Source organism: Desmodus rotundus, chromosome X, assembly GCF_022682495.2.
Source record: "Desmodus rotundus isolate HL8 chromosome X, HLdesRot8A.1, whole genome shotgun sequence".
Lineage (NCBI taxonomy): Eukaryota > Metazoa > Chordata > Mammalia > Chiroptera > Phyllostomidae > Desmodus > Desmodus rotundus.
The window spans coordinates 2,314,319-2,386,407 of NC_071400.1; the positions used below are offsets into that span (position 1 = coordinate 2,314,319).

The 72,089-nt window shown below is 37.9% G+C and overlaps 2 protein-coding genes and 1 pseudogene across 7 annotated transcripts; 1 reads left to right on the forward strand and 2 right to left on the reverse strand.

Moving 5' to 3' along the window:
* Positions 1 to 8,269: 8,269 nt before the first annotated feature.
* On the reverse strand, positions 8,270 to 30,651 carry LOC112317950 (putative P2Y purinoceptor 10). Of its 4 annotated transcripts, none has more exons than XM_045183821.2 (3): positions 30,623 to 30,651; positions 27,874 to 28,010; positions 8,270 to 11,701 (listed from the first exon to the last, which is right to left on the reverse strand). In XM_045183821.2, the coding sequence occupies exon 3, from the start codon at positions 11,650 to 11,652 to the stop codon at positions 10,609 to 10,611; it is 1,044 nt and encodes a 347-aa protein (XP_045039756.1). In that variant the 5' UTR covers positions 11,653 to 11,701; positions 27,874 to 28,010; positions 30,623 to 30,651; the 3' UTR covers positions 8,270 to 10,608. The 4 variants fall into 4 exon arrangements, with proteins under 4 accessions (XP_045039756.1, XP_045039754.1, XP_045039755.1 ...); XM_045183819.2 differs by lacking the exon at positions 30,623 to 30,651 and adding an exon at positions 30,346 to 30,481; XM_045183820.2 differs by lacking the exon at positions 30,623 to 30,651 and adding an exon at positions 28,939 to 29,024.
* A 552-nt stretch (positions 30,652 to 31,203) lies between these two features.
* Positions 31,204 to 58,374, reverse strand: P2RY10 (P2Y receptor family member 10). 3 transcript variants are annotated; one of them, XR_008425994.2, is made up of 5 exons: positions 58,152 to 58,374; positions 56,749 to 56,793; positions 40,927 to 42,640; positions 38,911 to 38,968; positions 31,204 to 31,531 (listed from the first exon to the last, which is right to left on the reverse strand). XR_008425994.2 is itself a non-coding variant. In XM_024574990.4 (3 exons), exons 1-3 carry the CDS (start codon positions 58,187 to 58,189, stop codon positions 41,617 to 41,619), a joined length of 1,107 nt encoding a protein of 368 aa, XP_024430758.2. In that variant the 5' UTR covers positions 58,190 to 58,374; the 3' UTR covers positions 39,038 to 41,616. The 3 variants fall into 3 exon arrangements, 2 of the variants coding, with proteins under 2 accessions (XP_024430758.2, XP_071076402.1); XM_024574990.4 differs by lacking the exons at positions 31,204 to 31,531; positions 38,911 to 38,968 and having other exon boundaries at positions 39,038 to 42,640; XM_071220301.1 differs by lacking the exons at positions 31,204 to 31,531; positions 38,911 to 38,968; positions 56,749 to 56,793 and having other exon boundaries at positions 39,038 to 42,640.
* On the forward strand, positions 42,812 to 50,220 carry LOC128779960 (SPARC-like protein 1 pseudogene; annotated as a pseudogene).
* Positions 58,375 to 72,089: the final 13,715 nt, after the last annotated feature.

Here is a 72,089-nt window from a genome sequence, read left to right on the forward strand (position 1 = left end):
AAGAACTTCCCTAATCTGGCAAAGGAAATAGACTTCCAGGAAGTCCAGGAAGCTCAGAGAGTCCCAAAGAAGTTGGACCCAAGGAGGAACACACCAAGGCACATCATAATTACATTACCCAAGATTAAAGATAAAGAGAGAATCTTGGAAGCAGCAAGAGAAAAGGAGACAGTTACCTACAAAGGAGTTCAGGTGAATATCAGCTGGTTTCTCAAAAGAGACCTTACAGGCAAGAAGGGTCTGAAAGAAAGTATTCCAAGTCATGAAAGGCAAGGATCTACATCCAAGATTACTGTATCCAGCAAAGCTATCATTTAGAATGGAAGGGAAGATAAAGTGCTTCTCAGATAAGGTCAAGTTAAAGAAGTTCATCATCACCAAGCCCTTATTCTATGAAATGTTAAAGGGATTTATCTAAGAAAAAGAAGATAAAAAATATGAACAGTTAAAATGACAGCAAACTCACAGTTATTAACAACCACACCTAAAACAAGAACAAAAGCAAACTGAGCAAACAACTAGAACAGGAACGGAACCACAGAAATGGAGATCACATGGAGGGTTATCAACAGGGGAGTGTGGAGGGGGTACAGAGAATAAGTGGCATAAATGGTAGGTGGAAAATAGACAGGGGGAGGGTAAGAATAGTGTAGGAAATGTAGAAGCCAAAGAACTTATAAGTATGACCCATGGACATGAACTATGCGGGGGGGCATGTGGGAGGGATGGGGTGTGCAGGATGAAGTGGAGTCTGGGGGGGATGGGACAACTGTAATAGCATAATCAATAAATATATTTAAAAAAATAAAAGTAAACACTATTAAGGACTTCCAGCCAAGATGGAGGCTTAGGTAGACACACTGTGCCTCCTCCCATAACCAAAAGAAGGACAGCAACAAATTTAAAAACAACCAGAACTGCCAGAAAATTTAACTATATGGAAGTCTGACAACCAAGGACTTAAAGCAGAAACATTCATCCACACCAGTAGGAAGGGCAGAGACAGGCAGCCGGTCGGAGAGGACTCCTGGCAAAGCAGTGGCTGGTGGATGGGGCAAGGCTGCAGCGGCTGGTGGAGCTGGTGGTCCCACATTTCCATGTGGATAAACCAGGGGGAACAACTGGAACGAGACAGACCCCACAACCCAGGGCTCCAGCTCAGGGAAATAAACCCTCAAAACCTCTGACTGAAAACACCTGTGAGGGTTGGGGCAGAAACTCCCAGCCTCACAGGAGAGTTTATTGGAGAGACCCACAGGGTCCTAGAATATACACAAACCCACTTACGTGGGAATCAGCACCAGAAGGGCCTACTGTACTTGTGGGTAGTGGGGGAAGTGACTGAAAGCTGGCAGAGAGATGAGCAAGCCACATTGTTCCCTCTCAGATCCCTCCCCCACATACAGCACCACAACGCAGCAAGGTGGGTTGCCCCAACCTGGCAAATACCTACGGCTCTGCCCCTTACTATGTAACAGGTGTGCCAAGACAAAAAAAAAAATGGCCCAAATGAAAGAACACATCAAAGCTCCACAAAAAATACAACTAAGCGAGGAAGAGATTGCCAACCTATCAGACACAAAGTTCAAAACACTGGTAATCAGGAATTCACAGAATTGGTTGAGTGTGGTCGCAAATTCGATAAAAAAATGAAGGCTATGCTGAGAGAAACAAAGGAAAATGTACAGGGAACCAATAGTGATGGGAAGGAAACTGGGACTCAAATCAACAGCTTGGACCAGAAGGAAGAAATAAACATTCAACCAGAACAGAATGAAGAAACAAGAATTACAAAAAAGGAGGAGAGGCTTAGGTACCTTCAGGACATCTTGAAAGGTTCCAACATCCGAATTATAGGGGTGTCAGAAAGAGAAGAGGAAGGGCAAGAAATTGAAAACTTATTTGAAGAACCAAGATGGCGGCGTCGGTGGACACACTGCGCCTCCTCGCACAACCAGAACTGACAGAAAATCGAACAGCAAGGAAGTCCGACACCAGGGAAAATAAAAAATAAACATTCATCCAGACCGGTAGGAGGGGCAGGGACAGGCAGCCGGAGCGGAGAGGACTCACATTGCTGTGGCGGGGCCGAGACTGGGGGAGTGTGGGACGAACGGTGCAGGCAGTCGGACCACTAGAAGAACCTGCGGCCCCACATTCGCGCACAGATAAACCAGGACGAACGGAGGGGAGCGAAGCAGACCTCGTAACCCAGGGCTCCAGCACGGGGAAATAAAGCCTCAAACCTCTGATTGAAAATGCCCGTGGGGGTTGGGGCAGCAGCAGGAGAGACTCCCAGCCTCACAGGAGAGGTCGTTGGAGAGACCCACAGGGGCCTAGGGCGTGCACAAGCCCACCCACTCGGGAGCCAGCAGCAGAGGGGCCCAGTTTGATTATGGGTAGCAGAGTGAAAGATGGGACTCCAGTGGAGAGTGGAGCGGGCGCCATTGCTCCCTCTCGGCCCCTCCCCCACGTACAGCATTACAACCCAGCGACCAGCATTACCCCACCCGGGGAACACCTAAGGCTCCGACCCTTAAAGTAACAGATGAACCAAGACAAAAAAAAAAAAAAAAAGGCCAAAATGACAGAACACTTCAAAGCTCCAGAAAAAATACAACTAAGCGAGGAAGAGATAGCCAACCTATCGGATGCACAGTTCAAAACACTGGTTATCAAGACGCTCACAGAATTGGTTGAATCTGTTCAAAAACCAGATGAAAAAATGAAGGCTATGCCAAGAGAAACAAAGGAAAATGTACAGGGAACCAATAGTGATGCGAAGGAAACTGGGACTCAAATCAATGGTGTGGACCAGAGGGAAGAAAGAAACATCCAACCAGAAAAGAATGAAGAAACAAGAACTCGGAAAAATGAGGAGAGGCTTAGGAACCTCCAGGACATCTTGAAAGGTTCCAACATCCGAATTATAGGGGTGCCAGAAGGAGAAGAGGAAGAACAAAAAATTGAAAACTTATTTGAACAAATAATGAAGGAGAACTTCCCTACTCTGGCAAAGGAAATAGACTTCCAGGAAGTCCAGGAAGCTCAGAGAGTCCCAAAGAAGCTGGACCCAAGGAGGAACACATCAAGGCACATCATAATTCCATTACCCAAGATGAAACAGAAGGAGAGAATCTTAGAAGCAGCAAGAGAAAAGGACACAGTTACCTACAAAGGGGTTCCCATAAGACTGTCAGCTGATTTCTTAAAAGAAACCTTGCAGGCAAGAAGGGGCTGGAAAGAAGTATTCAAAGTCATGAAAGGCAAGGACCTACATCCCAGATTACTCTTTTCAGCAAAGCTATCATTTATAATGGAAGGGCAGATCAAGTGTTTCCCAGACAAGGTAAAGCTAAAGGAGTTCATCATCATCAATCCCTTATTATATGAAATGTTAAAGGGACTTATCCAAGAAAAAGAAGATCAAATCTATGAACAGGAAAATGCCAACAAACTCACAACTATCAACAATTGAACGTAAAAGTAACAAAAACAAACTAAGCAAACAACTAGAACAGGAACAGAATCACAGAAATGGAGGTCACATGGAGAAATATCAGTGGGGAGGGGGAATGAAGTGGATGGGGGAAAAGGTACAGAGAATATGAAGCGTAATTGGTAGGCCTAAAATAGATGGACGTGGGGTTAACAATAGTATAGGAAATGGAGAAGCCAAAGAACTTATATGTACGACCCATGGGCATGAATCAAGGTGGGGGAATGCTGGAGGGAATGGGGGTACCAGGTGGAGGGGGACAAAGGGATTAAAAAAGAATGGGATGACTATAATAACATAATCAATAAAATATGCTTAAAATATGATATTTTAAATTTTTAATGAGAAATTAGCTTTATTAGAATATTAGAACTGAAAGGGAGCTTAGAAAACATGAACTGCACTGCTATGATTTTTAAAATGAAGAAATCAAAGCCTAGAGAGGGACAGTGACTTACCCAAGGTTTCAAAGATAGTAAGTGATGATTTTTGCCTATCAATGCTGGTATAGATATATTGAAGAACACTCTGTGTTGCCTTCTAGGGCTTTTTTATTTTTTAAATTAATAGCAGTTGAGTAACTAAAGCAAAAAAAAATTTAATGCTTGCAAAATAAACCAACCAGCAACTGTTTATAGATTGTTTACATAGTGCCCAAGTCCTGTAGTAAAGTATGTTGTAAGAAGTAGAAATAAATATGACTCAGTCCCTTCCAATAGGGAACTCAGAATTTAAGTAATAAAATACAAATAATATATGCATAAAGTTGAATAAATAACTCAAAAGGTACCATAAGCCAGTGTAAAGAGACACAGGTCAAGGAATCCAGATATCTAGATTTGAGTTCCTATTCTAACACCACTTACTGTGGGATCACTTACTATAAGAGTCTGACAATAGTTTGGCTGTCTCTGTTTCTTTCCCAGAAAATGAGGACATTTGACAGTGGGTACATCAAGGAATACAATGGGGTGGGGTGGGATAGGAGCTTTGTCAGTTCTCTCCCTTCATCTGTTCTTATTCCTTCATTCTATAATATTGACAAACAGCATTTTCTTGATTGTTCAAATGTCAGGTGTCCTAAGGAACCCCTCCAGTCTCTCTTTCCACCTGGATTGTCACTGTTAAACTCTTGTTATATAGGAGCAATTTCTAAGCATCCTTTCTAATTTAGAGTCTAGGCCATGTATGCAAGCATAATACGTATGGTCCAGCTGATTGGTGCTGCAGGACCACAAAGGGAAGAGACGTTATTAAGTATGATAAGAATAGAGATACATTCCCAAATCAGGTGGGATATGAGGTAAAGGAAGCTGGAATTGTATTAAGCTGAGGAGTGGAAGGTGTATTCTGGGAAGAGGAGTCTGGAGGCAAATAAATGGAAATGCATGCGAAAGAGCGAAAAACCTAATTTGGGGTTGGGAAATGAAAGTAGGTGGGGTTGGGTAAAGGAATGTGGGTTTTTATACCATTGGCAGTGGATGTCATAGAAGTTATATTGAGGTAGGGAACTAAGATGTGATACTAAATACGATTTGAGGTCCATATGCCAGTAGTGTATAAGCTAGTGGTAACCAATAACAAAGGTTAAGGTCCTAGGGTGATGTGGTCTTTTATGGCCTTCTCTTTTCCAGAGTTGCTTCTATTAACCCAGTTTCAAAAATGGTAAAGGCAGTAAATTTCATTGACTTCCAGTTGGGACAAACCCATAGATATATAATGTGAATCTAATTGGGAAGCCAACGGGCCAAGAAATGTGGCCCAGAGAAGACTGAGCAACTACAGACTGAGTGGTAGCAGGAGCAGGAGAAGGTTTCTGGCACTATAAAAAACTTGGATGAGGCTCAACAGGTCTGATTTTATCAATACCTTATTTAATTAATTGGAAATAAAAGAAAGAATTAGGACTATCGGTCAGAGAGGGAAAGAGTAACTGATCTGGTAAGATGTTATCATTATTTCGTATCCACTCCTTCATACCTCCAATTTCCTAGTGAGAAAAGAAGACATACAGAATCGTTGTTAATAGCAACAAGTACACTTCAAAACAAAAAGGAATCAAACTGCCAGAAACCTTTTTAGTGTTTTAAGATTTAATAAACAGCTTATAAACATATTTTAAAGAACTACAAAGTCAGGGTCTACTGTAATATGGCTACCTAGTTAACTGAGAGCCAGCCAGACTTTGCTCTCATTGGTATTCAACGAATTCAACTACCTTCCAAGATACAGTGACTCCACTGGCATATATGCATCAGATACGTATTTCAAATCATCATGTTATATCATTTAAATACACATAATTATATTTGTTATTTATTTCTCCATAAAGTTGGGAAAAATAATCTCTTCTCAGGCCCTGAGCTTCTGGTATTTACCATGGTAATTAAAGACAGACGGAATGAGAGCATAAAACTTGTGGCATTTATTGATGTCAACTTTATAGGAATTATTCTTTTGGATACCTAACTAATCACTACATATTTTCTTTTAAATCACACAACAAGCATTTATTAAGCATCCACTATTTGCATGATGCTGATAGAATTAGATTAACTACAGTTTATATTCAAAATGAAATCTCCTACACAGAGAGATATATGCAAGCCTTAATTAAACTAACAACAGAAAATAACTACCAAGGTCTTAACATACATATAAGAAATTGGGTTTAATTTCAATAGTGTAGAGCACAACATATTATACTATCCTTGATTGGCACCCTTAAGATCTTTACTGTATAGAGTAGATGATATAATTTCACAGCGAAGTAAGATTTTAAGCTGAATATTAAATAATTTATAATGCTAGATAGACAAGAAAAGCAAAGGCATACATGACAGAGAAACAGTGTGAGCAACGGCAGAAGTGTGTATGTTTAGCATTTTTAAGACCCTTTGAGTTTTTGTATATTTCATATTTTTGCAGATTTGATTGTCTAATATGCTTAACCAAATCGATGATTATAGATATACAATAAATGAACTTATCTGAGCCTTTAAATGCCCCACAACAAATGTATCTATGTCCAAACAATGCTGCTAGGCAACCTCTTCCTGTCTTTACTCCTCCCCTTTACAGCTGTAGGTTTCTCTAGGTGTGTTTCAAGTCCATTTATTCCCAAGATTCTGGAGACCTTGCTTTCCATCTACAGAATTCATTCATAGGAGACACTTATTTTACCCTATTCTATCTTCATTGTTTCCCTAAGACTATTGTCTATCTCTGGCATTTGATTTCTTCAGAGATACTTAACTGTAATCCTAACTCACTTCTCTGAAAGGTTGGATCTAACTAACTCGCGCTGGGGGACCAGGTAAATGGTTCCTTCTATTACCTTCAGGGGCCTCAGCCAGGATTTGCTTAACTCTGGGAACTAGTTCAAACATTCATGTTTTCTATGCTAACAGGTTGTTTAAAATCTTTAATAATACCTACTGTGCTGCTGTGGCTTGAGAGGGACACTTTAGCTCCCTCACCTGATTCTTTTCTCATCATTACTTTTTCCATGTGTCCTTATGTTTAAATAGTCATTATAGTTTAAAAATAATTGTCATTGGATCTTTCTACAAGAGTCTTATGAAGCTGAAAGGGCAGAGATTATTATCTTCAGATCAGGAAACAGCTTCAGAATGATAAAATGTCTTGCTTAAAATTATGCAATAAATGAACTTATCTGAACCTTTTTTGAACCTAAGAAAGGACAGATAGTACTAGAACCCACGTCTATCTAATTATAATCAATCACTTACAGTTGCACACTCAAGGTTGCCATTGTTAGGACTCCTGCACTTCAATATTTAGGGGAATAGGAAGTAGAGAGATGCAGCTGGACAATTGCCTGGCCCCAGAAATACTGGATTAACATGAGTGCATATAGCACCTCCACCCCTCCTATAGAGGTAGGAGCAAATTGGTGCTGTCTGGAGAATTTTGGTACCTTGAAGAGAGTTGGTAAACCAGTCTCTTTTTTTATGCTTCTCCAAATATTTTGGATATTTTTTATTTTAACAATAGACCAACTTCAAAAAAATTAGTGTATCTCAAATAAAACTAAAAATACAAGGGGTGGAGGGAAGGGGAGAAAATGCAGACAATTGTAACTGAATAAAAATAAATAAATAAATTTAAAAAAATACATAGGGTATTTCTACCAAGTGGCCTTAAATAGAGAGGGAAGATAGTTTATTAGGACAATTATAGACAATATAAACCCTCCATAAGAGAAACAAGTAATGGTTTTGGAAGTTTTTCTGTGTGTGTGTGTGTGTGTGTGTGTGTATAAAAACCTGGTGATACTTATATTCCAAGAAATTTTTGATGTCATAAACATCTAGTCACACCTCAGCAAACTGGAACTCAAATATTTGACAACCTCAGCTATCCAAACACAGCTGACAGAACCAGGAAGGAAGTAAAATAGTTCTGTATAGCCAAAATACATGTCATAAAGTCCATAAAGTAAAACCCATACACTTTGTTCCATAGGAGATGTTCCTTTTTCCATGCACACCCTTTGTAAATAAAATAAAATAAGAAGAATTTTACTCATTTTTGTTAAATTTAAACTCTGTTACAACTAGTTTGATTGGTGTACTTTCAAATCTATAAAATATTAGAAAGTGCTAATTAAAATTATAAGGACTTTATTAAAGAGTCCTACTGACAATGGCAACAAGTATGAATAGATAGCCTAAAACTGGTGGAAAAATAAGCCCTTAAAAATCAAATATATGAACTAAAAAATCATAGGGCCAATTTAGTGTAGGTACAAGCAATTCTACAGATTTCAATAGCTTGGAGAGAAGCAAATGTGTACAATATAATAATTGATGTTTATAATAATGACCCTCAGTCATCCTGAAAAGATTACATTAAATGTTGAAGCTCTTCTTAAATAATAACAGCAATGTTAATACTAATAATAACAAAAATAGTCATTTATAAACTTCTTTGGAGTTTAGAAAGCACATTCTAAGAAGTTTGTCTGATATTAAGGTCATCTAGTCCAGCTCCCTCATAAACAAGTAATAAAAACGAAAACCGAAAAGAACTAACTTGCTCAAAGTCACATAGATTATCAGTGGAAGACCCGAAATTAAGATTCTGGTCCTGTGAGTCTGGATGAATAGTTCTTTCACACACCATGTCCTCTTGTTTAAAACAAACTGCTTAAGTGGGTAAGAAATATATTTTAGAAACATTTCCAGGTAAAATGGTGTTTTCAATATTTAAGTACTTAAAGAGATAATCATTTCTATAGGACACAACTGTCTAAAATATAGATCCCTAAATAACTTCAGAGACCTTGAGTTTTTCTGTTTTGTTTAATCCCCCTGTGGTAAACATTGCCTGTTGTTGTTTTGATAGGCAATCATTATTACAAAAAAATTCACACAAATAAAATATTTTGTGAATTTCCAATCATATAAAGAAAATATTCTCAGAAATGCATCATTAGGCAATTTTGTCATTGTGAGAACACCACAGAGTGCACTTACACAAACCTAGATGGTAGAACCTACCACACACCTAGACTATATGGTATAGCCTTTCCCTCCTAAGTTACAAGTCTATATAGCATATTACAGCACAACAACAGAGAACAACACATGATTGAATCAAGTGCAAGAGAAAATAATGCAATCAAGGAACATGGTAAACATGAGATGTATCTGCTTGCTGCTAGCTAATACAGCATATGGTTTTATAGCAAACATTTTTTTCATAAGTAGAAAGAGTAGACTGTAAAACAATAATAAAAATAGTATAGTGAATACATAAGCCAGTAATATAGTCATTTATCATCATTATCAAACATTTTGTACTGTATATAATTATATGTGCTATACTTTTTATGACTGGAAGCACATAGGTTTGTTTACACCAGCATTACCACAAACACATGAGTAATGCGTTGCACTATGACATTATGATGGCTACGATGTTACTGAGCAATAAGAATTTTTCAACCCCATTATAATTTTATGGGAACACCATTATATCTGGTACATCATTGACCGAAACATTGTTATTCAGTGCATGACTGTAATTTTATAAAACTAACCACTGCCTTATAAAATTCTATTTTAATAAGAACTCTTATATGAAATTTTGTTTCCAATTTTCCAATGGGAGTGATTCATGTTACAAAATGACTTAACCAAAGTAATTTTAACATAATTTTTTATTTTCCATTTATAATAAGATTCAATTCACCAATGTTCTCCTTATATATATCTTTACCTGTGAGAAATGAGGTCCATCTGAAAAACTATATGCATGTGTGTAACTCTTCATTGTTTAAATCTATCAAGCAAAATTTTGACTGAGGTTGTATGCAGGTGAATTAATCTAGGCAGACCATGTCACAATTGATTTTAATGAACAAATAAACAAAATATTTTCTGAATGAGTACCAATATATGAAATCATGCATCACAACACACATACTCAGAGATATCCTAGCAAAGAGCTTTCATTGCAAACCCTGAAACTAAACTTTGTGGAATAAGTTAGAACACAATTTTATTTTGTGTTTAAGGTGTATGTGTTGTGTGTGAGTCTCTTGATGTTTTTGAGATATTTGGGATGAATCTGAGTTGTTTATTTCTCCAAGGGGAGAAAGTAAAAGTGTCATAGACATTTTAAGTTACAAGAATAAGAGTTCTCATAACTCCTATTAATTTAATAAACCTTTCCTCTTTTGTCTACATTGTTCAAGTAGTGTGTTATTTTCTAAATAAAGCTAGGATCATATTACTCTCATGTACATTTTTAAACATTTCAAAAATTCACCTATATCTACTAGTTTTCAATTTTTTAAAAGAAGGTGAAAAGACTGGGCCCATTGCTGAGGAACAGGTGTATGATTCATTCTATTGCTCCTCAGTTTTCCATATTTTCTCATGTTCCCCATAGAACAATATGTTTGCATTGGGACAAAAAATATAGGCATGGATAGCTCTTTCAAAAGACTAATTTTGAAAATGAAAGAAAGGGAGACACGTTTTGCTAAAGCAGTCAACACCACCATTTTTTAAGAATCATGTTGAAGGTGACATAGCTATACTGATAGAGCATATAGATCATTCCCACTAATTATTTGATTATGTTGTTTTGGAATCATCCAAAAATTCAAGAGAGATAGTTTGAAGATCCTCATTTCTGTGATGAATTTCTAAAACACTGTCCTTGCATCTCACACATGACTGAAAAACCAGACCGCCATGTTCCGAAAATCTATCACGAAATTCTGAGGTCATAAAATAATATACAACTGGATCAAGACAACAATTCAGATTTGCAAGACACAGGGAAATGATGTGGAAACATAGAGTACTCTTGATAAAGGAGCAGTTTGAAAACACATCTTGCTTCACCATCATAAAAAGTGGGAAGTTGAGGTGGTAAGGTGTAAAACACACAATGAACACCACTGCACACGTCAGAACCATCCACAAAGCCTTTTTTCTCTCTTTGGTATTCTGAGGGGGAACTTGGATTTCCTGTAAAGATTTTCTCATTTTCCATGTGCAATAAGTAATAATTATAACAGGTAACACAAACCCTCCAAGTTCAGCTATAGTTACCATGGCAATGGAGGAAGCCATGCTAATGGGTTGAAGCCTTAAATCGGCAAAGCAGAACTCAGTGTTGTTGGCTAAGCCAGTACTTCTTAGAATTGGAAGTGGCAAACAAGCAGTGCCCACGGTGACCCAGATGGCAGCACTGATGCCCACATCGTACCTACGCTTCCAGTCTCTGGCCCTGAAGGGCTTGAGAAGAAAGAAGCACCTCTGAAGGCTGATGCAGGTCAGGAAGCAAATGCTGGCGTACATGTTCAGATACTTCAGGTAGAAGCACAGCAGGCAAAGGGGTGTCTGGAAAGGCCAATGGCGGTTGATGTAGTAGTAAATCCGGAGGGGTAAAGACAGCACATGAGCAAGGTCAGCCACAGAGAGGTTGATCATGAAAATGATGGCTTTATTTTTCTTGCTGATGAAGCGCCACAGAACCCACAAGGCTGCAGTGTTGGCCAGAAGACCAGGGATGAAAATGGTAATGTAGGTGGTTGCATAGAGGGTGTGCTGAAATGGCATTTGGAGATCAGTGCACTTCACTCTTGTACTGTTTGTGCTGTTACTTCTCATCTTGAGGATTTATGTTCCTTTATTAAGGAAAGCATCAAAGTGACGATTTCTGCACAAAACAGAGTAAAGATAGCATCAAGGGCATGTCAATCCATATTTGGATATACAAATATATTTGCTTCCCACTAAAGAAGTATGCAAGTATGAACTTTCGTAAATTCAGATGGCCTTTTCTATGTAAACTAAAAATATCATGGCAATCTACAAATGGATAACAGTAGTTTGGGAAATATTTTCAAGAATCAAAAAACCCCACTGTTTTAGCAATAACCTCAGTCAGGATTTCCCTTTTGTAGTCAAGAGAATAATCAAACTTGTAGAGATAATCAACAAACAAGGCCTCAGTAAAACATAGCCCCCTCAAAAAACTGTGGTACATTTACACAATGGAATTCTATGCAGCAGAAAGAAAGAAGGAGCTCCTACCCTTTGCGACAGCATGGATGGAACTGGAGAGCATTACGCTAAGTGAAATAAGCCAGGCAGTGAAAGACAAATACCATATGATCTCACCATTAACAGGAACCTAATCAACAAAACAAACAAGCAAACAAAATAGAACCAGAGACATTGAAATAAAGAACAAACTGACAGGAACCAGAGGGGAGGATAATGGGGTACACAAAGGGAAGGGTCATCAAGGAACATGTATAAAGGACCCATGGACAAAGGCAACAGGGGGTAGGATCGAGGGTGTGAGTGGGGGTGGGTAGGGTGGGGGACAGCAGCAGGGGGAAAATAGAGACAACTGTACTTGAAAAACAATTAAAAAAATAGAGACTAAACAAACAAAAAACAGAGCCCTGAAACATACATTCTAACACTCTTGAGCAATTCCACATTTCAGCTTCACAGTAGTCTCCATCTTTTTTGTAAATTTGAAATCTAGCTGATTTCCCCATCGTCAACTCTGGGCAAGAGAAAATTTAATCCATCTTTAACTTCAATCTTATCAGGGATTAGGTGATTCCTGGAGTCAGTATATAAACATTTGGAAATGAAACAAGATAAGAGCCTGGGAAATGGCTGGGAGGTCACCAGGTTTAGAAGGATAGCGGCTTGGAAAAGATGGTGCAACTCAGATTACCTTTGTCTCTTTCAGAATTTAGCTGAGGGCCAAATTAATTCTGTTCACAAATCATGGCAGATTCTAGAGGCTTCTGTAACTTTAATGATCTGTGTTTATTTACATAATTATAGTAGCTTCAGACATTCACATATATTGAGACTATCCTTGCAACCATTTCAAAGAAAACTACCAGAGTGTGGGAAGTACTACAGGGTGTCTTCTGGTAGATGCAACAAAAGGAGCTATTTGTACTTCAGCTTTCAGAGAAAGTTCAGTGAAAATTTATTAATGTAGATAGTTACATTTTTAAAATATTTTAAATTATACTTGGCACACATTATTATACTAGTTTCAAGGGTACAATATAGTGATTAGACATTTATGCACCTTGATAAGTCTACCCCTCACACCATAGATAATTATTATAATATTATTGACTATATTCCCTATGCTGTAATTTACAGCCCCATGACTATTCTGTAACTACCACTTTGTATTTCTTAATCCTTTCATTCTTCCTGCCATCTGGCAATCATCAGTCTGTTCTCTGTATCTATGAGTCTGTTCACATTTTGTTCATTAGATTCCACATAGTGAAATTATATGGTATTTGTCTTTCTCTGTCTGACTTATTTCACTTAGCATAATACCACTTAGGTCCATCCATATTGTTGCAAATAGCAAGATTTCATTCTTTTTATGGCTGAGTATTTTCCATTGTGTGTCTGTGTGTCTGTGTACATATATCAGATTTTCTTTAACCATTCATCAATCAATGGACACCAAGGCTGCTTTCATATCTTGGCTATTGTCAATAATTCTAAGATGAACATTGAGGTGCATATAACTTTTTGAATTATTGTTTTCATTTCTTTGAATAAATACTTAGAAGTAGATTTGCTATTTTTAACACTTTAATATTTTTAGGAACCTCCATACTTTTTTCTAATAATGGCTGGCCCAACTCACAATCTGACCAACAGTGCACAAGGGTTCCCTTTTCTCTACATACTCACCAATGTTTGTCATTTGTTGACTTCTTGATAAATAGCCATTCTGACAGGTGTGAGGTGACATCTCATTGTAGTTTTGATCTACATTTTTGTTATGATTAGTGATACTGAGCATCTTTTCATGTCTGTTGACCATCTGCATGTCTTCTTTGGAGAAATGTCTATTTTTAACAATTGTAGTTGTTATAAACTTCTTTCCTCTAATGAATCAAAATCTGTCATTTCAACCTAGTTCTACCTACCAAAGCCAAATAAAGTCCTGTTATACAAGAAACACTGCAAATATCTAAAGACAGCAGTCCTGTCCTCTGTCAAATCTTTCCTTTATTCAGATAAGACATTCATTTCTAAAATGGTATGGTCCTTCCTCTTGTTTTTGTTTTTTTGGATCAGAACATTATTACTTTTGGCAAAAATCCACTATACTACTCTTTCTTTAACCTTGAAAATGGCAGTTTAACTCCCCAAAAGTTTGATATTTTTAGGAAATATAACTTAAGTGTCTAGTTGTAGAAAAAAATAAAGAATAAATGTGCTTTTAATGGTTCCTTGTACTTTTTATTGCTAGCAAAGACAGTTAGTTTGCTTCATATTTTATGTAATTAAAAATGAGACAGACTCAACCTTAACAATTGAAAGCAACATAGGGTCTAAGAAAGTGCCTACTTAACCCCAAGCACAAGCAATTAAAAAAGTTTTAAAATTAAGTTAACCCACACACTGCTCACATAATGCCAAACAGACTGTTTGATCCTTTTGCACTGACTAGATGGGATTTTCAAATAGTCTATATTTACTAACTGACATCTCATTGCAGTGAAGCAATCAGCTCATTTAATTAAACAACTTTTAATATTATTTTAACTGAGTTGACCATTTTGTTGAATTGACCAGTTTGTCTAGCAAATTATAAATATCTCTTTTGTGGTTTGTCTATCCACTGAACTAACTAAAATAACTGATCTCATGTTCTGCATAGTCAATCTAAAGCAAAAACTATATAAGCTTGAACCTGAATTAATTTTTAAATAAAGTTTGGAGAATAGTTGATATACATGAAATCATCCCTGATTATCTTTAGATCTGTTATAATAACAGCTAATAATCAGTAGGTGTCTACTTTGGGCAAGGTGCTATACTAAGTACTTTATACACACTCTGGCTGCCAATCATTCAGAGCAATACCATGCAACAATAAAATATTACCACCATTTTACACATGGGGAAACTAAAGCCCCAAGAAAGGCAAAACTCACTTCCTCCAAGAAGACTTCCCTGACTTCTAATTCAATGGAGTCTATTCTGTTGCCCAAAATAGCCTGTAATCTCATACATACCAAAAACTCATTATTACTTCTTCCTTTCCTTCATAGTATCTTAAACATAGCTCATATCCACCAAGTGTTTGTTGAGTGAATGACTAGATGCATGATGAATGGATAAATCAGGGGTGAAAAGTTCCATTGAGAGGGAAGTCTATGAGTGTCTGGGGAATTAGAATTTAGCTGTGATGTTTGATTTGACCACCAGATGTCAGAAGTATACCAACATTCAAATATCTTGATATTTAACATAATTTGTTTTAAAATTCAATTAAGGGAGAAACCATACAAAAGGAGAGAAGTATCAACAATCTCCTGTGTAAAGACTGAAGAAGAATTCTTTAAAGGGTATTTTAAAGAGTTTGGATATTTTTTTAAGCCTCCATACTTTCTCATATAGTTCTCTCAAGTTGTTTTCTAGATTTATTACATATTCTTAGAGTATTAGAGCTGTTAAAGTTCATCAGGATCTGATCTTGCAAGTTTTTACAGATGAGAAAACAATGGCCAAAAACCAGGGAAATTAAATTTTCCAAATTCACATAGAAAATTACTGGCAAAACCACAGAGCAATTTTTATTTTTCCAAGAAACTGTAATATGAAAACCATATTTTTGTAATTATATAATAATAATACAAACTTTCAGAAATAAACCTATGCCAGATTTTGAATACTAACCTTGACAGCGAACTGTTACAATAAGAAAGATTAGTTCTTTCCAAATATTCCAGGAAAATACAGTGTTTTTAAAAACAGAATGAGTATTTCTAGTCCCTAAAGATAAGATTGTGCAAAATCTGCCTAAAAGTCTTAGATTAGGTTGTTTCTAAACCTTCATTATTTTTTCACACAAAGAATAGAGTTTCACATTAGAAAATAAATATAAGTAAAAACAAACCAAATCTATATCACCAATATTTCCATTACTAACATTTTGGTGGGTAACATTCTACTTTCTTTTTAAGCTAATAGATCTATAAATAAAATCATATGTAGATATTTTAACTAAACTTGACTCATTCACATACATTTTATAATCAGTTTGTATTTGATCATAATTATGGATATAGTGTCTTGTCAATAAATAGGTATCTAAATAATTTTAATGCATCCTTAGATTTCTCCCAGAATTGTGTATCATAATTTATTTTTCTAGTGCACATTGAGCTTCATAGTCATTTTTTCACTCTTAGAAACAATGACTTGAAAAACATTATTGTACGCACATTTGAGGAACTAATTTCCTTTCAATGAGCTCTTGAAAGTGAAATTTCTAAGCTTTCAATGTATAATGTCTTCAGGAAGGCATCCTATATGAAATTCCAAAGCTGATACTCTTCCCCATAACACCACATCAGATCTATTGATTTTCCAAATATGTCAAGTTCTTTTTAGCTGGAGGAAGAAGTATCTGACTCATTCTTTAAGGTCTACCTCAAAGCTACTTCCTCTACCTAGTCACAAATCAATCCAAGCATAATTTATTATTCCCACCTTAATACAATGGTTCTCCAACTTGAGCATGCTTTAGAAACATTTGGAGGGCTATCCCTCCTAGAGTTTCTGATTTCATAGGTCAAGGTTAGGGCCCAAGAATTTATACTTCTAAGAGTCCCATGTGATCCAGGGACCACATGTTGAAAACCACTTCCCTAATGCACTGTTTAGACCAGCAAAGATTGTGTGTTATCTGAGAAACCATGTATTATCTCCTAACAAATATTGTGAATCATTTAATTAATGCTATAGACTGAATGTTTGAATTTTTATGCTCCCCTCAAATTCATGTGTTGAAACATAATCCCCACTGTGATGGTATTTTGAGTTAGGGTCTTTGGGAGGTGATTAGGTCATCAGGGAATTAGTGCCTTTCTAAAAATGAGACCACAGAAAGCTCCCTTGTTCCTTCCACCATTGAACAGACCCACTGTCTATGAGCCAGGAAGCGGACTTTTACCAGACATTAAATCTCATGGCATCTTTATCTTAGACTTAGCCTCCAGAACTGTGAGAAATAAATTTTATTAAAACAACTCAGTCTATAATATTTTTGTTATAGCAGCCCAAATAGACTAAAACAACTAATATATTCTTTCCACCTTGAATGAGGAAACTCACACAAAAAGTTTGTGACCTAATTTTCATAACTGTGCAGTACAATCTGGTCTATTTATCTTCATTCCATTATTTCTCCTGTGTTGACCATGTGGAACAAAAATGATAATAAAACAAAAAAAAATAAAGATAAAAATATTCTATTGTGTTTAGGTTTTAGGAAAAAGTAAGGATTTCTTTTTTAAAAATCTGCAGTTCTTGTAATGCTATAATAAAAACTTGAGCTTTTAATAGTCTTTTCTACCACAATTGACCTCTGAGAAAAACCTAATAAACTTATCTGAAACATTCATATAAGTTTAATAAGGGGGAGGTGGTATAAGGGGACTAAATGGTAATAAAAATACAGTAAAATAATTCATGGTTAAAAAAAGAAAAATGTTTAAATAAAATATAAATAAATATTGTTATTAATTTTCAGAATAACCACTGATTTATGGATTATATAAACCATGTTTCTAAAATATGTTTTATAGAAAAGTAAACTGTGTCATCTCAGAATTCCAATGTTCTCATTTGTTTTGAAAAACAAAAACACTTAAGTTTAATCCAAGCAAAAAATTCATTTAAGATTTTTTCATCAGCTTTTTAAAATTGAATTTATTAGAGTAACACTGGTTCAAAAAACCATACAGGTTTCAAGTGTATAACTCAATAAAATATAATCTGCATACTGCATCATGTACCCATGACCCCAAGCAAAGTTTCATTCTGTCCCCACTTACCCCCCTTTGCCCACTTCCTTTTATCCCCCATACCCTTTCCCTCTGGCTATCACCATGCTGTTGTCTGTGTGTATGTGTTACATATGAGATCATATGGCATTGTCTTTCTCTGACTTGCTTATTTTGCTTAGCATAATATTCTGGAGGTCCATCCATACTGTTGGAAAGGGTAAGAGTTCCTTCCTTTTTACAGCCATGTAGAATTCCATTGTGTAAACATCTTTTTTATCCACTCATGTACTGATGGACACTAGGGCTGCTTCCAAATCTTGGCTACTGTAAATAATGCTGCTGTGAACATAGAGGTGCATATGGTTTTTTTCTGATTAGTGTTTCAGGATTTTTATGATATATTGCTAGAAGCAGGATTGCTAAATATATTTGCCAATGATATATCTGATAAGGGGTTAATTTACAAAATATATAAACAACTTACACAACTCAACACCAGGAAGGCAAACTATCCAATTAAAAAATGGACAGTCTGAAAAGACACTTCTCCAAACAGGACATACAGATGGCCAATAGACATAAAAAAAATGCTGAACATCACTAGCCATCAGAGAGATGAAAAATAAAAACATAATGAGATGTCACCTCACACCTGTCATAATGACTATTATCAAAAAATCAACAAACAACAAGTGCTGGTAAGATGTGGAAAAAGAGGACCATTTTTATTTTTTGAGGAAATTCCATATTGTTTTCCACAGTGGATGCACCAATCTTCATTCCCACCAACAGTGCAGAAGCAAAATAAGCCAGTCAGAGAAAGACAATCCCATATGATCTCACTCATATGTGGAATCTAATGAACAAAATAAACTTATAAACAAAATAAAACCAGAGGCATGAATCCAGGCTCCCATTACATCCCAGGACCAGCCAGCTCCCATAACCCATGGTGTATCCTATGACCCAGGCTGTCAATAAGCACCCCCAAAACCCACTCAAGTACTGGAATGATCCTTATACTCAGATACTGGGGCCACCCTACTGGTCCCTAGCATTAATTCACTTCGTTGTAACCAGAATCCAGGATTACCTGCATAGACACTGGGTTCAAGCCCATCACTACAGACTGGAAATCCAGGCCCTTCCCCCGGACCCAGTTGCAAGACTGGTTCCCAGTTATCCAAACAACAAGCCTAACTACTTGCTGACCCAATAAGGAGAATTGCAAGCTCAAAAACACCAGTAGCAGTGCCACCCATGGACACCATCAGACAGCCCACTATAATCTCTCATGTGCTGGTTGGTAAAAAAATTTTGTCTGCCAAAGCCAATCTATAAAGAATGAACAAAGTGCCTACTTCCTCAAAGATCATGAATAATGAGTGAAATATGACTGCACAAAAAGAAACTAATTAAAACATCGATGACTGCCCCTAAGGAAATGGAAATCTATGAAGTACCTACTTGTAAAAAAGAATTCAGAATAATGCTCTTAGAGAAATTTACTGAACTACAAAAGAACACAGAGAAAACATTAAAACTTTTAAAAATGCATTGGCCCATAGAAATTAAACAAAAAAAATTTAAAAAGGAAAGAGCAATGCAAGATTTGAATTGACCAAACTGAAGAATTCAATAGGGAGCTTCAACATCAAACATGACCAATCAGAATAAAGAATTAGTAAACTATACATAACAAACAACAGTTGTTGAAGTTCTTGCCAAGATGGAGGCGTGGGTAGAAACCCTTTGCTTCCTCGCACAACCAAAAAGAGGATAACAACCAATCTAAAATCAATAAACAACCAAAATCACCAGAAAATCAAACTTCCTGGAACTCTGACAACCAAGGAATTAAAGAAAAAATCAACCAGAACAACCAGACTGGTAAGGCGGACCACACAGTCCAAGTCAGAAAAACCATGGTGAGGCTGCTGAGGGGTGGGGCTGGCTGCTGAGCTTGACAGAGCTGTGTGGGAAGGACTGACTTAAGGGGAAAACAGACTCACAGGTGACTGTGGGCTAAGGCTGGGGTTGCCGTGGTGGGAGATACTTCCAGTCTCACAGAGAGTCTGTTGGAAAGTGCACTAAAGATCAGCAGGTGAGTCGCGCTGCTCCCTCTCTGGCCCCTCCCCCCCAGGCAGCGCAGCAAAGAGGGTTTCCCTGCCCAGGTGAATACCTAAGGCTCTGCCCCTTACAACTTATCAGGTGCGCCAAGACAAAGAAATATGGCCCAAATGAGAGAACAGAGCCAAATCTCAGAACTAAGTGATGAGGAGATTGCCAACCTATCTGATGGAGAATTTAAAGCCCTGGTAATCAAAATGCTCACAGATCTGATTGAGCTTGGTCAAAAAATATAAAAATAAATGAAAGATACCCAAAATGAAATAAAGCTAAATATTCAGGGAACCTACAGTGACAGGAAGGAAACCAGGATTCAAAGCAAGAATTTGTAACAAAAGGAAGAAATAAACATCCAACTGGATCAGAATGAAGAAACAAGAATCCAAAAAAATGAAGAGAGGCTAAGGATTCTCTGGGACAACCTGAAACATTCCAATATCCAAATTATAGGGGTGCCAGAAGGAGAAGAACAACAGCAATAAATTGAAAACTTATTTGAACAAATAATGAAGGAAAACTTCCCCTTCTGGTGAAGGAAATAGACTTCCAAGAAGTCCAGGAAGCCCAGGGAGTCCCAAAGAAGTTGGACCCAAGGAGGAACACACCAAGGCACATCATCATTAAGTTCCCCAAGATTAAAGACAAAGATAAAATCCTAAAAGCAGCAAGAGAAAAGGAGACAGTTACCTACAAAGGACTTCCCATAAGACTGTCAGCTGATTTCTCAAAAGAGACCTTACAGGCAAGAAGGGACTGGAAACAAGTATTTGAAGTCATGAAAGGCAAGGACCTACATCCAAGATTACTGTATCCAGCAAAGCTATCATTTACACTGGAAGAGCAGATAAAGTGCTTCCCAGATAAGGTCAAGTTAAAGGAGTTCATCATCACCAAGCCCTTATTATATGAAAGGTTAAGGGGACTTATCTAAGAAAAAGAAGAAGATCAAAAATATGAACAGTAAAATGACAACAAACTCACAATTATTAACAAATGAACCTAAAAGAAAAGAAAACAACAAAAACTTGGCAAACAACCAGAACAGGAACAGAATCAGAAAAATGGACATCACATGGAGGGATTTCAGTGGGGAGGGGGAAGGGAGGAGTAGGGGGGAAAGATACAGAGAAGAAGAAGCATGGTTAGTAGGCATAAAATAGATGGGGAGAGATAAAAATGGTATAGGAAACAGAGGACTCAAAGAACTTATATGTACAACCCATGGACATGAATGGGGGGGGAATGCTGGAGGGTTGGGAGGGCAGGGTGGAAGGGGGATAGAGGGGGAAAATTGGGAAAACTGTAATAGTATAATCAATAAAAAATACTTAAAAATAATAAAATAAAATAAGTCATCCCCCCAAAAGAAACAACAGTTGAAAATCATCCTGAGAAGGGAGCAAAAATAAATAAATAAAAAGAGTGAAAAACACCTTTGTGAATTATGGGATATCATTAAAAGAAACAATCTATGCAAAAATTGGCATCACAGGAGGGGAAGAAAGAGAATAGTTTTTCTGCTATTTTGCAGAAGGCTTATTTAAAGAAATGGTGGCTGAGAACTTCACATATGTGGGAAGAGATTTGAAAATTGAGTTCAAGAAGCTAATAGATCACTCTAAAATTTGAACCCCAAAAGATCTCTTCCAAGAAACATTATACGAATGCAGTATAAATCAAAGATAAATAAAAATTTAAAAACAGTACAAAAATAAAATTCTTTTATATAACAAAATCCTTTTAAGACAGAAACCATGCTGGAAAATAAAACTTCCAATTAAGAAAACATTACCTGGCAAAATTGTCTTTCAGAAATTAAGGAGAGTTAAGACTTTCCAAAACAAGCAAAACCTGAGAGAGTTCATCACCACTACAACCTTCTTACAGGAAATCCTGAAAGTAGTTCTTCAAGCTGAAATAAAACTATGATAACTAAGAACAAAACATGAAGTTATAATACATACTGGTAAAGGTAAGTAAACAGTCAAATTCAGAATACTCCAGTATTGTATTATGATATCGTGTTAATCATTAACTACAGTATAAGTTTTAAAAACAAAAGTATTACAAATAAGTGTAGATACAATAATTTGTTAATGGATACATGATATAAAAAGTGGTAAATTATGATAACAAACAATAAATATGTGATGAGGGAGTAATAGGATAGAGTTTTTTGTATACAATCTAAGTATAGTTATTATCAGCCCAAAATAGACTGTTATATCTACAAGATGTTTTATGTAAGCCTCATGATAACCACAAAACAAAAATGTATAGCAGATATACAAAAAGTAAAAAGAAAGAAATCAAAGCATACCACGATTGAAAATCACTAATTTACAAAGGACAACAAAAAAGGAAGAAAGAGACAAAATAACTAGACCACAACAACAATTAACATGTGATTTATAATTCCATACCTATCAATAATTACTATAAATATAAATGCATTAAATTCTCTAACCAAAAAGCATAAGCTTGTTCAAGGAATTAAGAAACAATACCCAACTATATGCTGCCTAAAAGAAATTCACCTCAGATGTAAGAACACACATAGGCACAAAGTGAAAAAAGAGAGAAAGATATTGCATGCAAATGGGAAATAAGAAAAAGTAGAGGTAGCTATACCTGTATAAGACAAAATATACTTTAAGTAAAAAAATATATAAAGAGACAAAGAGGGTCATTATTCAAGATTTAACAATTGTAAATACACAAGCACTATATGTTGAAGAGACTACCTTTCAGTTAATGAGTATTCTTGGTCCCTTCTCAAACATTAGGTTACTGTGCATTCCAGACAAGATGGAAGCATAGGTAGACAAGCTTTACCTCCTCCCATAACCATAAGAAGGATAACAACCAATCTAAAAAGAAAAAATAATCAGAACTTCCAGAAAATTTAACTGTATGGAAATCCGACAACCAAGGATTTAAAGAAGAAACATTCATCCAGGCTGGTAGGAGAGGTGGAGATAGGCAGCCAAGGCAGACAGAATTCAATATGTCATGGTGAGGCAGTGGCAACAGTGGCTGGTGAGGACAGCCCCACATTCACATGAGGCAGATAAAAAAAAGGACAACAAAGGAGAAATCGATCCTAGTCCCAGGCCAGACCACACAGCTTAAGGTTCTGGTGCCAGCAAATAAAGCCTCATAACTTCTGACTGTAAAGATCAGTGGGGGCTGGGGTGGCAGAAGAAACTGCTAGTCTCTCAAGAGAGTCTGTTTAAAGACCCACAGGGTCCTAGAACGTACACAAAACACTCACTCAGGGAATCAGCACCAGGGCAGCAGCTAGAAGGGCACCAGTCATTACAGGAAGTGGGGGAAGTGACTGGAAATGAGGCAAGAGCCAAGCAAGTGGCATTATTCCCTCTCTGACCTCTCCCCCACAGACAGCGCCATAAAGCGGCAAAGCAGGTTGCCCTGCCCTGGCGAATAACTAAGGCTCCATCCCTTACAGTGTAACAGGTGCGCCAACACGGGGAGTCAAAGCAGCTCTACATAATACACAGAAACACAGGGAGGCTGCCAAATTGAGGAGACAAAGAAATATGGCCTAAATGAAAGAGCAGAACAAATCCCCCAAAAAAGCTAAGTGACACGGAGATAGCCAACCTGTTAGATGCAGAGTTCAAAACACTGGTGATCAGGATGATCAGAAAAATGATTGAGTACAGCCACAAAGTAAAGAAAGAAGTGAAGGCTATACAAAGTGAAATTTTAAAAAACTGTACAGGGAACCAACAATGAACAGAAGGAAACCAGGGTTCAAATCAACGCTTTGGAACAAAAAGAAGAAACAAACATTCACCTGGAACAGAAAGAAGAAACAAGAATTCAAAAAAATGAGGAGAGACTTAGGAACTTCTGGGACAACTTTAAGCAATGCAATATCCAAATCATATGGGTGCCAGAAGGAGAAGAGGAAGAGCAAGGAATTGAAAACTTATTTGAACAAATAATGAAAGAAAATTTCCTTAATTTGGTGAAGGAAATAGATATACAAGTCCAAGAAGCTCAGAGAGTCCCAAAGAAGTTGGACCCAAGGAAGCACACACCAAGACACATCATAATTAAAAATCCAAAGGTTAAAGATAAGGAGAGAATGTTAAAAGCATCAAGAGAAAAGCAGAGTTACCTACAAAGGAGTTCCCTTAAGACTGTCAGCTGATTTCTCAAAAGAAACCTTGCAGTCAAGAAGTATTCAAAGTGATGAAAAGCAAAGACCTACATCCAAAATGACTCTATCCAGCAAAGCTATCATTCAGAATGGAAGGGCAGATAAAGTGCTTCCCAGATAAGGTAAAGCTAAAGGAGTTCATCATCACCAAGCCCTTATTATATGAAATGTTAAAGCAACTTATCTAAGAAAAAGAAAATGATCAAAAATATGAACATTAAAATGGCAATAAATTCACAACTATCAACAATTGAATCTAAAAACTAAACTAAGCAAACAACTAGAACAGGAACAGAATCACAGAAATGGAGGTCACATGGAGGATTATCCGTGGGGTGGGGGAGAAAGGGGGAAAAGGTACAGGGAATAAGAAGCATAAATGGTAGGTACAAAATAGACAGGGGGTGTTAAGAATAGTACACGAAATAGAGAAGCCAAAGAACTTATGTGTACAACCCATGGACATGAACTAAGGGGGTTTTGCTGGAGAGAATAGGGGTACCAGGCAGAAGAAGGCAAAGGGGAAAAATAGGTCAACTGTAATGCCATAATCAATAAAATATTATGTGACTGTAAATACATAGAATTATTACTTGGTTCTTGATTTAGTCCATTAGTCTATGTATCAGTTTTTATGCCAGTACCATATTGTTTGATTAATATTGCATTATAATATTGTTTTTGTTTGTTTTTTCATTTTTTATTGTTGTTCAATAGTTGTCCCTATTTTTCCCCCATTAGTCTCCCCTGCCTCACCCACCCCCCACCTTCCACATTCAATCCTACCCTCTGTTGCCTTTGTCTATGGGTGCTTTTTATATGTTCCTTGACTTGACCCTTCTCCTTCTTTCCCCATTACCCCTCTCCCCCTCCCCTCTGGTCACTGTCAGTTTGTTCTTTATTTCCATGGTTTAAATCAGAAAGTTGAATGCCTCCAGGTTTGTTCTTCTTTCTTAGGATTGCTTTGGCTGTTTGGGGTCTTTTGTTCTCTATGAATTTTCAGTAGTTTTTTCTATTTCTGTGAAAAATGCTTTTGGGGTTTTGATAGAGATTGCATTGACTATATAGATCATTTTGGTAATTATAAACATTATTAAAAAACTAATAATATTAATTCTTTTAATTTATGAACATCAGATCTTTTCATGTGTTTGTTTTCTTCACTTTCATCAAAACCTTATAGTGTTGGTACATAGATCTTTCACCTCCTTGGTTAAATTTATTCCTAAGTTTTTAATATTTTTGCTATTGTAAATGAGATTGTTTTCTTTATTTCTATTTCAGATAATTTGTTGTGAGTATATAGAAACACAATATTTTGTATGCCTATTTGTATTGTACAACTTCACTAAATTTTTTGATTAATTCTAACAGTTTATTGGTGAAATCTTTAGCATATTCTCTATATAAGATTATGTCATATGCAAACAGAGACAATTTTCCACTTACATTCCTATTTGCATGCCTCTTATTTATTTTTCTTGCCTTATTGCTCTGGCTAGGACATCTGTACTATAAAGAATAGGAGTTATGAGAGTGTCCACTCTTGTCTTGTTCCTGATCTTAGAGGCAAAACTTTGCATGTTTCACCATCGACTATGATTTCAGCTGTAGGCTTGTTATATATGCTGATGTACATTCTACATATTGAAGTGTATTCTAGCATGTATTCTTGTACATATAAACAATCCTATTCTGACATTTATGTAGAAAAGACAAAGGAGCTAAAACAATTATAAAAAACAAAACTCAAATTGGAACAATCACATTACCCAATTTTAAGACTTACCATATGGTGAAAGTAATCAAGACTGTGTAGTATTGGTAGAGGATGAGATATATAGATTAAGGAAACAATAGAAAATAAAGAAATAGATCCAAATTGGTATTTTTACAAAGCAGACTGATATTTTTATAAAGGTGCAAAATTCAATAAAGAAAGAATAGTTTGTCAACAAATGATGTTGGTACAATTGGAATCCATCTATAACCAAAAATAAAGTCATGTTGAGCTAAACCTCATATCCTATATAAAAATTAACTCAAAATTGATCATATATCCAATTTAAAATCTATAAAACCTTTTGAGGAAACATAGAAAGTCTTCAGGATTTAGACCTTGGTAAAATGTTTTTAGATATGCCACCAAAAGAATGACCCAAAAAATCAACAAAATCAACATGTTGACCTTCATTAAAAATTAAAACTTTGCTTTATAGAAGACCTTCTTAACAGAATAAAAATACCAACCACAGACTTGGAGAAAATTCTTGCAAGCCACATATCCAAAAAGGACTTTCATTTATATAAAGAACTTTCAAAAGTCAACAGTAAGAAAACAAAGAACCCAATTAGAAAATTAGCAAAGGACATAGACAATTCACTGATGAGCATATGAAAAGATATTCAACAACACTAGCCTTTAGAAAAATGTGATTTGAAACTACAATGAAATACCACTCATACCTATTAGAATGTATATCATTAAAAAATACTGACAAACCCCCGTCCCTCCCCCACTTCCACCCTCCCCCTTGATTTTGTCCATGTGTCCTTTATAGTAGTTCCTGTAATCCCCTCTCCTCACTGTCCCCTCCCCACTCCCCCCTGTCCATTGTTAGATTGTTCTTAACTTCAATGTCTCTGGTTTGGCTGGGGTGGGGTGGAGGGATGGGGAGAAAAGCCACACAACTGTAATTGAATGACAATAAAAAATTAAAATTTAAAAAAAGGCAAAAAAAAATACTGACAATAAGTGCTGACTAGGATTAACAACTGGATCTCTCATGATTGCTGTTAGGAGTGGTAAATGGTACAACTACTCTGAAAATCGCTTTGGCAGTTTTTATATAAAAGTAAATATCTACTTACTGTATAAGCTAGATATTCCACTCTGGTAGCTACTAAAAAGAAATCAAAACATGACTTTCCACACAAAAACTTGTACATTAATTTTCATAGCAACATTATTTTTAATATCCCAAAGATGGAAACAGTATCCTTCAGTAGGTAAATAAATTTAAAAAACTGTGGTACATCCGGAAAATGGAATAGCACTCAGCAATAAAAATGAACCAACTATTGACATGCACAATGACTTGCATAGGTCTCAAGGATATTATACTAATTTTAATAAGCCAATCTGAAAAGGTAACATTTATATAATATCCTCAAAATAACAGACTTATAGAGATGGAGAACAACATATCAGCAATTGCCAGAGTGTTACGGATGGGAGGAATTGTGAAGTAAAGATGTAACACAAAGGTATTTTTTGTTGTTGTGGGTCATGGGCTAATTTTGAATCTTGATTTTAGTGGTGGTTACACAAATATATATGTGTTATAAAATGTCATTGAGTTTACATACACACAAATTAGTGCATGTAAAAATTGTCAGAACCTAAAAAAAGTCTGTAGTTTACTTAATAGTATTATTCTGATGTCAGTTTTGTGTTTTTGATAATGTGCTATAGTTTCGAGAGATCTTATCATTGGGGAAAGCTGGGTGAAGGGTACACACAGATGCTCTATACTATTTTTATAACTTCTTATGAATATAAAAATACTTCAGAACAAAAAGTTTTTAAAAAAGACTTCTTCTTGAAATGTGCTGAAACACAATTGGCTAGCTGTATGAGGAAACCAATCAAAAAGAACTCATTTTTTTCATATATAACACACTTTGGAGAAAATCATGACTTACCAAATTCGAACTTTCCAAGCTATTCATTCTCATGAATGTTGATCCACAATTAAGAAATAGGTTTCTGCCTGGTTTTATTTGATATACAAATTGCTCTCTGGCTTTGGCAAATACAATTACAAATCCTTCAGAAGCCTCTGGGGGGGGGGAGGTAAAAAAAAAAGTGCTTATTCTGCAGCCATTGAACTGAATATTCCATCAGAGCCACCTCTCAGGCAAGACATTCAGGAAATTTGATGGTAAATCCAAACCAACCCTGTAGCCTGCAGAGATGCAGCAACATTGCTCTAGTCTAAAGCCAGAAAAGTTAACCCCATGATTGGCACTGCTCACTCTTTGGGCTGTTCATAGTTACATTCATAAGTTGTTGGCTAGGTATGGAACATATGCATTATACACTTCTGGTTAACAAGTAGTCATGGTGTATGAAGTCAGCAAACTTCCCTTTCCACTACTCTTTATTGTCTTCCCTTTCCTCCCATTGTCCTCTTTTCAATAACCTAGTACCTTCTGAAGTGCCAGCCTTCCTTGTTTAAGAAAATCTAGCAGCTGGCTGATAAATCAAACTCATAAACTCACTTGCTGAATTGTCTGTAGCTTAGCCTTTACCATTCCCAGGAACATTTATAGTTCAAAAGATAGGAATTTAGAGAAACAGTAGGTAATTTCTAGTAATACATTACTAATAGTTTCATTTCTGGTTGGTGGTAGACACACAGTTAAATCTAGGAAACATATAGGTTGGGAGTGCCTTCTCCCAGTCTTAAAATGAAACGCTAAGCTGTGGCTAATTTGTAAATCTAATTCGAGTAGTATGTTATCATTTACTACCCCCTAAAATTATATGCAAGTATTATTTCCCAATCTAAAGCAATAATTTTGACCAGGTGGAAAACTGTCTCAATCTGTAGTGAATAATTTCTCAGTCATCTAGGACACTCATATTCACAGCTGCAGTAAAGCAAGACCTCAGTAAAGTCAGCCAACAGCAAACCCTCCCTCCCTCTAGGACTCTAACAATTTAGTAAATACCTAGCCCCTACTAAGAACAAGCTTTAGGTTGACCTTTGGTATTAGGGATACAGAGGTGATTAATTTCCTCCCTCTTCCAACCCAGCCTCAGAAGCTGGTTAAATAATCAGCCTCCTCCAAGTTAACTCAAGTTAACTCGCTAGGTGATTGAGTGGAGGGGAGCAGATTGGGGTGAAAAAGCTCAATCCAGAGTTTCCAAGTCTGCTGAGGAGGTCCTGTCTTCATATTCCTGCCAAAACACAATTTCAGGGGAAGATCAGTCCAAGGAAAACTGCTGACCTCAGCTCTTCTGGAGGTTCCCAAAGCCCTGCAGCTGCCTTGCCTGCCTGGGTTTCATACACTGTCCCACATCTCTGCCACTTCGGAACTGCTTCGTTGGAGGAAAAGCCCCACCTATACTTGTGGTCAAAAAGATTAAGCAGAGCTGCTTTCAATATCCAACATTATGCTGCCACTTGGCAACCATAATACGCAGTTAGTGCCATCCTGTGAGTCATGCTCATGTAGAATACAGCTGTTAGTTACATTTTGTTTCTGGAAAATAAATCCAGTAGTAAAATAAAGTCTTTATCCTTATATTTCACTGTAAAAATCATTATTGAGTCATCTTTACTAAAAGGGAATTTAGTATCTCCAACTGTTTAATCTGGGGGAAATCAATATATACAAAATATGCTGAAGATATCAATATGAATAGATCTCACTGCTATCTTGGATGACTTGCACTAAGTTCTCTAGGATGTGTATAATTTTTACATATTCTAAATAATCTTACATATTTAATAATCAAACTCCAAGGGTGAAATTACCAGACTTTTTTTTAAAAAGCAGCACCTATTTTATCATTTCAAGTAAGGAAAATGGAGGAAATTCCTTCTAACAAAGACAGCACACATTTGGAACTACTTCTTAAAATATTTCCCATGTTCTCAAATTAAAAGTACATCCAAAGAAATGTTTATCATAAATTGAGAATCTGCCCCTCTGAGATTTGACAGCTGTGCTAGATTCTTGGGCTTGATAAAATCCTTTTGTGCTATTTCAAGCTCTCAAGTCCCACCCCAGAATGCATGCATGGAAAATGTCCCAATCAAAGGAAACATGTCAAGCCTCAGCTTATGAAAAGATTTAGGCATTTAAATGTATGTACCATTTGAATGCTGCTTAATTTGGTTGACAAAACCCTGGATTTAAATTTTTAAGTTTTCCCCCTCCACTGCTCACACTAACAGAAATTTGTTTAATCAACCACTATCCTACTTTTAACATCAATTTGTTAGGAGCAATGTTTAATTTAAGTCTGGATTCCTGGTTTATGTCAATTGCATATTACATTGTAGAGAAAGGAGCTTTCCCTCTAGACAGCCACATTTCCTTATACAAAACATGCAGCAGTTTCGGTGAACATTTTAACCGTTTAAACTTATAAATAGATATTACCTCACTGTAGTCTCCATTCTTCATAACAATGCATCCTTTAAAAAGTAAGATATTAGCAGATTCAGGATTACATTTTCAGTGGAGGCAGCAGAAACTCACATTATCGTTTTCAATTCAGAGAGATTTTTAAGTTCTGTTTTTTAATGCATGAAGAGAAAGCCAAGAACCTTACCCTTTCTACCCAGATATCCGGTAGAGAACTGCAGGCTGGTACAGCTACAAGAGGAAATAACGTAGTTTATTGAGTAAAACAAAACAAAACAAAAAAATCATTTACCTCTAATGAGAAGTAGAACTGTTCGTCAGCATCATTCAGTTGTTTAGGAAAGCATTCCCCTTAGAGGATATTGTGGGCAAAGAAAATTGAAATTTTGGCTTTGATAAATTCAGAGTTTCCATGAGTTGTACACTTCAATCAGGAACAGAGTATATGACTTTAATTTGCCATGCATTACCATAGTTTTCTCAGTTTATTCTGAAAGTTTAAACTATAAAAACCCAGTTAACTGTTGGAATTTTACTTTTTGTTTCAAAATGAAATAAAAATAAGTTGTAAAATCTTTAAAGTATAATGTTTTTAAAATGTTGATCATTTTAAAACAGACAACATTAAACATTGCTTTTTATTATTCCCCATTGTCTATCCAAGTATTTTGCTCTTTACCATGACTTCTTCCTGCTTCACAGTCTTACAGAGGAATTCACATGTTTTTTTAAAAAATATTTTTATTGAATGTATTGGCGTGACGTTGCTTAATAAAATTATATAGGTTTTGAAACTGGAAAAGATACCAGCATTTGGGCTGCCTGTCACTACCAAACCCAATAAGCAATGACAGCGATTGAATCTTTATGGGCACTTTATTCAGATGGCCAGGGATCCAAGACGATGGTGGGTTCACACCCTAACAGACCATCTTATCTTTTCTTTCCAGGTCAAGGTTTTTATACCAGGGAATACACAAGGTGAGGTGAGGGGTTTTGAAATTCAGGGAGGATTAGGCGAAAGAAGCTGCAACATTCATGTCCTGGGCAGTTAGCTGTTCCCAGGGATGGGTGGTCCTCTATCTCTCCCTGGAACACAAAGGCCCGGATGCCTCCAGTTGTCCCCATGTGGTAATCTTTAGCAGTGCCCCAGGAGGTCGGCTGTTTTCCCAGGAGCCAGGATGGGCCTTATCTGTAGTTTCTGAAACAAAAGTTTTAACATATACATTACTTGCTTGGCTTATAACTTTTTACCTTAAGCTAAAATTTTCCTACTCTTGAGTCCCCTATCGGTTTCAGTTGTACAATTCTACAATACATCATCTATATATTATATTGTGTGTTCACCACCCAGAATCAAGTCTCCATCCATCACCGTTTATCCCCCCTTACTCTCTTCTACCTCCCCCTTCCCCCTTTCCCACTGGCAATCACAATACTGTGGTCTGTGTGTATGAGGTTTTGGGGGGTTTTGCTTAATCCCTTAAACTGTTCCATTCAGCCCCCCAACTCTCCTCCTCTCTGACAGCTGGCAGTCTGTTCTCTGTATTTATGAGTCAATTTCTATTTTGTTTGTTTGTTCATTTAGCCAATTAGACTTCATATATAATTGAAATTACATGATAATTATCTTTCTCTGACTAGCTTATTTCACTTAGCATAATGCTCTCCAGGTCCATCCATGCTATAACGAAAGGTAAGATTTCCTTTTTTATAGCCATGTAGTATTCCATTGTGTAGATGGACCACAGCTTTTTTATCCACTTATCTACTGATGGGCAATTGGGTTGCTTCCAAATCTTTGCTATTGTAAATAACTCTGCAATGAACATAGGGGTGCATATATTCTTCAGAATCCGTGCTTCAGGTTCCTTAGGATATATTCCCAGAAGTGGGATCACTGAGTCATAAGGCAGTTCCATTTTTAATTTTTTGAAGTAACTCCATACTGCTTTCTACAGTGGCTGCACCAGTCCGCATTCCCACCAACAGTGCACTAGGGTTCCCTTTTCTCCACAACCTCGGCAGCCCTTGTTTGTTGATTTGTTTATGATGGGCATTCTGGCATGTGTCAAGTGATATTTCATTGTGGTTTTAATTTGCATTTTTCTGATAATTAGTGACATAGAGCATCTTTTCATATGTCTCTGGGCCCTTTGTATGTCTTCTTTGGAGAAGTGTCTATTCAGGTTCTTTGCTCATTTTTTAATTGTATTGTTTGACTTCCTGGTGTCGACTTGTATATATCTTTATAAATTTTGGAAATTAACCCCTCATCAGATGTATAACTGGCAAATATGTTCTCCCATACAGTGGGTTTCCTTTTGATTTTGTGATGGTTTGTTTTTCTGTGTAGCTTTTTAGTTTAATGTAGTCCCATTTGTTTATTTTTCCCTTTGTTTCTCTTGCCCTAGGAGACATATCAGAAAAAACTATTGCTATGAGAGATATCTGAGTTTTTACTGCCTATGTTTTCTTCTAGGATTTTTATGGCTTCAAAACTTACATTTAAATCTTTTATGCAATTTGAGTTTATTCTTGTGTATGGTGTAAGTTGGTGGTCCAGTTTCATTTTTAAAATGGCAAAGGTTCATTGGTACATTATTGTATATGCCCTTACCAGAGATCAAATCTGCAACCATGCATATTAGGATGACTCTCTAACTAAGTGAACTACCTGGCCAGGGCCCAGTAGTATGTTTTAAAGTCTCTCCATATTTGTGAACTTTTCAGTTTTCTTCTTTTAATTGATTTATACTTTTATACTGTTGCTGTCAGAAAAGATACTTGTTATGACTTTAATTTTAAAATATTAAGATTTTTTGGCCTAATATGATTTATCTTGGAGATTGTTCCATGTGCATTAAGAAAAAGGAAGAATGTATACTACATAGGTTTTAGATGAAATGCTCTGTGTATATATCCTTGTGCTTTAAGTGTTGTTTAAGGATGTTTCCTTATTGATTTTCTGTATACATGAACTATTCATTGATGTAAGTGAGGTATTCAAGCCCCCTACTATTATTGTAACACTCTATTTTTTCATTTAGTTTTGTTAGAATTTGCTTCGTATATTTAGGTACTCCTAAATAGCGTACAAAAATATTTACATATATTATATCTTCTTATTGGATTGATCCCTTTATCATTATATAGTGCCCTTCTTTGCCTTTTATTACAAATTTTGCATTAAAGTCTATTTTGTCTGACATAAATAGAACTACCTCAATTTTCTTGTGTTTCCATATATATTTTTCTTAATCCCTTCACTTTCTATCTGTATGTCTCCTTATGTCTGAGGAGAATTTCTTGTATGCAGCATATAGATGGGTGTTTATTTTATCCATTTAATCACTCTGTGTGTTTTGATAGGAGAATTAGTCTATTTAAATTTCAAGTAATTCTTGATAGGTAGATATTTCTTGCCATATTGTTATTTGTTTTCTGGCCATTTTGGAGTTTCTCTGTTCCTTTATTCTTCTGATGCTCTCTTCCTTTATGGTTTAATTACTTTCTTTAGTGGTATCCTTAGATTCCTTCTTCATTATCTTTTGTGTATCTACTATAATTTTTTGCTTTGTGGTTACTATGAGTTTACGTGTAACAACTTATATTTATCAATAAAACAGTCTATTTTAGACAATAGCTGATTGCCAGGGGAGGAGGATGGGGGACATAGAAGAGGGTAAAGAGGGGATAAATGATGATGGAGGAAGACTTGACTTGGGGTGGTGAACACACCATACAGTGTACAGACGATGTGTTGTGGAATCGCACACCTGAAACCTGTATAATTTTGTTAACCAGTGTCACCCCAATAAATTCAATAAAAGAAAAAATAAAACAGTATAAAGTTTATAACTTAAGTTTAAATGCATTCTAAAGCTATATACTTATATTCTTTCCCCTGTATCTTATATTTTTAATGTCACATTTTGCATCTTTTTATCATTGCATCCTTTAATTATAGTAGATATTTTTCTACTTCCTTTGGGTTTTGCTTCTCTGTAAAACTATTTCTTCTTTAATTCTGAATGACAAATTTGCCAGGCAGAGTATTCCTGGTTGGAGTTTTTTTCTTTCAGTACTTTGAATATATTGTGCCACTCGTTTCTTGCCTGCAAAGTTTCTGCTGAAAAATCTGCTCATAGTGTTATGGGGGTTTCCTTGTATGTAAAAAGTGATTTCATATTGCTTGTTTTAACATTTTGTCCATGTGTTTAAATTTTAACACTTTCATTTTAATGTCTCAGTATGAGTTTGTTTGGGTTCATTTGTTTTGGAACACTCTGGGTTTCCTGGGTCTATATGTCTGTTTCTTTCCTCAGGGAAGTTTTCAGCCATTATTTATTCTAATAAATTTTCTGCCTTTCTCTCTCTTTTGTCTTTCTTGGGTTCGTATAATGTGAATGTTAGTTTGTGTGATTTTGTTTCATAAATCGCATAAATTATTTTCACTTACTTTCAATCTATTTTGCTGCTCTGATTGGGTGATAGTTCTTCTGCCTTAACTTTGAGTTTGCTAATCCATTCTTCTGCTTCATGTAGTTTATTATTGAGCTCCTCTACCATCTTTTTTTTCACTTCAGTTATTGTATTCTTCAGCTGTGTAACTTCTGTTTCATAGTTTTTTATATTTTCTATTTCTTTCTTGACATTTTCACTCTATTCATCCACTTAATTTCTTCTGAGCTCAATGGGCATCTTTATGACCACTAGTTTGAAATTTTATCAGTGAAATTAGTTATCTTCATTTTATTGAAGTTCTTTCTGAGGTCTCATAGTGTTGTTTTGTTTGTAACATGTTTCTTTGTTTCTTAATTTTGCTTGATTCTCTGTTTTGTTCCAGGCATTAGATAAAATAGCCTAGCCACCTCTCACAGTTTTGAAGGCTTGGCTTTGTGTTGAAGATGACCCTTACTGTTTAACCTTGTTTTAAAGCAACTTATTTTATTTTTAATAGTTCCCAGTAGTTGATGGTATTCCAAGACCCCTGTCCCAAAGGGGAGGATCTCATCAGCAACTAGATTCAGGATGATTGGAAACCAGAACGTCAGCCAGCAGTTTTTAAAGAATGCAAATATACAGAGCCCTGTGGAACTTAAAGGATAAATTCCGTCAGCCACCACAGCCACGTTTTATGGAAGTGTCCTTTAGTTGGCAGTTGCAAATATTGGGGCCCCAGATAAATACATAAACTCCTTTCTGGGGGATGAGTAAGGTAGAGGGAGAACACAGATGACATTCTTTCAGTTTATATTCCCTGAGAGCATGTTTATAGCCCTTAGATGTATGTCAAACCTGAAGCCTGCGTCTAAGTGCGAAGTTCCAGGATAAGGAAGTAGGCCTCTACTACAGAAAGGCTGGGTGTATATTTTACACTATTGTCTGTTCAGTATCAAGGGAATGGGTCACTTTCCAAGAACTGTTTCTTTGATTGTTACAATCCCATGAGACCCAGGAATAGGAACTATCCTGTCCACCAGAGCCAGGTTGTTGCCGAGCAGACCAGGGCCTATCCACATGATGTCCTAATGAATGATCCAACAACTAATACTGGAGGGAGCAGATCTTTATTTACAACACTCCACCCTTGGGAGAGCACCTCAGCTCCGAGCCCTCCTTTCCCACAAAACTCAGCATTTCCCATGCTCCCCACCAGGCTATAAGCATCCCCCAAAGTTTCCCACAGCCTTATCTGTGCAGGATCTGGAATACGTTGCTATCAGCCTCCCTATAACAGTCCAGAAAAGCATGTGCCTTGTTACTCTAGATCATGGTGAAACTCAGGAAAGGCACAGTTCTTAATAGTTCAGGTAAAATCCAGGTGTAGGACAGGATCTTATGAGGAACTCCTTTGCAGCTCCGGAGTCAGCTAGAGCAGGCATGATCCACTACTCTCTTTCAAAACATGTGGAAAAAAATCCCTTACTATAGACAGCATGTCTTTTCCCTAACTACCACTTCCTGCATGGCCAAGAGCCCTTCTCCTTCCCAAGCCACATGGCTAAGAGAAAAATGGCTGCCATGCCTGGTTTAAACCCTGATGCTTCCTCTATAACCTCATTTCCAACTCCTCTCAAAATCAACTACATCTGCCCATTCTCTGGTCTCTTTGGCCTTTCTTTAGCTGCCATTGTTAGTCTGGGAAGGTGTGGCCCCATGACATAGGGGAACCTCCTTCCTGTTCTTGTGCAGGTGCAGCAACTGGGGAACCGCCTCCAGGCTACACCACGGTTCGAGTCATGCCCATCTCCCTGGCCCCAGCACAACAGGCAACCTATAATTATTTCTACAATACTAGCCAGCTGTTATTTATGTGCAAAGTAACTCTTAATGACTGTGCTGCCACTCTTCCCAGCCCCCAAATGAGGCTTGTGGGGGTGTTGGTGCTTCTCACCTACACCCCATTCTGAACCTTGTTCCATACCCATTACAAGGTAATCAATTAGTATCTACTAGGCAGCAGCCACAAAAAACAAGGTACATACCAGGAATAAAAACTGTGGCATCAGTGACATATAAGGGCTCCCCTCTGAGAGATGGTGGTGCTCTGGAGTCTGACAGAGGGACAGCATCAAGATAGTGCCTACCCTCTGAGGTGTCATGAAAAGTTAACAGTCAGCCTTCAGTTTTGTCTAATTAGAAGCCTGACAGTCAGGCTGCAACTATGATGATAAGGACATTAGTCCACTTTTACAGAAAGACTGAGCTCCTGGGTCTGTTACCTTTCACTGCATCCTGGTATGATAGCTGTTTAACAATTATGTCTCTATTAATTATTGTCCTGTAGGACCCACTGGCCAATACAGCCAATGCAGAAGTGTCCTCTGGCAAGAGCTACAAAAGTCAGGGTGCCAGAGAAGGGCATAAGCTCCTTCCTGTAAGATACTGGTGAGCTGGAATAAGGCCGAGGGAGAGCACAATTGCATTCAGTGGCCTCCATCCCTAAGAGACCCTCTTTAGGCCCCTCAGGCCAAAGCTCCTGCTCAAGCAAATACAGCTTTCTCAGAAAGATTGGGAGTGTATTTTAGTCTGCTATCTGGACAGTGCCCTGGGAGTGGTTGTCTGCCAAGAACTCGATGTTACAGTTTCATGTGCTCCAGGAACATAAGCCTCCTTGGCTGCCAGAGCCAGGAAATCAAAGGACATGCTCAGTGTGACAGCCTCAAAAATTGGGTCACTGGATATAAAAATAAGGGCAACAGATATATGCCAAAGCTCTCTTTCACAAGATAAAGAAAAAAAGGTTTAAAAGAAAAAATGAAAGAAAGAAAGAAAAAAGAAAAAAAATCATGGTGCCCACGGGCTTTAGCAGGACAGAAGGAGAGTAGTAGGTTCACGTTCACTAGCCTCTATTCCTGGAGACCTTCCCTGCAGGCTCCTATCCTCAAACCAATGCTTTAAAATTAGCCAATGAGTCGTTTTCACAGAAAGTGTAAGTGCTCTTCAAACAGTTGCTTCTGTGCCAGGCTCTGCAACAGACAAGTCAGCATGTGAGCTCTTTAACACCTGTTTCATAGTTTCCCACAGTCCACCAGGTGTTTTGGCCATGAGCCCTGTTGCTCTTCAAAGCCGTACTTTTGGGGGCTTGTTTCTCAACTGCCAGTCTTAAATGATGGGGTGCCTAATGGGGTATAAACCTTCTGAGTCTCAAATTGAAGCTCCAGGTTTTGAGCTCCCTTCCAATTGTGGGTTGCCTTGCCTACGAGTGGGGTCTATGATGACATAATATCTAACCCTTTACCCCAAGGCTTTGATATGGTTTCTCTCTCATTTTCTGCTGTGAAGGGGTTGCTCCACCAGGTTTTAAGGCTTATTTCCCCAAAGGATATTGTTTCATATAGAGCTGTAGATTCAATGTGTCCATGGAAGAAGGTGAGGTCAGGATATTCCTACATCACCATTTTGAACAAAAACCATACCTCTAAATTTTACAGCTTCATTGATTACTGCTTGCCTGTATATTTATAGCCAAATGATAGTATTTCGTACTATTCAACTCCCCACTGTTTTTTCTTTCTACTGTTGCCTCTAGAGGGTTTCCAATAATAATGCATACTCTTTCTCTACATTTAGCAACAACTTGAAAACTTTTCCATTATCCAAGACTCAATTCAAATGCAATTTCTCAGCTTATGAAAAGGTACCCCCCAACTCCAGAAGATCAGAAAATCTGCTAGCCTATGCTAACAGCCCCTGAAATTTTGCTTCTCTTTTTCCTTATTAGCCAATTTTGAATTCAGCTTGTGTAAACCAGTTGTTCTCTCCCTACTCTATCAATTCTGTATATTAAAATTCCACACATATAATTTTCCTAAACAAAGTAATATATGGAAAATGAAAACAATTTTCTGTTTCAAAAGCAAAATTGTGGTTAATCATTAAAATATCAGAGAACCAAAGTACCTTAATTATTCATTGCTAGTAAATTTGAAACTTTGGAAGATGAATTAACTCTTTAAAAGCCTTAATATATAATAGTATACTTTACATGTAATTACATGTTACATTTGTAATGTACTTAAAGGCACAGTATTAGCTATAAAGAATTAATATAATAATAACCAAACTACTTACTACTTAAAAGAAGAATGTGGTTTAAGCAGTAATCTTACTTTTATGGTGGGTTATAATTCTGGAAAATATGAAAAAGAATGATAGGAGAAGCTGATTTTGTTATACAAGCAATTTTATAATGAGGCAGTTAAATTTTTACATAACATCACAATTATTAATATTTTTATAGAAATAACCACATACTCCTTAAATATAACTTATTTCATCTACAGTAAATGTTGTATTTAAACTCTGTGCTATAATTTAAAACTTTCTAAAGGTAAACAGCATAACCAATCACATATAAACTGCATTTAAGTTAATATAGATTGTAGTACAAAGTTTTTATAGTCCTCAAAGCCCTTCTCTCTCCCTTTTTTTAAACCAAAAACATAGGACAGCTAAAGAGTCTTTCATCAAGAATATGAGATTCTGTTGTTGATTATGTTCCAGTTAAAGGTGAGATCATATGGAAATTGATAACTTATAAAAAAAAGAATATGAGATTCTGAATGGATTCTAAGTGGATTTTGAGCAGTGTTTTGCAGGGATTTGGGAGCAATGTCAAGATGTTTGGTGACATTTTGAAAAGTTGATTCAAGGACATATGTGTTACTGTTCTCTTTGTCTTACATCTTGTTCCTGTGATAAACATAGGGACAACTTCAAATTATTGTTCATTACAATACTGTAATTGAACAACAATAAAAAAACAATACTTTCAATGAATCTCATTGATTTCTTGAACTGTTATCTCATAATTTGAAGTACTGTCACCTTTTCCACTGGCAGTATAAGTTGGGGCAAAAGTAGGTTTACCATAGTGAGTACACAAAACACAGAGTTTATTCTTGTATTATTATTTATTAATTATTGTGTTATTTTTACTATAAACAACCATGCATTTACTTTTTCCCCACCCTGTATAAGGCATCCTAGCCCTTAAAATTCAAGAAACAACTATTTCTTGGTTTGATGTTATCATTTTCTCACTGCAATAGGGGCACACATGTCAGAAAAAGCCCAAATATTTCACTTTAATGGTGGCCAAATGAAAGGCAAATAATCTAATTTCACTACTAACCCACAAATCCTGTGCTTGAAGTATTACCTTTTGTCAATAACTTGAAAGAGGGAATATAAAATGTGGCTATTTAGAACTGAGGTTCCTTTTCTCCACAGACATAGCAGGATGTTGTAGTTCCAAATGGGTTTCTTTCAAAATCATCACCTTACAGTGGGGCTATTTATACATTCGTTCTGATAATGCTGCCATTCTCCAAGCAGAACTGAAAACCCTCTTTAGGCAGTGCCATCAGATGCCAATTAATAAAGGACAAGAAAACCAGTTTCATTACTTTGTAATTAGAGAACTTTCTCCTGCCATAGAAACCTTGTTGTTTTTAAAAATTCCTCCTTGTTCAGTTGTCCCTTCATCCTCTTCTATAGCCAGTCTGTTCAAATTGATATTCTGAGGACTATCACTCCGTACACCAAATGTCTGACATGCTATTTAAATTGCAAGCATAAAAGATTAGAATGGTACATTGAGCTTCATAAATGCCAACCTGAGAAGCTAAGGATTGCTTATATTTAAATCCTCCATAATGGCTCTAAAACAATAGCTATAACCTTGAGAAAACTGAAGATACGATTTCCAGAAGGACGACGCACCCTTTTCTCCCATTCATTCATGATGTAATAATATTTTCTGTTTCTAATGCAATTCTATATTTACATTTCCTATATACCTGATCATGAGGACTCTGTAGATCAAGACAGTATTAGAACAACATCTATTTATCATTCGATACCTTGCAGCCTGAAGCCAAACCTAACTCTTACCCCTACAACCCAAGACTTTTCAGATAATATCAGGTAAATTTTGTAAAAATGGTTTTGGTTTCATGTGTCTTAGCTTTAGTCTGTATCATCACCATTCAAGTCAAATTTACTACTGACCTAGTAAAAGTGACAACACAAGCGGAGTGAATGACTTAAACATATGTGATGCACACAGGATACATTTTGACTCACCACTGTTTATCCCCCAGATAAGTTTCTTCACATCCCTGAAGTTCCATTTATTTATTTATATTGCAAACTTCCACAAGTTTATTATAAGGGCCTGATGAGATTCTATATGTGGAAATTACCTAAGAAAGTGACAAACCAGAATACAATAGGCATCCAAGACATTTTCAGTGAATGAACAAATTCCCATGCCATTCAATCAAATACGTTTGTGGTCCTGACATTTATGTACACATTGCCTCATTCTTCACTCCCTCATGCCTGTGCATTTATCTCTTAGAAAGACAGGATATTTTTATTCTCATTCACAAATAAATGTCTTCTTTTAAAAAGATTTATTTTTACATATGGAAATGATTCATTTATTGTATCTCATTAACAATCATTTACTGAAGAAATGTTTTAGGTAAAATTTCTCACTTGCATTTGGTTGAAAACATCTGTAAAAACTTGAAAGTGCCTTGAATTTCAAAGAGGGAACAGGCAAATCCAATTTTCCTTTCCTCTCCCACATTTTTCACATACTGCCTCCACCATCACACCCCTATGACCACAACTATTACATAAGAGGATGCTTATTTCTGTTGTTCCCAGGATTCAATTAAAGAAATTGTTTGGCTGGTCTCTCAGTCTTTGCAAAAAAAAGGGGGGAAACATGTTAAACAAAGTTGCAATTTAAAAGTTATTTTATTTTTAGGACATCATTGATGAACCACTCTCCTTGCTCATGAGCCGGGATCGGGTCAGAGAGCTGCCATGAAGGGATAGTTGGTCACGAAATTCTGAGGCCATAAAGTAATAGATAATTGGATTTAAAAGGCAGGAGAGACTTGCAAGGCATAGAGAAAAAGGGTGAAAATACTGTGTGCTTTTGACAATGGAACAACTGACAATGATTTTTTCCTGTACCATGGTATAAAAACAAAAGTTAATATGATAAGGCGTGAAGCATATGAAGAAGACTGCAGCACACATGTAAATCATCCGCAGTGCTTTCTGTCTCTCACTGATTCCCTGGAAAGCCTTTGGTGGTTGTCTCAAGAATATGGTAGTTTTCCAGGTACACCATGCAATGATAACGACTGGGATCACAAATCCTGCCAGCTCAGCAAGTGTAATCATTCCAACCAAAGCCACAGCATTCATTTGCTTGTATCCAAGATCAGCAAAGCAGGATTCATTCTTCTTGGATAATGCAGCACTTCTCAGGATGGGAAATGGCAAACAGGCAGTGCCCACGGTGACCCAGATGGCAGCACTGATGCCCACATCGTACCTACGCTTCCAGTCTCTGGCCCTGAAGGGCTTGAGAAGAAAGAAGCACCTCTGAAGGCTGATGCAGGTCAGGAAGCAAATGCTGGCGTACATGTTCAGATACTTCAGGTAGAAGCACAGCAGGCAAAGGGGTGTCTGGAAAGGCCAATGGCGGTTGATGTAGTAGTAAATCCGGAGGGGTAAAGACAGCACATGAGCAAGGTCAGCCACAGAGAGGTTGATCATGAAAATGATGGCTTTATTTTTCTTGCTGATGAAGCGCCACAGAACCCACAAGGCTGCAGTGTTGGCCAGAAGACCAGGGATGAAAATGGTAATGTAGGTGGTTGCATAGAGGGTGTGCTGAAATTGCAAAGGAGTGTCATCGCAGGCATTGTTAGAAGTGTTAGGCATCTTGAATATTTCAGTATATTCATTAAGGTAAGCCGTAGAGTTATGATCCCTGCCCAAAGCAAAGAAAAAAAAAAGTATAATGGTTAACCAGTTCTTCAGCCAACACCCACATTCCTGTTTATACTTGAAAAGAAGCAGAATATTATAATTAGAAGGAATCTGTTTGCAGATGAAGAAACAAATGCTCACAGAAAATATACTACTCATCTAAAATCACCTAATGAATCAGTTAGAGGAACTTGAAATTGAACCCAAACTGCCCTCCCAGATAGTGAAAGTTGTCTTTTGCAGGCAAGGGTGTCCTGAAACATTTGGGCTCTTGTCCCCACCACAGCAAAAATAGTGTGGCATTTGAAGCTATTTCTTTTGTGTCCAAATTTGTTTTGCCCCAACCCTTGGTTAAAGTGAACACTCTCAATTGCAATGATAGAAATTTAGCATCACCTTTTATGTCCTTTTGTCTCTACTTTATCTGCTACCTTGCCCATTGCATCCTGTCTTCCCACCTTGGCACCCCACGACTTGCAAAATGGCCCTGCCTCTTTTACCCTGCATTGCCAGGATGCTGTCTCATTTTCAAGGTGTATGGATGTTACCTCCTCATTATTCTATCACAATAGTTTCTAGTTCTTGTGCACTTTATGTCTCTCTCTTGGCTTAGGTCTCATTCCATTTTTTTGTTGTTGTTTTCATCCCAAATTTACATGGAAAATTTCAGCAATATATGAATGTATAAACTGAACTTGGATATTTCCACTTATGTGGTCTGGAAGAGAGAAGAGTAATTCTCCATCTAAGGGGAATTCTGTACTGGTGTGACATCATAGACATGACAGATTACCCAACAGTAACAGTAAACATTTGTTAGGACACCAGCAAAACAGGCCACCAATACCATTTCTTAGAAACAATTTAAGATTTCATATGGGGTTTTTGTTTTTCATTAAATTAGTCATCATAAGGAATAAAAGACTTTTGGACTTCTTTAATGTTATTTTATGATTTATTATGGTTTTTGTTATGTATTTTACATAGGGCCTGAGGAATATAGAATAATATTTAGGGCTTCTCAAGGTCTAGTTTTGGGTTTATACAGGCTGTCTGCAAATAAGAGTGGCAGAAAAGCAACAAACTCATTATTTTTACTTTAGCTTTCTTGTTGAATTTTAGACTGGAGAGAAGTTTTCAAAATTATTTAATTCACTCTGCACGTAATACAGGTAGAAGATGCAAGGTCCAGAGAAGAATCTATTATGGCTACAAAGCCACTGAACAGAGATCCGGGACTTCACATCTCTGAAGGACAAGGTGCCTAACCTTTATGCACATTCTTCTCTTCATCATTTCTTTTTCACTCAAAGATAAATTTTGCAAATATAGCTTCTTTCCATATTGCAGGAATGTTTATTACATTAAAAGCTAGAAGTGGAAGAAGTAATGCAGTGAGGTTATTGCTTGGGTGGAGTAAGGATTTTTGTTGTTATTTTTATTTTGTTTTGATTATTTTAAGTTTATTTAAAAAAGGAGTGGACAAATGTCTATCAGATCCTCTGTCCACTTTTGAAATAGATTGTTTATTTGTCTGTTTGTTTTGGTGTTAAGTTTGTAAGAGGTCTTTATAAATTTTGCATATTAATTCCTTATCAGATTTATCATTGATGAATATCTTCTCTGAATTGGTAGATTGTATTTTCCTTTTGTTGATTGCTTCTTTTGCTGTGCAAAACCTTTTTGATTTGACCCCAATATTTCTGCCACCATACAGAGTTATTGCAATATTATTGGTTATATTTCCTATGCTGTACTTTACAACCCCATGACTGTTTTGTAACTATCAGTTTGTACTTCTTTTTAAAAAGGTTTTATCTTTTTTAGAGAGAGATGGGAAAGAAGGGAGAAAGGGAGAGAAATATCACTGTGCGGTTGCTTCTCGCATGCTCCCTACTGGGGACCTGGCGCACAATCCAGGCATGTGCTCTGACTGGAAATCGAACTGGGAACCCTTTGGTTCGCAGGCCAACACTGAATCCACTGAGCCATACCAGCCAGAGCCGGTTTGTACTTCTTAATGCCCTTGTCTTTTTTCCCAGTCCCCCAAACTCCCACACCTCTGGCAACCAACAGTCTATTTCCTATATATATGAATATGTTTCAAATTTGTTTATTTATTTTGTTCTTTAGATTCCACATATAAGAGAAATCACATGGTATTTGTCTTTCACTGATTGAATTATTTCACTTAGCACAATACCCTCTAGTCAGGAGTGTCCAACCCATGGCCCATGGGCTACATACAGCCTAGGATGTCTATGAATGTGGCCCAACACAAAATCATAAATTTACTTAAAAATTACGAGATTTTTTTGTGATTTTGTCTTGCAATATATTTAATGACATCTCTTCTTCCAGTGTGGCCCAGAGAAGCCAAGAATTGGACACCCCTGCTGGGTCCGTCCATGCTATCATAAATGGTAAGATTTCATTTCTTTTCTGTGGCTGAGTAATATTCTATTATATATATGTACCCCAACTTTTGTATCCACTTGTCTGTTAACAGGCAATTGGGTTGCTTCTATATCTTGTCTATTGTAAATAATGTTGCAATGAACATAGAGGTGTCTATATTTTTTCAAATGAGTGTTTTTGGTTTCTTGGGATATAAACCCAGAAGTGGAATCGCTGGGTCATAAAGCAGTTCCATTTTTAAATTTTTGAGGACCCTCAGTACTTTTTTTCATAGCTGCTGCACCAATCTGAATTCTCACCCAAAGGAAGGAGGTGTTCACAGGTGAAAAGACAGGAAATATTTTTCATGTTTTGACTATTAATGATGCACTCCAGAATCTGCAATGGAATTTTTATATGCATTATCTAATTTAATTCTTACAACCATCCTAAGAGGTAGATACTATTATCAGTCTCATAGTGCAGATGAGGAAACTAAGGTTCAGAGAGATTCAGTAAATTGCCTGAGGTAATAAGGCTAGAAAAGGGTAAAAATGAAATTTTTTATTATACATGACTTGATCCAATCTATTCTATTTTCACCACTCCACTTGCCTCTCCCTGCTTAGGAGAGACTATTTAATAGGATGGGGTTCATCATGATACATGGGGTTCATAATGTGCCTTCAGAGGGCACATTATGGCGGGACATTTCTATTCCTATAGACAACCTTATTATCTTATCTATTACTCTAGTTAGGCCATTAGGATATAACAAAAAACTTGCCCCCACACGTGTCACCGATCCCTCCTCACCACCCACTTTGACTTTAGTATTAGCACTGTTTCTACTCTCATCTATCATCTATACAGAGGTGTGAGAGAGCAAGGAAAGATTCATCAAGTGCATTTCAATTTCAAGAAATAAAAACCTCTTGCACACACCCAAATCACCCCACCACTTCTGCAATTTACAGGCCTGGGTATTTGTTTCTGCTTCAGTGGTGTAGTAAGTTTCACTTACTAAATGTGCATGTTTTGTTCACACTTTTGTGTTAAATAACAAAGCTCTATTAGGTCAGAACAGCAAGCTAGAGGTCAAGTTCACACCTTGGTTCTGTGGGTCTTTATACCTCTGCAATTCACAGTTTATTGTGAGTTTAGAGATTTGCATAGCCTGCTTTCCAAAACCTTTTCTCTTCTCCAGACTAAAAGGTTAAGTAGGGAGGTTTTCTTCCCAAATTTGTTCATTGGCAAGCAAATGTAAAATCTCCATGGTAGGGAGATGCTGATGGAATTTGTTTTGGGTAGGGCAGAAATATAAACTTTCAAAGAAGAAACATTTAGTTTCCTGTGGACAATCTGTGACAGTTCTGGATGTTAAGAAAGGAGAACAACCTAAGCCATCAACAGAAAAATGCTGAATGGAAGGACTAAATCGGAGTGTCTGCTTTGTCTCTGTCTCTGCCTCTGCCCCTATCTTTCTCCCTTTGGCTCTGGCTCTATTGTTGACTGTTTCTGGTTGGTTTTTGCCCAGTGTGTTGCCAGTCTCTGTTCCTTAGAAAATAGATCTAAAACAAATCTCTACTTATAGAAAATATGTCTAAAAAATCTAGATATGTTTTCATTTCCTATTTTAGAATAAGGGGTGAGATTAGTGACTCACTCTTAAGTCTGAGTTCCCTTTCTCAGTACATGCCACGACTCTCCTCCGACATATTCAGGCTGGAAACTGGGGATTAAAACAACCTCAGTCACTACATTTACCTATATCCAATCAGAAACCAGGTGATTCATCCCCCTAAAAGCTCTCAAATCCACCTTCATTCCATATGCACTTTTGCTATAGTCGTCTTAATCCAGGTCACTGTTATCACTCCTCTTGCCAATTATAACAGATGTCTCAGTGGACTTCCTGGACCCCAGTCTTGCCCTTTGTAGTCCACTCCCCATACTGTATCTAACACTAACATTAATTATGACTAGCATTTATTGAAGGCTGCCATTTACTTATAGCCTAAGCACTCTTCACATATTATCTAATTAATCCTCATAGAAGCCCTATGATTATTTCCATATTAAAAATGAGGAAACTGGGGGGTATCATGGGGTGAAAATGGACAACTGGACTTGAACAACAATAAATAAATAAATAAATACCAAAAATGAGGAAACTGAGACCAAGAAAGGTTAAATGAGTTGCACTAAAGTCACAAAATTTGAATATTGTAGTGATGGTGTATTAGAATTGGAACCATGCTTGTCTCCATACTCTCTTATCTTTGTCATGGTACTTACCACACTCATTGAAATTGTGTTAACAGGTTTTTCTTTAATTAGATTTTACATTCCTTGATGACAGGGACTATGTCATTTCTTGACTCTTCTTATCCTTTTGACACTATGGCCCAGGGGATTTTTCTTTGAAATATTATATCTTTCTTCTGCCTAAAAACCTTTGCTTGTTCTCTATTGCATTAAGGTCACACGTCTCACTGCAACCTTAAGGCCATACTTAATTACCTCATGCTGTTCTCTTCCTTACTCTCTATGTTTTAACTACACTGAGATGCTTTCACTTTTTAGAAAAAGCCAAGCTTTTGTTCCTAAGTCCTCTGCATATGTAGTTTCTTCTATCATGAATTCTCTTCCTGTAGATCTTCACATGTCTGACTCCTTTTGATCTCAGTTTTCAGGTCAGAGAGACCTTCACTGTCAGTCCTATCTAAGTAATCCTACACATCATTTCGTGTTCTCATACTCTCTGTTCTTTCTCTTCATAGCATCAACATTTGTAATTTAGATTTCTTATGTGTTTATAGGCTAATTCTCCAACTATGCTGTTAGCTCCATTAGTGCCATAACAAGATTTGTTCTATTCATCACCATTATACCCAAGACATAGGATGCTACTTAGTAAGCACTCAAAGAAAAATATTATATTTGAATTGAATTATGTACAGAATATTTTAAAGTCCCTTTGTGGAAGCATTATGCAAAAATGCAAACCCTCATATGTCAACTAATAAATTTCTTCTGCCTGCTGTTTCCCTAAAAATTTATCTTCTAGTTAGGCTATTATCATTAACATTCCCTGTAACTACCCTTTTCAACTTATAAAAGTCATGTTTGAGTGCACCACCCAAGAAATATGGTGTCTGTGGTGTGGGAGAGAGACTCAGAATAGGTATCTTGCCAGCTGTCCCTTCAGCTCTCTCTCCGGAGTAACAAATCTTAGTCTCTCCTCATAGGATTCTACTCCACTCTATCTTCCCTCTGCTGGAGCCCAGAACAAATGCAAAGTTCATATCTGATCATTCCCAACCAACTTCTGATTCCTTGAGTTCTGTCCAATAGGCTGAAATGTTAGTAACACCTGATGAACTAAAGTGCCCATTTTAAGGGTTGAAAGTGAAGAAAAGGAAAAGGAAACTACAGCATCCATAGGAGACCATTAAAACCATAACACTGAAAAATCTTAAGTACAAAAGTCAAAGGAGGAAAACCATGACAAGTCAGCAGATCAGGACCAGAGTTACAGCCAAGAACTGGGATTGCAATATCAAAAGGAAGCCAAAAATGACTTAAGTGAGAATTTGGAGTATACACCAACTGAGTATCCATTGGACCAAGATATAAGTGAGCCTAAAAAGAAAAACCTCCCAGAGAACATTGATTCCCTTGCTCTGATGTTAGTTCCATTGTACATTCTGACCAACAAGAAAGTATCACACAGAGAGAAGAAAACCAAGAACATCCTATAAATGATTCACATCCTCAGTTGAACAGAAGCAGCAAACTTGGCAAAGACGTAAGTGATCAAGGAAACCAAGAGCAAGATCCAAACATTTCCAATGGAGAAGAGGAAGGGGAAAAAGAGAAAGGTGAAGTTGGTACCCACAATGATAACCAACAAAGCTAGAAAGAATTTCCCAAGGAATATTTTAAGCAAACAGGAAGAAGACAGTACCAAATCTGATATTTTGGAAGGGTCCAATCAAACACCTCAAGTAAGAAAAATACAGAAAGATGAATTTGAGCAGGGGTCACAAGGAACAAGAAGAGGACAACTCTAGTGAAGAAATAGAAGATGAAAATGCATCAAAAATCAGTAAGAACAATCAAGATATTAAATGGCGGAACCAAGAAGGAGAACCTGGCCTTGAAGTTATCAGCAACCCTAAGGAAATGGAGAAACAGATTGTTTCTGACACTTTTCTCATAGAGCCTACTGATGATGGTGATAATGCCTCAGACACAGTGCAAGTGACGACCATTTTATCCGAAGGTGAGGCCTTCCAGGAGGCTAAAAGAGCAAATTCCAATTACTATCACATCAAATATGAGAAGCAAAGAAAAACAGCACATCAGAATGAGAATGTAGATACTATTGAACCTAGAGAACCCCAGGGAGTCAAAAAAGCAGAGAGCTCACCAAATAAAGATGAAAGTTCAAGAGAAGACAACATGAGGGTGTGCAATGTTTATTCTTGCATAAACTTACAGTGTAAAATAGGACATATGTGTAAGGCTGACCAACAGGGAAAATCCCACTGTGTTTGCCAAGATCCAATGACTTGTCCTCCTAAAAAACTCCTTGACTAAGTTTGTGGCACTGACAATCAGACCTATGCTAGTACCTGTCATGTGTTTGTTACTAAGTGCAGATTGGATGGGACCAAAAAGGGGTACCAACTGCAGCTGGATTATTTTGGAGCCTGTAAATCCTTCCTGCTTTCAAAGTACGAACTTTGAAGTGACTGAGTTTCCTCTAAGGATGAAAGACGGGCTCAAGAAAACTTTGCAACTTTATGAACCTAACCCTGAACACCCTGCATATTTAAATGCAAAGCAGAGAAATGAAGTCAAGACAATTTACCTGGATGAAAAGACTCTTTGCTGGGGATCATTTCATCAACCTTCTCTTAAGGGATTTTAAGAAAAAATACCATATGTATGTGTATCCTGTGAACTGCCAGTTTGATGAATTTGACCAACATCCTATAGACACGACTTGATACATTCCAAGATTGCTCCTTTGCAAGCATCTGTGGTGCCCACAGAATATTGCACAACTTGCTTCTTTGATGAGTGTGACCCAAACAAGGATAATCACATTACCCTGACAGAGTGGGGCCACTGCTTTGTATTTAAGAAGACATAGATTAAAATCTCCTGTTTTGAATTAATATCTGAAAGATCTCAAACTTTCCAGCATCCTCCTCTGTTCTACTTCTGAAATACATGCAGCCATACTTGTAGATGTATAATTATCAAAGTGTTTGCATCTCTGAGAAGACAATGGGGGTAGACGATTGCTTGATAACTGTATATGCACCCAGCATTTTACATTAACTTTGGAAATAAAACTGTAAAATTAAGTAAATATATGCAAAATACCACATGCTGTTTGTGAACAGGAATTTAACTCATGATTCTGCATCCACTTATGAGATACATTTATGTTGTATCATGTGCACATCAAGAAAATGGAATAATGCTCTTTTGTTGTGAATGTGTATTATTTTTTATTGCCTTAACACCCTAATAAAAATCCATAAAGATCCCAGAAAGTCATGCCCATAGAAGCCTAAAAGAAGTGCAAAATTATTAATTTAGGAAGCACAGATCAGGTCTCAGATATATCCTATGAGTAGAAACCAGTACAGCCCAAGGTCTCAGAGTACTATCAACATTATTATTTCCAAAATCATCTCAACCCCTTATTTTTGTTCATTGTTATTCTGCAAAGGGACTACCTTTCTCATCTTTGATCTGCTACCAAAATGATGTATCACAAATGCAAATCTGGGCTACCATGTAACCACAGGAATTGTTTTTAACAATACACTCACTGCATTGTATGAAATTTTTCCATTTAGAAAAGTGTCTTACTCACCTTAAAGTCTCCAGAACCTAGCAGGGTGACTGGCACATAGTTATTCAGTTAATATCTTTAACTGAACTAATATTCTGCCTTATGATAACTCATATATTGTTAACTATTTATAGGCCTCTCCACATTGGACTGTGAGCTTATGAACTCAGGTGCCATGCTCTAAATTTCTGTATCACTTTCTTTCTCCCCAACCTTAAAACAAAGTGAAACATAGAATACACTCAAAATAATTGATGTTAACTGGCTCATGTAGGGATTAATCCCAAGGATTTAGCCTCATTGATGTTGCATAAACAACGTAGCTAACCAAGACCACACAGAAAATAAATTTCAGGCAAAGTTATAACCTGTGAAAATGCCATCTTTTTAGTACATACTTCAGACCCTAGCTCTGTACTTGTATACCACCTAACACAGAGATGAGAGAAGAGCTGCCAGTGCCTGCAATATCTCCCTTGGATAAACTCATTTTTATTGTTATTCTATTACAGTTGTCCCAACCTTTTCCACTTTAACCTCCTCCGCCCATCCCACCCACCCTGCTCCCACAGTTAATTCCCACACTGTTGTCCATATCTGTGGGTCATTCATACATGTTCCTTGTCTAGTCCCTTCCCTTCTTTCCAATATTATACCCCTCCACACAATAGTCAAGTGCATGAAACAACCTAAGTGCCCATCAGTAGATGAGTGGATCAAAAAACTGTGGTACATTTACACAATTGAATACTACACATCAGAAAGAGAGAAGGAACTCCTACCCTTCATGACAGCATGGACAGAACTGGAGAGCATTATGCGAAGTGAAATACACCAGTCAGTGAAAGGCAAATATCTTCCTTATAAAAGTAATGTTTCTTTAAAAAAAAAAAAAGTTATGTTTCTTGGTTTCTCCAGTGTGCACTGCTCTGTCCAGGGTACACACTGCCTACATCAAATATCAGGACCATCAGGAGGGATACTTCCTCTCTTGAAAAAGGATTTTGGTGATAGGAGTTAAGCCCTAAAGGGAAGCATTAGATTAGTTCTAATCTAATAATCAGAGGAGAAAATCAGCTACATTTTTAAGGTAATAAGATTATTTTCAATGAATATTTCTTTCTTGTTGTTGTTGTTCAAGTAGTTTTCTGCCTTTTCCCCCCACACCTCTCCACCACCCCAGCTATCCCCACCCTCCTCCCCTGTTTCCACATGTCCATGTCATTGTCCATGTGTCCTTTATAATTGTTCCTGTAAACCCTTCATAAGGATGTTCCTGATAATGAAGACTGTTATAAAGTTATGATTAAAATTTTATCAAATTCCTTTCTCCTTGAATCCCATTTTAGAGGTCAATACTTTACTCTTCTCTCAAGGTCCCATCTCAATTCTCATCTTTTTCTTATATTTGGCAATCCTATTGATTTCTTCCTCTTAGTGAACTGACAGGTTGCACAGTAAGAATGTCTCTGAGGGAAGTGTCTGTGTCTTAGACTTTTATATTCTTCATTTTACTGAGTGGGGTTTAGATATAATTAGGGGCTCAGTTCATGTGCATTGATTTGTATAGATAGGAGTATGGAGAATAGACACAATATTGGAGCCTTCAACAGTGTTACTTCCAATGTTTCTCTCGTGAGTTACTATCCAAAGCAAAAACCATAGCCTTTCTCCCTCTGCTAACTGGGGAAAATATGGGCAAGGCAAGGATAATAAGTTGAAATCTAATAAATATCAACACCTAAGAGATTCAAAGCCTGTAATTTCCAATATTTCAAGTTCTCACCTGGCACCATAATAGTGGTTACAGTATTATTGCTGTACTTTACATCCCCATGACTATTTTGTAAATGCCAATTTGTACTTCTCAATCCGTTCACCCCTTTCACCCAGTCCCCCAACACCCCTCCCTCTGGCAACCACCAGTGCACCTCGTGTCAGTGAGTCTGTTTCAATTTTGCTTGTTCATTTATTTTTGAACTGGATGGTCTTTAAAGCTGTAACTTGCCATGACTTTGTAGACATGGCTCCTCTCAACCCCTGACACTGAGACCACCAGCACACTGTCATCATTAATGCAGCCACCACCATCTCAATCAACTTCACGATGTATACTTTACAAAGTTATTATTATTATTACATCTATACTTGCTGACAATTATTATTAAAGGTATATATTGTAGGTAATTAAGTCAAACAACATCATCCCCATTTTACAAATCAGAAAACTGGGCCTCAAAGAACTGAATTTACCTGCAGACATAAGGTTAGCAAGGGACAGTAAGGAGGGTGGAACCTAGGCTTCTGGCATCAAGGTGACTGTTCTTTTTCTAGTAAAATTTTACAAATTGTTACCCTCTCATTTTGCTCTCTTTTCATCCCTTCTCAAGTCACTAATACAACTAAGTGAACATGTTTATCAATTTCACTTCTCTTATTTTATTTGATGATAGTGCCAGTATGTGAACTTGTCATTTTGCAAGAAGGGAAAATTAAACAGGGAAAAGTTGATGATGGGGGACAATGTTTACAGGCCCTATCAGAACCTAAATTGCTTTGCCTTCGTTTTTTATCTTTTTCTTCTTCTCTGAACCAAAAAAATCTCACGTGAATTACCCAAGCCAGTCTGATCCCCATGAACACGGTGTCCTTCATTCAATTGCTCACAACCATAGCCAAAGAAGAGCAACTGCAATTTGAAACTCTGCTGTTTCCTGAATTAATTAAAATTAACTCTATGTCATGAACATTTGGATATATTATGCAAGTCTACATATTTTTCTCTGAATTAGAGGAAGTAAAATTTATTTTTATCCTTGAAATGAATTAAGACAATTAGACTATTCACAAGGTAATATCTCAAAGTTTGAATTGATCTTGCCTGCGTGCAACTTTATTAGATTTTCTAAATCATTTTTTAAAAGGCATAATTAGATGTCACTTTTTGCAGTTAGGGCAGTACTTTCAGGGGAAAAAAGAATTATGTTCTTTGGGCAGACGTGAGTCCGTATCTTGATTCAGTTATCAGCTCTCTAGCCTGAAACAACTCATTTCCTATCTCTGGGCTTCAGTTTCCTCATTTATAAAATTAGGATAATACTGTCTGCAACATAGATTGCTGTAAAGATTAAAAGGGAAATGTACAGAAAGTACCTAGTTTCATGTCTAGTATGCAGTAGACCTTTGCTTGTACAGAGAATAATCTCCATGTGCCTTTGGTTGAATTCTGTACTTTCCTGGGTTTTAAAAATTCCCCAAAAAGTAGAGTTGTGAGAAATGGCCTGCAGAACTAAAACCATAATTCTTAATGTTTAATAGTGGGAAACACGTGTTACCTGAAAAAGAAAACATTTTTTTTCTTTTTTTATTGTTGTTCAATTACAGTTGTCCCAATTTTTCCCCCATTGCTCTCTCTGGCCTGCCCCCCACCCTCACCCAGCTCATATTATACTAAATATATCTGGGAATCAAAATGATTTTCCTATAATGCAAACTGAAAAAAGTAAAGATTTACAAAATATTTTTTGTCTGTTATGTACACAGTACCTGGAAAACTTTAATATGATGGAGTAGGTTTTTCTAGGAGTTTTTGTAGTGAGATCTTTCTTTGTTTTCAAAGGGAACTTTGGTTTTAAAAGATTGAGAAATACTGACTGAGTTACATTGTCATTATGGAAACCAGATTTCAGATTTCCCTTGTTTATTGTCTTTTTTTTTACCATTTTAAAAAAAGGAATTTACTTGCAAAACACCTAAGGTCTAAAAGTTGAAGCTCTCGTGATAACATTATTCTGAAAAAGTATAATGGCCCTTGGCAAAAGTTACTGGGTTCCCCTTGAGATACAGACTATATTGCCAGAAGGTTCCTTCTAGTTAGATCTCCATGCTATGGCCCCATTATTTACCACTTCATGATAACTCTTCTCAGGTGCCTTGGGACCTAAAATCAAATCACTGTATTGCTAGGAAGGAAATTAAATTATAAGCTTTCCTCCTTATTGAGGAATATTCTCTTTCTTCCTTATTGAGGAATTGTAATATTCTTATAGGTTAGAATATTGCAATTCAGAAAAACAAAGCAATCTTCTCAAGGCCACACAGTGAGTTCTTGACTCTTTGTATATTGATCCATCTACTACATCACTCTGTTTATAACACATGCACATGAACCAAACTAGATGAAAATGTCCTGCAAAATCCTTGATCTAAAGTGTAAGTAGACTTTTGACATATGTTTTTAAATAAAGCATAGACTACCTGCTAGTCATTGCCCTGATTATTAAAACTTTTTAAAAGGGTGGCTTCACAACACATACCTGTGTTCTCTTTGCTAGAGCTGTGACATAGGGCTAGATAGACTTCTCTGCCTCTTACGGCAACAAATGACTTACCTTAGACACAACTGGTTATGAAGAGCCCCCCAGAAGAATGCCAACTGTTTTGACATCTTATGCTAAACCACTGCCAGAATTTAAAACTGCACAACTTGAACTCAACAACTTTCCTAAATGAACCCAAAAAGGAACTACTTTTGACCAAAGAGAGAGCTGTATCCAACAGGATACACTGCAAAGCATAACCTGATTATTTGTATACATTAGGCCATTTCCTGCCTCAGTATACCAGCATATCACCTCTTTTCAGCAGTGAATAATTGTACTGTATCACAATTGCTAAGATATAAACTCAATTAATAGAAATGGTCGTTACCCCCCATCCATTTGAACAACCAAAATAAAAATGTCCCCATTTGCAGGATCCTTCATACTGAGACTACTCTTCCTGCACCCCAAAAAAGCACAATAAAGCTTGTTATCATTTTATTTAGAATGATCCTGGTATCAACTGTTATGGCACAAACCACCTTTAATAACTCTGTAGGTGGCAATTTCTTTTTGATTCAGTCATCTTGGGTCAGAACCAGAGAGGCTGCTAGTACTCAGAGTAATGAAAACCGTAATTACTTAGAGGTGCTTCTCTTTTGGGCTCTGTTATCTAGTAGGGCTGAACGTCAGTCAAAATCACCTTTCAAAAGGCTAAGAACTGCTTCTGAACAGACTCTGAAATCATTTTACCGGAGCTTATCAACTGAAATAGTTTCTCCTTTCCTAACCCAAAATCCAATATAGTTACAAATGCACTTATAGTATTCTTTTGGAGACACAGGCTGCTATAAAGGAAAGGAGCATGATTTAGAAGACACAAGTTCTAGTTCCAGCTCTGTCACTAACTAGCTTAGTTATCATAAGTGCTTTGACTGTCTCTTGGTTTTCCCATTATTAGTGAGGGATTTGGATCTCTAAGAGCTTCTTCAGCACCCAAATCTATGATCTCCAGTTCTTTCCTTCTCTCTTGATAACATTTACTATATGTTGCAGTATCTATGAAAGCTAAACTTATCAAAGCAAGGGGCTTATACATAAAAACTTTCTTTCATTATGCAGCTAGATAAATAAGATAGAGCACAAACTTAAATCCTCTTTTTCTTGCTGAATATGTCAAGTTCTCAAATAGTCCCAATGAACACACTCTTTCTTACCATTTGTGCCATACTCCTAGGTTGATAAAGAAAGAGCCCTTAGCAAAGACTGAGAAGCATCACAGGCTCCATGCTCCTGTGTTATGGTGGGAACTGATAGCATTAACTCAAACTTTGTACTCTAGTCAGACTTAAGGGAAATCACCATCACTTTTGCTGTAAGAAGTCTGAAATGAGAAACCAGAGACCATTTCTAATTTGGACAATGGCCCCACATTTGCTGCTGTCCTGGATCATCGTGCCCCCACCAGTCTTCACAAAACCACCAATTCCCAGATACTACACTGTAACTTACCCTGGAGACTTGCTGGGTTTAGCACTCTTGTTCCTTTGCAGAGAGCTGGGGGTAAAAAAATATAACTCTGGGTCACACGAATCCTGCTGATAACTGACAAATTTGTTGTTAAAAGCGGAAGTTGACTGAATTTTGTGTCTTACCACAGAAACCTTATTTGCACAGACAGAAGGTAAGTCCCTTGAGCAGATGACGCTACTAAAGGTTTAGTTCATTTTTATTTGATTGGTGCAAAGAAATTCAAAGAGAATGGAGCAAAAACCTGTGCAAAATCAAATAATATCTTCATATCAGCCTTTCTCACTGCTCTTTACATTATCCCCTTCCACCAAAACCCACATGCTTCTCTTTCTCACTAGATTCCAGTAGACTCTATGGCAAGATGCAATTTTGAGGCAAAATCTGAAGGGAGTTTACCTAAAAACAAGAAAACTGCAATTTCTTCAAGCGTGAGGGGCAGAGAGTGAAGAAATCTCAAGAATACACGTCAGAGAGAATAGCAGTGATGAGACAGGATAGTAAGAAGCTAGGAAAATTCCTTGGCAAGTAGAATAGGGAAACCGAGATTGGCCAAGCAATTTACAGCCAGGTACAGAAGATCACTTCCTTATAATAACATTTAAGTGTCACTTGTGTTTCAACTCCAGGCCCAGAAAAGCAGCAAAACCAGGTGGGCCATGCCAGGACCAGTTAAAGAACCTCCCCCCACAGACCCCTAACTGAGCAATCAGAGGAGACCATGACCCTAAAAGGGCGCACCTGGAGAACTGGTAAATTTTCTACTGAAACCCTCCCCTGAGACCTCCCCTAAGATTCCTGCCTGCAAGAAAGGGATAAAAACCTCAAGACAAAGGACACAGCTTGTACCCGCACACTCTCCATCTGGGGAGCAGTCTACACCATTCCCTTCTTCATCCCCCACTTCTTTCCCCACAGGCAAGTGTCTCCTAAATGCTAAGGCAATGGGCAGTGGCAGCTAGTCCCAGGCTAATCCCCTGAACCTGTCCCCAGGGCCCCCTTTTCTCTGACTTCCCAGTGAGTGAAGGCAGCCCAGCCTAGGACTCCTGTTGCTTCTTCTATGTAAGCCCTTCCTTGTTTCACTATCCCCAGCTTTAAGAAACATACCCTCATAGTCATCTGGACTCGTGTTGTGAAATCTTTCCTACATGAAGTCAAGAACCCACACTCTACAGCTCACCCTGGGCAGACCTGCTCAAGGCCAGGCCCCTGCCTGGTAACAGTAGGACTACATTTGTTTAAGCTGTTCTCTCCGTCTGGAGTGCATTTCTCTCAGCTTATCCCAAGGTTTATAATTTAATGTCTATTTTAGTTATTTTTATACATTTCTTACCCCCCTTAGTATACTGCAAACTTCTTGAGGGCAAAGATGATGTCTGACTTACCTCTGTTTCCCAACCAGTGTAGCACAAGGCACTTTCATCAATGTTCGTTGAAGAAGTGAAGGGATGAAAGAAAAAAGTAAATGTTCAAATAAGGCATGAATAAATAAATGAACAATGTTGATTAGAGAGTCTCCCTACAGATTACTAAGACATTTGTCTTTATGTATAATGTCTAAGGGGATTTTATAACTATGCAAATAAAGGAAGATCATACTCTTAGGGACTATAGTGTCAGCCAAGTCTGAGTGTAGTTCTGAGAAACAAGGCTTGAAAAGCAGCATAAACCTCTGGGGACATGTAAGGGAACCACACACAGAAACCACAGCCTGGGACTGCAAAGAGCCTCCTGGGTAATTGCCATAGCAAAAGAGTGGGGGGAAAAAGTACTTTGCATATTTTGTGTTAGGTCAAACAAGAGCATTTGGATTTATTGATAAGACTGAATAAAGAAGGAAGTGGATGACAACGTTTTTTGTAATAGGGAAACCTGGACCTGCAACAAGCCCTCCTCGTAAAACCACACCCTGCCCTGACTGGTGTAGCTCAGTGGGTTGGGTGATGTCCTGCAAGCTGAAAGATTGCTGGTTTGATTCCCAGTCAGGGCACATGCCTGGATTACCCACCAGGTCCCCAGTTGGGGGCATTTGAGAGGCAACTGATTGATATTTCTCTCACACATCAATGTTTCTTTCCCTTTCCTTCTCCCTCACTTCCCCTTTCTAAAAATAAATAAATAAAATCTTTTTTAAAAAACCCAGCACCATTCAAGAACTAGACCATGAGCCATGTCCAATACTCAGAAATGACTGCTACAAGTTTCAAGGGCATTAAGAGGGGGAAAAGAAACTCTTTCAGTCCTAGAGACTAAGAGATTGAACTGATTGATGAAAAGGCCACATGACCTTGTGAGGACTGGTAAAGGGAGAGGGTATACAAATAAAATATGCTTGACCTTGCAATCCCCTTCTTAGTTCTGATTTCATATATTTATCTGTTCCAATCTGTTGTTAATTTAATATTTTGTCTTGGCACCCCTACTTAAGGGAGAATATACTGACAGGCCAACACACATTTTAGTCCATTTGGCAGTTCTGTTCCTTACTATAAATTATTAAATCGGCTTTCTGGTACAAATCCATCCCTTGTGAGTTTGGGTAGCATGCGCCAGTTTTCCTAGGATATGATCCTACTCTGTACAAAGAAAATTCCAGATCTGTTGAGCTTTAAAGCCAAACCCTTGGAGAGAAAGAGAAAAGGAATGCTTTCCTGAGAATCAGCTATTGTCATTACCTCCTACCTTCATTTCACAGACACTTTAATATTGCTAAGAAGAAAGCCTGCTTGCTTACCTCATTCTTCTCTTGCACGCAACCATGCTCTCCTCTCATTGGCCCCAAAAAAGGGAAGCAAAAGTAGCTCAGAGGTCAGTGAACCAATTTAGGCAAAGGAAGTTCCAAATTAGGTTAAGTTTTGAGTGTTAATTAAAACTAGCAGAGCTGTGGACAAACAACAAAAAAAAGCTGGTAATTTAATAATCATCTTCAATTGACTTTTAGAAGAGAGTCTACTAATGAGTATGACTGATAATCTAGGAATCATTATCACCTCAAACCAAGTAATAAATATCCAATCATACATCTAAAAAAATAGTACAGTTGTTCCATTTTGCCCATAGTTCTGAACTCTACTTCTCTCTGTATTCCTTCAAAGTTTACTTTAATTGGTGCATCACATATTACGTAGGCTGGGGCAAGTTTATAAATTGGTACTTTAAAGGCTTTTGGATCTTGTCTAACAGTAAAAGTAGATAAGGCATGATAGCTACTATGGAGGACATTACTCATTAAAATACACTGCTTTAAAATAAATAAATAAGGATTAGGAGAACCAAGATGGCGGCGTAGGTAGACACACTGCGCCTCCTCACACAACCAGAACTGACGGAAAGTCTAACGGCAAGGAAGTCCGACACCAAGGAAATAAAAAAAAAACATTCATCCAGACCGGTAGGAGGGGCGGAGAGGACTAGCGTTGCTGTGGCGGGACCAAGACTGGCGGAGTGTGGGACGAACAGGACAGGCAGTCTGACCACTAGCAGACCCTGCAGCCCCACATTCGCGCACAGATAAACAGAGAGGGCCGGACTCAGAGTGGCGGAGAACGGGGCAGGCAGAGCGGCGGGTAGCACCCCGCGGCCCCACATTTGCACAGAGATAAACTGGACAAACGGCAGGGAGCGAAGCAGACCGTGCAACCCAGGGCTCCAGCGCGGGGAAATAAAGCCTCAGACCTCTGATTGAAAGCGCCCATGGGGGTTGGGCCGGCAGCAGGAGAGACTCCCAGCCTCACGGGAGAGGTCATTGGAGACACCCACAGGGGCCTAGAGTGTGCACAAGCCCACCCACTGGGGAACCAGCACCAGAGGGGCCCAGTTTGATTGTGGGTAGTGGAGTGGAAGATTGGGGTCCGGAGGAGAGTGAAGCAGGAGCCATTGCTCCCTCTCAGCCCCTCCCCCATGTACAGTGTCACAGCTCAGCAACCAGCAGTACCCGTCCTGGGGAACACCTAAGGCTCCACCCCATAAAGTAACAGATGCGCCAAAACAAAAAAAAAAAAAATGGCCCAAATGACAGAACACTTCAAAGCTCCAGAAAAAATACAACTAAGCAGTGGACAGACAGCCAACCTATCAGATGCACAGTTCAAAACGCTGGTAATAAGGACACTCACAGAATTGGTTGAATTTGGTCAAAAACTAGATGAAAAAATGAACGCTATGCTAAGAGAGACAAAGGAAAATGTACAGGGAACCAATAGTGATGCGAAGGAAACTGGGACTCAAATCAACGGTGTGGACCAGAAGGAAGAAAGAAACATCCAACCAGAAAAGAATGAAGAAACAAGAGTTCGGAAAAATGAGGAGAGGCTTAAGAACCTCCAGGCCATCTTGAAACGTTCCAACATCCGAATTCTAGGGGTGCCAGAAGGAGAAGAGGAAGAACAAAAAATTGAAAACTTATTTGAACAAATAATGAAGGAGCACTTCCCCAGTCTGGCAAAGGAAATAGACTTCCAGGAAGTCCAGGAAGCTCAGAGAGTCCCAAAGAAGCTGGACCCAAGGAGGAACACACCAAGGCACATCATCATTACATTACCCAAGATTAAACGCAAGGACCTACATCCAAGATTACTGTATCCAGCAAAGCTATCATTTAGAATGGAAGGGAAGATAAAGTGCTTCTCAGATAAGGTCAAGTTAAAGGAGTTCATCATCACCAAGCCCTTATTGTATGAAATGTTAAAGGGAGTTACCTAAGAAAAAGAAGATCAAAAATAGGAACAGTAAAAATGACAGCAAACTCAGTTATTAATGACCACACCTAAAACAAAAACAAGAGCAAACTAGGCAAACAACTAGAACAGGAACAGAACCATAGAGATGGAGATCACATGGAGGGTTGTCAATAGGGGAGTGGGAGGGGGAGAGAGGGGGAAAGGTACAGAGAATAAGTAGCATAGATGATAGGTGGAAAATAGACAGGGGGAGGGTAAGAATAGTGTAGGAAATGTAGAAGCCAAAGAACTTATAAGTATGATCCATGGACATGAACTATAGGGGGGGAATTTGGGAGGGAGGGGGTGGACAGGATGGAGTGGAGTGGGGGGGAATGGGACAACTGTAATACCATAATCAATAAATATATTAAAATAAATAAATAAAATACACTGCATTTTTGGAGGACTCAAGTACCACCTGGTTTTAGTATTAAAAAGAACTAGATTGTCCTAAGTAATTTGCTTAATTTGGTTCTTATGCACACTGATAATTGTATCACACATCTCATTTTACATGGTCTGCTGAAAAATCTGGAACTAATTTATTATATTGGTACTAAGGTTGGAGATCTTTCTATGGTGTGCCTTAAAATTTTTTTAATTAAAATTATTGAGGTGACATTGGTTAATAAAATTATATAGGTGTCAGGTTTACAATTCTATAATATATCATCTGTATATGGCATTGTGTGTTCACCTCCCAAAGTCAAGTCTCCTTCCATAACCATTTATCCCCACTTTACCATCTTCTACATCCCCCCACCCTACACTCCCCGTTTCCTCTTATGATCACCATACTGTTGTGTGTGTCTATGAGTTCTTGTTTGTTTGTTTGTCTTGTTTTTTGTTTGTTGCTTTTAGCTTTATATCCCTCAATCATACAAGTGAAATTATATGGTTAACTTTTTCTGCCTGACTTATTTCACTTAGTATGTGGTACATATATATACTCAGACATAAGAAAATATGACATACTGTCATTTGTGACAACATGTATGGATCATGAGAATATGATGTGCTTTTTTTGATTATTCTATTTCATGGCTCTATTTTTATGTTCTTGACCACTTTTTCTTTATTATTTTCCACTTTACTATTTATTTGTATTACCTTGTTATAGTATGAATCCTTACAAACTACTAATCTTTTCTGGAACAATAGTGGGAAAGAAATAAAGAATGAACTGTGACCTCAATTCCTTTTTCATAGAAGTAGTGAATATTAATATCTTTAGATAAACTGTCTTCAGGAGTTTTCCAAGTTTCATTTTATATCCACAGAGTATTCCTGCACTTTGTTTGGAATTAATCATTCAACGTACTTAAGGAGCTACAGTAATGAGCAATTTTTTTGGATGTTGAGTGGGAGGGGTGGATTCAGAAGCATAAAATATGTCCCCTATCCTTCCAGAGTCCACTTTAAGTGACAAGTAAATCACTCATAAAATAATTAGAAAACAAGCATAGTATATGATTTATTATTAAGTTGCATGAAAGTTAAGAAGATGAGTTCATTAAGGGCTGGACATTTTGGAGAAGGCTGGGTGGTCCTTGTTCAATAAACAAGTTTAGTTTAAGCAGGGTTCCCAATGGGCAGAAGATGTCCCACTGGAAACATGCAATGTTATTTTTGGTAGTACAAAGAATAACTTTAAAAATGTTTCAAGTTATATTTTTGTGTTAAGGCTTTAAAATGTAATATAATTAGCACTTCAAATTTTTTTATTTCATGGAAAATATTACTTAGGATTAGGCTATAGTAGGTAGCTAAACTTTAAAATGTGTTATTTAACAAGCACACACAAATAAATGTATAGAAACTAAGTAGACAGCAAAAAATATGAAGGGCCATTTGACTATCTGAAATTTGGCATATACCAGTTTAAAGAGAGGAGAGAAGACAAGGCTTTTCAGAAGAAAGAATTTTCCCAAGGAAATGAATGAAGAGTAAACATATATTCTTTGTGTGATAGTGAGGACAAACTTTTGACTAAAGCATAGGGCATGTTAGGGAAAAAGAAGAAAGCTTGGAAGATGGAACCATACCAAGAAAATCTTAGAGTATAGAAGCCATAGGATATGGGAAGTCTTTGAAGGGTTTTAAACATAGCTGATGAAAGGAGATAAAATGTCTTGTTTACTTGGTATTCTCTGTGTACTGGGCATGATTCTAGGCCATTTACACACATCATCTCATTTAATCCTCAAAACAATCCTATGGAGTAGGGGCTAATATTATTTCCTATATTATCCATGAGTGAATGAAAGCACAGAGAGATTAATTAACTTCCCTATGGTCATACAAGTAAGTAGGAGAGGCAAGATTCAGACAAAGTCTGTGTCTCCAGAGCCCAATCTTTTTTCTACTACTCCCTGAAAAATTGCTGAGACAATGGTACACAGAATGAGTTGGAGAAGGGACAATACAGGAGGTGGAGGGCCCTACTGGAGAATACACCAATAATTTAAATTTAAGATGAAAGAGTATAAATTAAAGTAGTGATGATAAGAATAAAGATAAAAGATAATTTCAAGAGAATTATTTTTCTCAAAAGAGCACTTAAAAATGCAATAAGTAGAATGAAAGAGGAAATGGATCTTCACAAGTAGGAATAAATCACTCTTTAAGGAGTTTAATTTTTGCATATTAAAACTTTTTTGAATCATACACTGAAGTATCTTCTTTCAATGAAAAAATACATTGTAGCTGGAAGAAGGATTCATTTCAGTGAACCCCAGAGGTTTGTTTTAAAGATGGGTATGAGCACAGAGCAACTTCTTAAGACCCCTGTGAGGAACCTACCCTCTTGAAAAGGGAAATGGTTTCTTCTCACAGGATGTGAATTTCTAAAGAAATGCATTTCAGAGAATTTCCATACGAAGAGGTTTCCTTCAGTTAAACAACCAGTTGCGTGTGTATAAATGTTGTGAATTAACATAAATGATGGACTCCACCCAAATTCTTGCTGATTTATTTGGTTTTGTTACAGTTAATAGTCAGTTGTTAACAAACAGAGCAAATGGAATGAAACATTAAGCCTGATTAACTAGGAAGGGACAGATTCTACATACTTCAGGGGATAGCCACATTGCCCCGCCAAGGGGATTAACATCCCTCTTTTCTCCTCCCCCCATTAGGTAGGAAGGAAGGACTGGCTTTCTAATCTTCCCAGGACCCAACCAGCTCCTTCACAAGGGTTACTGGAGGGAGGGCAAAAGAGTAAGGGGGAAATTCCTTCTCAGGGTACATGTGCAGTAAAAGCCAAGATGGTACAAAAGAAGATCCTTCTTCTGAGGCATGCACAGTAGGAGCCAAAACAGTGACCACGAAGGGGAGGAATATAGCCTGGGAAAATCTAGGGAAAAGACCAGATAAGGACAAGGGCACAAAACCCTGGAAGGTCCAGGAAAGGTTTGGGTTAGGGGGAAGCATCAGCACAACCCCCAAAGAATCAGGAAGATGACTGGTTAGTTTGAAGGAAAGCTTACCCATTCCCAAACCCAAGGAGATATATTCAAAGCTTAACAAAGGTCTGGAACTCATTTGTTTGCACTCTCTCTTCTTGTAGCAGCCTTGTGCACCCAGCAGCCACACAGGCTGAAGTGCAGGTCCAAGTGCAGTGTTGGTCATAGCTTGGATGTTATCAATCCTCAGTGGCAGAAATGAAGATGGAGAAATGAGACACAGAGAAGTTCTGCATCTCTGGGTCCTGGCCTTCCTGGGCCCGATGGGCATGGGCATGGTTGTGGGCCTGTGACCCCAGAGGCTGGACTTCTGCAACAAGATGAAGCTGAGCTACCTGGTTGTCCAAGACATATCAGGCACCTGGGAGCAGTCCTTTGTTTTTGCTCCAATAAATCTTGCCACGATTGCTCTCACCATCCTATGGATGAGTCCCCAAAATGCTTTTCTTGTGACTCCATAGAAGAATCTTATTTAATGGAAACAGTTTCTATACAGTCAAAGCTATGAACAGTGAGCAAGAAGACAAAGGATGAGGAAAAGTTATATCTTGTCTCAATTTCTAATTTCAGGCTCTTTGCTATGATATTTACTAGCTTCATACATGTCACTAAAACTAATTGTTGGGAAAATGGTGTGATAGAAGACTATAACTGTGCCCTGTCTTCCACTGTGGCCTTTTTGTTCAACTTTCTCTGTTAGGGATATGGTGTTTTCCCAGACCTTCTGGGTTTCTGTTGTCACAAAAGAATGTAATCTAGGTGAATTCTTAATACTAAGACACAATGGATTTAGGAACTGAGCACTGAAAACACAACCAAATAGATTCCCAGTGTCTGAACATTCAGGCAATGACAAGGAGCAAAAGTTTCTTCAAACCACAGCACAATTTACAATAGCCAAGTACTGGAAGCAACCTAAGTGCCCATCAGCAAATGAGTGGATCAAAAAACTATGGTACATTTACACAATGGAATTCTATGTAGCAGAGAGAAAGAAGGAGCTTATACCCTTTGTGACAGCATGGATGGAACTGGAGAGCATTATGCTAAGTGAAATAAGCCAGGCGGTGAGGGACAAATACCATATGATCTCACCTTTAACTAGAACATGATCAACAAAAGAAAAAAAACAAACAAAATATAACCAGAGACATTGAAGTTAAGAACAATCTAACAATAGCCAGAGGGGAGTGTGGAGGGGATAGAGAGGAGAGGGGTTTATAAGAGCTACTATAAAGGACATATGGACAAAATCAAGGGGGATGGTGGAGGTGGGGGAGGGAGGTGGGTTTGGCTGGGGGGGTGGATGGATGGGGAGAAAATACAGACAACTGTAATTAGATAACAATAAAAATTTTTTAAAAACAACATTCAGGAAGAGGTCGCGGTGGTGTTTTTGTGTAGGGGTTCCTTGGGCTAGTCCCTGCGTCTCCGACCACTGGTGTCACTGGGGGGAAGATGGCGGCAACATAGGTGGGAGCAGAATCCACTTCCCCTCAGTGCCAGGGAAATACCTAGCTGATCTGAGGAGCAGAGCGAACAGCCAACAGTACTCCAGCATATACGAAGATTAGAGACCAAAGATAGAGGACATTGAAAGATCTGACGGTAAGAAGAGTGCTCAAGGACAATAAGGTCCCCGGGACCCGGGACCGCGCGCGGTACAAGGGCTGCAGAGGCGCCAGCCCTGGCGCAGGGGCTGCTGCAGGAGTCCTGAGAGAGGGCCAGGCTGCGCTGTGAGCAGCCAGGTGCTTGATTGGACCAGGGGGGCTTGAAAAGGAGGAATTTCTCAAAAAGAAAAAGAAAATAGAGACACTCAGGGGCTAGTTAGAGAACTCTCGGTGGTGGCCGAGGCCCCTGGCGCCCCTCCCCCCTCCGCCCCTGGACTGCGAACGGGGAACGCGGGATAAGCAGCACCGGCGCTCACCTGAGGTCCGGTTGCGCGCGGTAGCGCGCGCGCAGATTAGCGAACGGGGCCGTACGTGAAACCCCGGAGGGGCGCCCACACCTGAAACCTCCGAGATCTTTTGGAGCAGAGACTAGCTGCTCCACCCACAGACCCAAAACCTCGGAACCGAGGACCGCGTGATTCGGTCCCAGGGCGGCCCCGCCCACCCGAGAGTCTCAAGCCCCGGGCAGCTGGATCGGGCCCCCAAGCGTAGAGCCTCTGGCTTGGCGGCGGGCTGCGCGCTCACCAAGCGTAGGGCCGGCTGGATGCGCACTTCCCCAGCACAAAGGGGCTGGCGAGAGTCGTAACACCAAGGCGGCTGAACCAGCAGTTTGCAGCGCCCCAGCCTCCCTAGCCTGGGCGGCTCGATAGGTCGGCCGGCGCGCTCAGAGCCCAAATAACGTCACAAACCCGAAGCGGCTGGATTCCCCTGCTGCGCGCGCACGCGTCCGGAGCCAAAGCGGCTGGAGCGGCCACTCGAGAGTCCCAAGAACAAAGCTGCTGGATTGGCTGATCAACGGCCTGATTGCCTGCCAGGGACCACACCTACAAAACAGTGAAGAGTGTGACCCAGGAAGGAAGAAAAGTGAAACCAATCCTTCCAACCACCCCCTCCCATTGCACAGACAGGACAACAGCAGAAATAACCTGAACGGTTTAAAGCCAACAGAAGATTTTTTTTTTCCCTTTTTTTTTTTTTTTTTTTCCCTTTTCCTTTCCCCCTGAACTCCTTCTTCCTCTCTCTCTCATTTTTTTCTTTCATTCCTTCTTCCTCCCATCCTTTACCATTTTTATGTCTTCTTCCTCCCTTCTTTTATCTATTTCTATGTTTTAATTTTTGTTAAAATTCCTTCTTATCTTGCCTCCGATCTTTCTTTAATCCTTCTTCCCTCCTTCCTCCCTTTCCTCCTTTCCTATTTCCTTTTTCCCTCCTTCCCATCTTTGGTTTTTTTGTTTGTTTGTTTGTTTGTTTGTTTTTTCCTTTTCTTTCTCCCCCCCTTTCTATTTTTCCCACAGGTGTGACAACAAAACCTGGAGTGCTGAAAAGACTAGAGTTAGACCGTGTTAAACACATAAACGTCAGCTCAAGACCAGTGAGCACAGGAGAGTAAGGAGACAGCACCACCGAATCCCATTGGCATTCTACCATAGAAGTTCATATCATAAACCCAGGGATTCAGAACAAAGCAATTTAAGAAGCAGAGGCCAACAAGAAGAGCCACACAAACAATGGGAAGACAAAGAAACAATTCCCAAATGAAAGGAAAGGAGGAAGTCTCAGAAAGAATACTAACCGAAAAAGAGGCAAGTCAACTATCAGATACTGAGTTCAAAGCAATGGTCATCAGGAAGCTCACTGAGCTCTCTGAGCTCAAAGAGAACTACCAGAAACTACAAGGAAACTACAATGAACTCACTGCAAACTATATCAACATGAAAAAAGAAATAGAAAATATCAACAAGAGCCAAGAGGAAATGAAGAATACAATTTCTGAATTGAAGAACACAGTAGAAGGAATTAAAAGCAGACTTGATGAAGCAGAGGATCGGATCAGCGAGCTGGAGGATAAAGTAGAAAAAAACACTCAGAAGGAGCAAGAAAAGGAAAAGAGGCTCAGAAAGAATGAAGAGGCAATAAGGGAAATGCAGGACAACATGAAACGTAACAATATCCGTATAATAGGAATACCAGAAGGAGAAGAAGAAGAGCAAGGGATAGAAAACCTGTTTGAAAAAGTAATGATGGAAAATTTCCCTAATCTGAGGAGAGAAAAAGTCACCCAAATCCAGGAATCACAGAGAGTCCCAAACAAGAGGAACCCAAAGAGACCCACTGCAAGACACATCATAATTAAAATGGCAAATTTCCAAGACAAAGAGAGGATCTTAAAGGCAGCAAGGGAGAAAAAGGAAGTAACATACAAGGGATCCCCAATAAGGTTAGCAACTGACTTCTCAATGGAAACGCTCCAAGCCAGAAGAGAATGGCAAAAAATATTCCAAGTAATGAGAACCAGAGGCCTCCAACCAAGACTACTTTACCCAGCAAGGCTCTCAATCAAGATAGAAGACCAAATAAAGAGCTTCCCAGACAAAAGAAGTCTAAAAGAATACAGCTCCACCAAACCAGCTCTGCAAGAGATGCTAAAGGGACTGCTTTAAGGAAAGGAAGGAAAAGAGAAAGAGAGAGGAACACAGGTAGGAAATAATGGCAATGAATAACTACCTATCGATAATAACCTTAAATGTAAATGGATTAAATGCTCCAATCAAAAGACATAGAACAGCTGAATGGATAAGAAAACATGACCCACACATATGCTGCCTACAAGAAACCCATCTCAGGACAAAAGACTTACACAGACTGAAAGTGAAGGGCTGGAAACAAATTTTCCAAGCAAACGGACAGGAAAAAAAAGCAGGGGTAGCAATACTCATATCAGACAAAATAGACTTCCAAAGAAGGGCCATAAAGAGAGACCCAGAAGGTCACTTCATAATACTCAAAGGAAGAATCCACCAAGAAGACATAAACATTATAAATATATATGCACCCAACATAGGAGCACCCAAATACATAAAGAAAATCTTGGAGGATTTCAAGAAAGATATTGACAGCAACACAATTATAGTAGGGGATTTTAACACCCCACTATCAAAAATGGACAGGTCTTCCAAACAAAAGATTAACAAAGATATTGTGTCACTTAACAATACCCTAGAGGAAATGGACTTAACTGATATATACAGAGCTTTTCATCCCAAAGAAGCAAAATACACATTCTTTTCAAGTGTCCATGGATCTTTTTCAAAGATAGACCACATGATAGGACACAAAGCAACCCTCAACAAATTCAAGAAAATTGAAATCATATCAAGCATCTTCTCTGACCACAAGGGTCTGAAACTAGAAACCAACCCCAAGGGTAAAAACCCAAAACACTCAAAATCATGGAGACTGAATAGCATGCTATTAAACAATGAATGGGTCAAGAACGAGATTAGGGAAGAAATCAAAAACTTCCTGGAAACAAATGAAAACGAACTCACAACAACCCAAAACCTATGGGACACAGCTAAGGCAGTCCTGAGAGGGAAGTTCATAGCAATACAGGCCTACCTTAAGAAGTTAGAAACAGTTCACACAAACAACCTAACCCTACGCCTACAAGAACTGGAGGAACAACAACAAAGACAGCCCAGAGCAAGCAGAAGGAAGGAAATAACCAAGATCAGAGCAGAACTAAATGACATAGAGACTAAAAGCACAATTGTAAGGATCAATGAATCCAGAAGCTGGTTCTTTGAAAAGATAAACAAAATCGACAAGCCTTTAAGTAGGCTTATCAAGAAGAAAAGAGAGAGGATCCAAATAAACAGAATTAGAAATGAAAGTGGAGAGATTACAACTGATACCACAGAAATACAAAGGATCGTAAGAAATTACTATGAAGACCTATATGCTAAGAAATTTGAAAACCTAGATGAAATGGACACATTTCTAGAAAAATATAATCTTCCAAAACTGACTGAAGAAGAAGCAGAAAACCTGAACAGACCAATATCAGCAAAGGAAATTGAAGCAGTCATCAAGAAACTCCCATCACACAAAAGCCCTGGACCAGATGGTTTCACAGGAGATTTCTACAAAGCATTTAAGGAAGAACTAACCCCTATCCTTCACAGACTATTCGAAAAAATCCAAACTGATGGAAGACTCCCAAACTCTTTTTATGAAGCCAACATCATCCTAATCCCAAAACCAGATAAAGACACAACGAAGAAAGAAAACTTCAGGCCAATATCGCTGATGAACATAGACGCTAAAATTCTCAACAAAATATTAGCAAACCGCATCCAGCAATATATTAAAAAGATCATCCACCATGACCAAGTGGGATTCATCCCAGGGATGCAAGGATGGTACAATATTCGCAAATCAATAAACATAATACATCACATCAACAACAGCAAAGACAAAAATCACATGATCATATCAATAGATGCGGAAAAAGCATTCGATAAGATACAGCACCCATTTCTGATAAAAACACTCAGCCAAGTGGGAATAAAGGGAGCAGTCCTCAACATAATTAAGGCCATATATGAGAGACCTACAGCCAGCATCACATTCAATGGACAAAAACTTAGAGCTTTCCCACTAAGATCAGGAACAAGACAAGGATGCCCTCTCTCACCACTCCTATTCAACATAGTATTGGAAGTCCTAGCCACAGCAATCAGACAAGAAAAAGCAATAAAAGGCATCCAAATTGGAAAGGAGGAAATGAAACTGTCACTGTTTGCAGACGACATGATAGTGTACATGGAAAACCCTATAGACTCCACTCAAAAACTACTCGACCTAATAAATGAATTTGGCAAAATAGCTGGATACAGAGTCAATACCCAGAAATCAAAGGCATTCCTGTACACCAACAACGAAACTGCAGAAACACAAATCAGGAAAAAAATCCCATTCGATATAGCAACAAGAAAAATAAAGTACCTAGGAATAAACCTAACCAAGGAGGTAAAAGACCTGTACTCAGAAAACTACACAACACTGAAGAAAGAAATTAAGGAAGATACAAACAAATGGAAGCATGTACCATGTTCATGGATTGGAAGAATTAACATCATCAAAATGGCCATACTACCCAAAGCAATTTATAGATTCAATGCAATCCCTATTAGAGTACCCATGACATATTTCACAGATATAGAACAAACATTGCAGAAATTCATATGGAACCATAAACGACCTCGAATAGCAGCAGCAATTTTGAGAAAGAAGGACAAAGCAGGAGGTATCACAATACCTGATATCAAACTGTATTACAAGGCAACGGTAATCAAAACAGCCTGGTACTGGCATAAAAACAGGCTCATAGACCAATGGAACAGAATAGAGAGCCCAGAAATAAACTCAAATCTATACGATCAATTAATATTTGACAAAGGAGGCAGGAGCATAAAATGGAGCAAAAACAGTCTCTTCAACAGATGGTGTTGGGAGATCTGGACAGCTACGTGCAAAAAAATGAAACTCGATCACCAACTTACGCCATACACAAAAATAAACTCAAGATGGATAAAAGACTTAAATATAAGCCGTAACACCATAAAAGTCCTTGAAGAAAACATTGGCAGGAAAATCTCAGACATTCCACGCAGCAACATCCTCAC

What these genes read in the sequence shown, in the direction of transcription:
- LOC112317950 (XM_045183821.2), bottom strand. Translation starts at nt 11,652, where the DNA reads ATGAGAAGTAACAGCACAAACAGTACAAGAGTGAAGTGCACTGATCTC.
- P2RY10 (XM_024574990.4), bottom strand. Translation starts at nt 58,189, where the DNA reads ATGAAAGTGCCTTGTGCTACACTGGTTGGGAAACAGAG. An exon ending in ACACTGGTTGGGAAACAGAG is followed by an intron (nt 56,794 to 58,151) that starts GTAAGTCAGACA and finishes TTTTACCCCCAG; the next exon opens with CTCTCTGCAAAGGAACAAGA. An exon ending in AAACCCAGCAAGTCTCCAGG is followed by an intron (nt 42,641 to 56,748) that starts GTAAGTTACAGT and finishes TGCTTTGGGCAG; the next exon opens with GGATCATAACTCTACGGCTT.